We start from the raw sequence: 72,089 nt of genomic DNA on the forward strand, positions 1-72,089 counted from the left end.
AATATTTAAATTATGAAAGTCCGTACTAACATATAGGGATTACGTACATGGCCACAAACTAACGTGATAAGATCGATCAAGCGGAATCTGCGCTTTAGGTTTAAAAGGCGTGAACATGTTAACTTTGGAACATAATCAGCAGGAGAAGGTACATGTATTTGAACGAAAGTTTCACAAGTCGAAAGGACATATATCTTACAAAACAATTGAACGGTGGAGGAATTTCATAAGAGTATTACTATGCTTGCATGTCATCCATAGTTTGCTCTGGTCATGGCGATAAACAAATGATAGATGTAGGAGCGAGCTTGCTTGACCTTAAAACAGACAAGTAGCCAGGGATGCTTGCATCACGGTGGTAAATCTAACCAAAGGTGCTGGAGATGTTTCAGAACAAAGCAAGGGATAGAGAAGTAATTAGAAAAGAAAGGATAAAATAAAAGGGCAAAGTAATAGGGCTCACGTAGGTGGTTTCTGGATGAATCGCCCATATAATTACCTTGTTTATTTAGGTACATGAGCATAGCGCTGGTGGATAGGCTCCTACGTGCATGCAACGCCTGGCTTGACTGATCGACTGGAGATGAGACTTCCCATAGATGACGCACATAACTGCTTGGAGGTAAACGGCAGCATCAAGAGAGATGGTGACTTGCCCAAAACTCAGGTGGACTGCAGCGGCTTGGTTGGAGCTCGATAAACGATGACCAGAACATGGATCCAGCGATGGGTAGACGACAACGATCGGTGGTATGCAGAGAGGCATGCGGAGGCTTCGTGGAATTTCTCGAGCGATAATAGATGGTGGATGCATGATTATCTATGGTGATTCGGATGTGCTTCTTGCCAAGGGTTGGTATATATATAGGGAGAAAAACTTTACATCTCCACGTCAACTAACAATATGGTACTAATTGATGATACATCTTCCACCTTTACTAATAGGTCTAAATAAAATTAAAGCCCATTAGTAAATAAAGATAAAGGCCTTTGATAGTTGGTGAAAAATAAGAGATTTATTATTTTCGAAATTAATTAATTTTGTGGATAAAATAATTCTAGAAAAGTTTGAAATTAGTAGTTAAGCCACGAAAAATACTCTGAAAGCTTCGAAAATTCGAGAAAAATTTTCAGAGATATTATAGAACATGGGGAACCCGAATAAAGTTTTTGGAGCTCATGATAAGATTGTTTGGAGCATCTAAAAATTAGATCATGCTCAGAGAAAAGTGAGAACAGAAGATGGAAAAATTTCAGAAAAGTTTGTAGAGATTGCTTGATGGACGAGGAACTAAAAGAAGTGACTTGGGTGACAAGGAAAAGATTTTAGGAAGCTCCTAATAAAAAGTTGAGCGGAGGAACAAAGAATTTGGTTATAGATAAAGATAAAGACGTACTGGTCAAGGAAGATCGATCTACTAAACGCATTTTTTTTAAAAACTTTGCTTAGTCTCAACATACAAAGGAGCAATAAATAAACATCACATAAAACATATGTACCAGCATGTATGCACAACAACGTTGCTAAACCCTATGATGAATTTTTAATTTAAGGAAAAATTCATTTTACTATATTTTCATGAGCATAGAAATATAAAATAAATTATTTTAGCTCTATTTTCAAAGAAGCAAAATTTAGGGTGTTACACCCAGTCATGGTGAGATAGAGATCAATCAGATTGATCTAATTGAACCCTAAGTCAAGTGTCGGGCGCATGTGATGCGCGGCGGTAGTAGATGGGATCTACTGTCGGGCGGCGGATTGCCGGCAAAGTGTTGTTCGGTAAAACAGCCGTAACTTTTGATCCGTAACTCGGATTGAGACGATCTCTAAACAAAAATCGTAGAGAAAAAAATTTTACATCTGATTCTCCACGGTTCTACCGTGTTCGGCGAAATTAGAATTGCGAAAAAAGGCTGGGAAAATAGAGTTTTTGGCCCTGCAAGTTTAGATGTCCGAATCGTTAACTCTGTTTTGCAGGGATTCATGACTGGTATAGCCCTTATGTGTATGTGATGCATGTATGTAATAAATTCATGGCTTGCACGTCATGATAATGACAATATGGCTGGAGCCACATAGATATTGTCCACCTGATGTAATGGCCTACGTGCCAATCTGTGATGATCCTACCCGCGACTATGTAATGCATTGTCTTGCGTTAGTGATAGCTAGTCTTGGTGAAATCATTACTGGAGGATGGCGTACATGGATCATGGAGATGGAGATCGCCATGACGAACAGATAGATGGAGATGGAGATCCCCAAAGTGATAATGGGCTATACCAAGTCATGTCTGTGTTAATGTCGTTCTTACTATGTTCTACTTTCATATGCGATGATGTTTTGTCTACATGCACGCGGTAGTCAAGTAGAACGATCCCTCAGCAATGTTTAAGTTACATGCTCCCCCAAACCTTGCACTGTCATGCGTCTTGTACAATCGGTGGTAGGTCTATGAAATTAGGGTGCCACTGGTTTTCCTTGACTAGGCAGGTTCGTATCGAATACTTACTGCAGAAGGGTTGGTTTCTTGAACAATGTTATCCTAACAGTTAGGGTCCTTGGAGCATAAATAGTTGGGTAACACAAGCATAGAGATGCCATCCCAACAACAAGAGTCATATGTGATATGATTAGTAAGGAGTTGCTTACCGATCTACCATGTTTACTAGCGGTGATGCTAAAGCTCACTAGTATACTTGTTAGTTGTGGGTCTTGAATCACTAAGTATCAATTAAGGGATATTGATTTTAGTAGGAGTAGATTTTATTTAATATTATTTACTCTGTCTTGGATACATTGTCTTAGTATTTTTCATTACTTTTGTTGTAGATTAATGGCGCCCACCAATCAAACATTTACTTTGCGCTCAATTCTTGAGAAAGATAAGTTGAATGGAACAAACTATGTGGATTGGATCCGCGGGTTAAAAATTGTTCTCAGGGCTGAGAAAAAGGAAGAGATTCTGGACACCCCATTACCAGAAGCACCTGAGGATAATGCATCTACTGCAGAGAAGAACGCTTACAAGAGAGCATGTGATGCTGATCTTGAAGTGAGTTGCCTCATGCTTGCTTGTATGGAACCTGAGTTGTAGATGCAGTTCGAGAATAATCATGCAGCGTATGATATTAGCATAGAGCTTAATGATGTGTTCCAGGTTGAGGCTAGAACTGAAAGGTTCCAAGTCTCAAAAGCTTTTGTTGATTGCAAGCTAGCAGAGGGCGCAGCAGTTGGCCCACATGTAATCAAAATGGTTGGTTACACTCAGAGGTTGGAGAAGCTAGGCTTCCCAATTGGCCAAGAGTTGGCTACTGATTTCATTCTCTCGTCTCTTCCGCTCAGTTATGGAAACTTCATCTTGAACTACCATATGCATGGGGCGGAGAAGGGCTTGAATGAGTTGTGTGGCATGCTGAAAACAGCAGAGGCTGACATCAAGAAGAGTGCAGGCAGTGGCCAAGTGTTGGCTGTCCAAAACAAGCCTAACTTTAAGAGAAAGAAGGGCAACACTTGGAAGAAGAAAAAGGGCAAGGCTAAGGATGAGATCCATAAGCCAAACCCACCTGCACCTAAGGCTGGCCCAGATGCTGATGCTCAGTGCTTTCACTGTAAGGGGAAAGGTCACTGGAAGAGAAACTGCAAGTTGTACTTGGCGTCCTTGAAGAAGGATGGTGGTGGTAAAGGTACTTTTGCTGCTCATACACTTGTTGTTTATGTTACAGATATTTTCCTCGCTAACTCTTATATTAATTCTTGGGTATTTGATACCGGATCGGTTGCTCATATTTGCAATATGATGCAGGGAATGATAAGATGTAGAAGCGTCGAAAAGGGAGAAGTTGATTTTCGCGTGGGCAATAATGCAAGAGTTGCTGCGTTGAACGTCGAGACGATGTAACTTCATCTACCATCGGGATTTATTTTGGAATTGAATAATTGTTATTTGTTCCCAGGTTAAGTCGAAACATTGTATCTCCTTCATGTTTGATGAAGGATGGTTATTCATTTGCGAGCAAAGACAATGGTTGTGTGATCTCTAAGAATGACATATTTGTGGCTTATGCATCCATTGTGAATGGGTTATTTATTTTAAATCTTGATGATGCACCTATCTGTAATGTTAGTGCTAAAAGGCCTCGGCTTAATGAGTTAAGTCCTACTTATTTGTGGCATTGTCGTTTGGGTCATATAAGTGAGAATCGCGTGAAGAGGCTCCACGATGATGGGCTTTTAACTTCGTTTGATTTTGAATCATACGAGACATGTGAGTCTTGCTTACTGGGAAAGATGACCAAGGCACCTTTCACAGGTTTTCTTGAGAGAGCGTCTGACTTATTGGAACTTGTACATACTGATGTATGTGGACCAATGAGCACGATAGCTAGAGGCGGATTCCAATACTTCATAACCTTCACTGATGATTTTAGTAGATATGGATATGTCTACTTAATGAAACATAAGTCTGAAACATTTGAAAAGTTCAAAGAATTTCAGAATGAAGTAGAGAATCAACATGGTAAGAAAATTAAGGCTTTGTGATCTGATCGTGGAGGTGAATATCTGAGTCACGAATTTAGCAATCATCTAAAGAATTGTGGAATCGTTCCACAACTTACGCCACCTGGAACGCCTCAGAAGAACGGCATGTCCGAGCGACGTAATCAAACTCTGTTGGACATGGTTCGATCTATGATGAGCCAGTCAGACCTACCTTTATTATTTTGGGGATACGCTCTAGAAACAGCCGCTTTCACTTTAAACAGGGTACCATCTAAGTCTGTAGTTAAGACACCATATGAGATGTGGACTGGTAAGTGTCCTAGTTTGTCTTTTCTAAAAATTTGGGATTGTGAAGTTTATGTCAAACGACTTATATCAGATAAAATAACACCCAAATCAGACAAGTGTTTTTTCGTGGGATACCCAAAGGAAACTTTAGGGTATTATGTCTATAATCGGAGAGAGGGCAAAGTGTTTGTTACTCAAAATGGTGTTTTCTTAGAGAAAGAGTTTCTCAAAAGGGAGAAAAATAGACAGAAGGTTTATCTTAAAGAAGTTCAAGATGAACCAGTTGGGAATGACTCTACGAGCGATGCTAACGTAGCAGAACAAGCTGAGACGCCCGTGGTAGTAGAAACACCACCACAACCACGAAGATCAGCAAGACTTCGGGAATTGCGGGGGGAATTGTTATTGTTAGACGATGACGTACCTACAAAGTATGCAGAAGCAATAATGGACCTAGATTCTGAGAAATGGCAAAGTGCCATGAGATCTGAGATAGATTCCATAGGAGACAATCAAGTTTGGAACTTGGTTAATCCGCCTGATGGGGTTAGACCCATAGAGTGTAAATGGATCTATAAAAAGAAAAAGGATATCGATGGAAATGTTCACATCTATAAAGCTCGACTTGTCGCAAAGGGTTTTAGGCAAGTTCAAGGAATTGACTACGATGAGACTTTCTCGCTAGTAGCGGTGCTTAAATCTATCCAGATCATTCTAGCAATTGCTGCATATTTTGATTATGAGATATGGTAGATGGATGTTAAAACAGCCTTTCTAAATGGAAATTTGGAAGAGGACGTGTATATGATACAGCCCGAAGGTTTTGTTGATCCTAATAATGCTAGAAAAATATGCAAGCTTAAGAAATCCATTTATGGATTAAAGCAAGCATCTCGGAGTTGGAATATTCATTTTGATGAAGTGGTCAAAGGTTTTGGCTTTTGTCAAATTGAAGAAGAACCATGTGTTTACAAGAAGGAAAATGGGAGCGTTGTTGTATTTCTAATCTTATATGTGGATGACATATTATTGATTGGGAATGACATTCCAATGTTGCAATCAGTAAAGACTTCACTGAATAATAGTTTTTCTATGAAGGATTTAGGAGAAGCAACATACATTTTGGGCATTAAGATCTATAGAGATAGGTCCAAAAGGCTAATAGGATTAAGCCAAGATACATATATAGACAAGGTGTTGAAACGGTTCAACATGGAACAATCTAAGAGAGGGTTCTTGCTATGTCACATGGTATGCGTTTTAGCGATAAGCAGTGTCCTTCATCAGATGAAGAGCGCAAACACATGAGTAAAGTTCCATACACTTCGGCAATTGGTTCCATCATGTATGCCATGATATGTACTCGCCCAGATGTCTCATATGCTCTAAGTGTTGCGAGCAGGTACCAGAATAATCTAGGTGAAAGTCACTGGACACTTGTTAAAACCATTCTTAAGTACTTGAGAAGGACTAAAGATGTGTTCCTAATCTATGGAGGTGAGGAGGCTCGTTGTAAATGGTTACACCAATGCTAGCTTCCAAACTGACACAGATTTCACAATCTCAATCAGGTTTTGTGTTCATGATAAATGGTGGCGCAGTAAGCTGGAAAAGTTCCAAGCAGGCGACAGTAACCGATTCTATAATAGAGGCCGAGTACATCGCAACTTCTGAAACTACGAAGGAAGGTGTTTGGATGAGGAGGTTCCTCATTGAGCTTGGTGTGTTTCCGAATGCATCGAGCCCATTGAATCTATATTGTGACAACAATGGGGCGATTGCATAAGCTAAGGAGCCTAGGAATCACCAGAAGAACAATCATGTGCTGCGGAAGTTTCACCTCATTCGAGAGTTCATTAGGCGAGGTGAAATTAAGATGTGCAAGATACATACAGATTTGAATATTGAAGATCCTTTGACAAAGGCTCTTCCACAGCCTAAGCATGAGGCACACTTGAGGTCTATGGGTATTAGATATCTTAGAGACTAACTCTAGTGCAAATGGGAGACTATTGGGAATATGCCCTAGAGGTAATCATAGAGATGATGATATTACGATTGTATCCATGACATATATTATGAGTTCAGTGAATATCCATTATAGACAAACTTGTATTGATTAACAATTATGTGAATTGTTTGTGAAACTCTTTTACTTGTATGGTTATTCTAAAGTTGTCCCTGATCAGAGTTCATGTGAGGATACACATGAACATTGGATTAGCACATGTATTAGTTGATGACTTTGTTTCACAAGTCATAGACATAGAGATGTCAAACTAATAATGTGGGCACATGTATGACATGGGGCTGGACTGACCCAACATGAGATGTTCTTATTATCTCTTTATACATCATGTACATTATGTCCTTAGACCTGAGATTGTTGTATGTTCTCAAGATGTGAAATAACCTACTTAGGGACTATTAAACGCTACTCTGTTACAGGGTAGTTATAAAGGTGGTCTTCGGGTTTGTCGGGGAACATGCTATGAGACATAGATGATCAAGATGGAACTTGCCCCTCTCTAAGTGAGAGAGATATCGCTGGATCACTCAAGTGATTGGATCAACAAATGCATGGTCGTGCTTGGGTTAAGTGTTAACCCACGAGTTGGACCAGATATCGTGTGGCAAGGGAATAACATGTATATGTATGTAGTGGTTCGTCTGATATGATCTTTGCGTACGTATAGGAGTTGTCACGCCTTGCTAGAGGCCGCTGTCAACTATTGGGCGAGTAGGAGTACTCGGGCCATGTCTATATGTACGTGAACCCATAGGGTCGCATGCTTAAGGGGCTGGAAACCTAATTCGGGTTGGACCCGAATTAGATAAGGCTTAGGGTTTCTAATTTAGCCCCCGATTTGGGGTTGATTGGAGGACGCCTATATAAGAGAGGGAGGGGGCGCGGCCTGGGGGAACCCCACGCCATTAGGTAGCCGCCGCCGTTCACCCACGCTTGTGCCTTTTGCTCCTCGCGGACCTAGCAGTCCGGAGGCGCAACGCTTCTTCGTCGCACGTGTGGGATACCTCGGAGGTGCTGCATCTGGAGCACAAGGACGAACCACGGGAGAGGGATTGGCGTGGTGGACGACCACACAACTGCACGGCACTGCTACTACGCGCACAACTACACCGAGTCGCTTCCGCTACACCTGCGTGTCTAGTGGTAATCCCGTGATCTATAACTTACAGTTGATCCTTATTTATGAGGTTAAAATTTTTTTTTCCTAGCTAGCGTAGCGTCCTCATAATCCTTCACCATCATTCATGACCTTTCTTCTATTGTTGTCCTCTTAGATATACACATAATCTATAATCTCATGGCTCGACTTGTTCTCAATCTTAGCAATGGCAATTGCAAGTAGATCGGCACCTGTCCGATTAAAAGTACGAATACGATCCAATGCAACATGTGCATGCATGCATGCATGTATGTGTAGAAATCCAGCCACACGACGTGTCCTCGTGGCTCGTTGATCGCCGCTCCGTGTCTCAGTGTTGGTGTGTTGGGCCAGCCTTTTGCGCAGGCTTCATTCGGCGGACAACATCACATGAGGTAGAGACCTTGTCTAAATCTCTGTATACGGCGGCAACAATGGCCGACGCATACGACAAGAGCAACTTATTAAGCAAGCACATGTACAAATCGGAAGCCTTAGGTGTTGCCGGCCCTTATTCCCTCCGTCCCCTTCAATCACCTTTAGATATGTAGGAAGTAATCACATACCATCTAGAAGTACATTCTAACTTCTATTATTTATGAATTTGTTCAAGTTGTTATATATATATATATATATATATATATATATATATATATATATATATATATATATATATATATATATATATATATATATGGAAGTTTCAAACTTAATTTTAGTTTAAGATGTATCAGATTATTCAATGTACAAACGAGAGTGCAAAAACATCCTTAAGTAAAATCCTACTTCCTCTGTCCCTGAATGTTGGTCGTCACGTTTTACGTGCCAACAACTTAGACTCGATTTATAGAAAATACGTATAATATTTTTATCTCTAAATAAATTTACTAAAAACTAGATTTAAATATCTATCCAATGATACTAATTTTATATTATAAATATTAATATTTTTTAATATAATTTAGTTAAAGTTGTTTCTCGGAAAACGAAAACGACAGATATTTAGGGATGGTGGGAGTAGATCCACCACTAACAATGAAACATAATACATACAACACGTACAACGACAAACTCAAAGCATGTAACAAAGCTACAATCATAGCTGCTTGTGTCTATGTGGCCTCTCGATCGATAGCTTCATCAATCATCAAATTAATAAAGCGTGATTTGTAAACTAAAAAAAGCACAACTTGGTGAAGGTTAGGTATTTTATTTCTGTTCTTATCCAATCTTTGTAATATTGCTAATAGGCTAGGGTTCTTTGCTCATGTATATATACATGTATTTTAATGCTAATTAAGCTCTAGCATAATATTTATTGTGTAAAAATATTTTGATAAAATAGTGTTCAGAACTAAACAAGGCCGTTTGGCATTTTAGAAGAATTAGAATCTACTCAATGGATTAGGCTATTTGGTTTAGAATTTGCAATCCAAACTTTCCAAAGTTAACATATAAGTCTATTTCAAATTTATAGGGTGAGAGATGAAAATGACTTCTATAAATAACCATGCTATGTTTCTAACCTACTACTTATAGCACGTTCTTCAACTTATTTTCCTATACTAAAAATGCAACATATAAACATCTTTCTTTGCACAGCTAACAATAGTATACAATATATTTCATATATAATTATATTAGCTTACTTAATATGTGCCTAAATTTATTATAATGAATTTAATTCCAAGGATCTAAATGGGGCATAAGAGAAGGAAGCAATGTTTATACTGCAAAACCACACTGCTCGCCAAGGCGCACCAGACCACCAGTAATAAAAAAAAGTACATGGCCTAATAATGCAGAAAAAGGCAGTTGACCGCAATGTGTACGGGTGTTCCACGCTGCACAAGCAACCGCTACGTTCTACTAGTTGGTATCCTCCACAACCAAATGCTCAATCACAGCATACTTTTCCCATGTCCTAGCAATGCACTGATATGCCCATTTGCACGCACTTGTTACTGGCAAGCTACACTGTCTGTATTGTATTCAACGGCAGGAAACAGGAAAAACACTGCCCAATAGATGTGAAAAATAAAACAACGATGGATCCTAATGGCTTTAGAAGCATACTGATTCTATTCATCGTCACTACTCTCGACACAGACAACGTCCTTATCTTTCTTGGGCCTCCGCTTAGCAACAGATCCATTGCCAGCTCCTGGATCGGCGATATGGGACCGCATCAGCTCAATGATCCTGTTGCCATACTTCTCGGTCTTCACCTTCCCAATGACCTTCTCTAGCTGGTTAGGATAGATGGAATGCACATCATGTTATGTTACGTCCAAATTGCTCGCTTGCAATACATACAAGGAGATGACAAACACCTCACCTCGGCCTCAGTGGTTGGTTTCTGGCAGCTCAGGAGCGAAATCTGCTGAGTGGAGAGAACTGCATGGGGAAATATGCTTATGGCCCCGGTACTAGAGGACGACAACTCCCTGCGCAGTTCATCAAGTTTAGCTTCCAGATCACTCATTCGGCTACGTTTTGTGCCTTTGGATATATCACCACCTCCGGCTCTAGCTTGAGAACCCAAAACAGCAATCTCAAGCTTCACTGGTCTGTTCCCTGCATTGCGAAGACCAAGAAGTCCATCAGCAGTTGGCAGTAATATTTATTACAAGTATGATCCAGTATTTTACCTTCCAGTGCTGGCTTCCACAATGGTCCTAATGTAACATAAGCATTGGTTGAATATGCTGTATGCTGAAATTCTTCTTTCTGAAAGTGCAAGAAACAATCTTACCTTAGCAATATTGTATAAGGTGATCAAACAACAAGATACACTAAAAAAATCACTTGGTACTACTTGCAGCGCGCACATACCAAAACACGGTCAACTATAAGCTGTACTATCAACTGCTCAATTTCTTCTCTTTTAAGATCAACAGCTTGATTCGAGCGACCTGCTTCAACATATGCAGTTTACAATTGGGACATTGAACAGACCTCTGGATGATGACTGATGACATAGCACCTAATAAGCACAACATACTCCTGAAAGATTTTCTAGAGGATATATACCTAAACCTTTCCACTTCACCTTGAACTTATCCACCAGCTGCAACAGTGTAGCTCTTTGGTCATTAAGTTGCAAGTCGTGTAGAAGTGAAACTAGAATTTTGGTATGACCTGCCCAAGAGTCACATAAACTAATATGGGAATATGAACAAAAAGCATAGATGACAAAAATTCAAATTATAGTCCATTATATGTAATTTCTAACTTAAGGAAAAATTATCATACACGTGGCATCTATATCCTTGAGCTCAATACTAGAAGCACAATTGTCACACATTCCTGCAAAAGAAATTTTGTAAATATTGATAGCTAAATGTTTAGCTCCTGAGAAATATAGTATCATGAAAATACCATTGCAGTCCTGCAGAGCCTCTCCAAAATGCCGAAAGAAAGCACCACGTCGGCAGCTCTTAGACTGGGAAAACAAAAACCTTGCCATCACATTATACAGAAACAATTCAATCCATTGTTTCTTAAATAGAAAGTGTGCTAGAAGCATTTCCGCTAGTTGACATTATTTAGGCCATTTTCTGAGATACACAGCCAAATTAGTAGCATCCCACCTTTGACAAGCTTTAAAAAAACTCGGCCAAGTCAGGAAAGACCGCCCCACAGTATTTTTACTAAGGAGCTCAACCGAAGCCTAGCCGAGAAAGGTCACACAAAAGCTGGGCCCCTCATACATGAGGATGCTGCCTCCTGGGGTTTGGACCTTAACCTGTGCTTTGAGGCCCTACTCACTACTAGACCCTTACACGAGGGCCCACCCACCACAGGTCCCTCCACCCATGCTGACTAGGGGAACCAGAAAGTGGCCTTGCTTTTACCCAGCTAAAATTCGCTCCCATGAGGATTAAAACCATGACCAGGGGTGCTACTCAGGTCACTACAACCACTAGGCTACACGCCCCTTCATCTCTGACAAGATTTACAGTATGTCTATGCTACTGAAGGCCTGTGACAACAGTTATTCCCTCCATTACTTTTTACTTGATGCTTTTTATTTATATATATAAACAGTATGGATATGGGACAGGTAATTTCTGTTGTCAAAATCCTACATCACCAAGAGAAAGTATACTGTAGAACTTCACAATTTTGTTCTGCGTGGCCAACTATTGTCCTATTTTATGTTGATAGATTGTATTCCTGAGAACCACTGAGCCTTCTATTGTTTACCATGGTTTCTATGCTATATTGCTATCTAGCAAACTCACAGAATTTGAAATGGTTACGTCAACACTTCATGCTGTTCAACCTAGCATGATTTCTGAACGGTAGGTTGATCCACTACATGTTTGTGCCACACTACCACTTCAGTGACAGCAGCCTGTAGTAGTGCTGTACAATCACTATCCAGATAGGTAGCCCCACTGGTACTATTGTGGCATGTGATTGAAAGGCTTGTTTATACAGTTGTTTGTAGCATATACAATTCTTTGTAGCAAAGAGACTGAATTTGCATGTTCGAAGGACTTGAAAAAAGAAATCAAATAGAAGATGACCTTATACTAATTCAGTAGACACTCTAAAGATTTGCCATAGTATTTCTGAGGAACATGGGAGCTTACCTGACAGTATCGCACAATGTCATATAGATTTTGAAGGCCACAGTTTTCATAGAAGACCATTGAACTCTGTTCATCGAAAACATAGCACATATAGTGATGAAAACTAGACTTACATTGAGAGAAAAGCAAAACAAATTTAGTCTTGCCTGCCGTGGAACATCACCAGGTCGATAATACAATACACACTCTGAAGGTAATCCATCCCGCCCTGCCCGACCACTTTCCTGAAGTCAGATAGGTTTATTAGAAGGGATTTTTGGCTGTGCAACTAGCATATGTGATATTAACAAACCTGGTAGTATGTCTCCATAGACTTGCTAAGGCTATGATGAATCACAAATCTAACTACAAGGAAAAAACATTTCTTAGACACTTTATTGAGAGCAAAGCAATGATAAATACTGAAACCATTACTCATGTGATAGAAGAAATTAAATGTTACTGCCTCATCAATCTCTACCAGCTCAAGGGAAAAAAATGCTTATTGACATAAAAATTCATGTTTTCACATGATGAGCTGACATTCTAATATCCTAGAACGAGCACATTTTATATGGAATGGCTAAAACATTCTCAACTAAACTATAACAGAGACTATGAAACAGTATTACCATGAGTAAGGGCAGGAAATAACAAGTACACATGGATACAATGGTAAATTATTGGCATGGTATTTCCCGTGTATGGAAACTATTTCAAGAACAGCGCCATTCAGTTTGCTGACCAGAAACAAAGTAATTTCTGGCAAATAATACAGGGCAATTCATTTTTGTCCTCACTCACATTTCTGTTTTCTAATTTCTTTGGGAGTCCTGCACACAAGTAGTGTGACCAATAAAATGCAAAATTAGGGCCTGTTTGGATACATAGCTAATTACTAGCTAGCTAAAAATTGGCTCTAGTGCATCCAAACAAGAGAGCTAACAGGTGGGCTAATTTTTTAGCCAAGTCTCCAACTAGTTGTTAGCCAACTAGCTAGCGAACCATAGCTAATTTGGGCTAATTTTTAGCCCCAACTAGTAACTAGCTATGTGTATCCAAACAGGCCCTAATATCTGGTTTAAGAATCCTGGTACTGTTTCCACTATACTGTATAACTAAGTTTTCAAACAAAAAAACTATACTGTATAACTTAATTATACACATATTCAAGTGAATTCTGACAACAAGCAAATGATCGAACTCTGAGATTGAACATACCATCCGGTTTGTTGATTCCCATTCCAAACGCCACCTATATAGTCCACCACACACAAACACAAAAATCTTATTAGAGACAGAGAGTAACACAGAACCACCACCCACCCACCCACCCAGACAGAGAAATATAAGGAGCACATACTGTTCCAACGATGACCTGTGATTGTCCTTTGCTCCAACTGTTTAAAAGATAAAGGGGATTACCTCAGTACCAAATCATGGCATTGAATTACAAAAACAAAAAAAAAACTTGTGCAATAAAGCAGCTCTTATAGAAATAATCCCTAAAGTATTCTTTTTTATGACATTGACATTTTTTAAAGACTCCCTGAAGTGCTTGTACAACATGTTAGATTCCATGCAATCATACTTTCTAATATTTGACCATGAATATATTCTAAATTCTAAAGGCCTAAACCAAAGAGCAATATGACAGAAAATCTTCAGAATACTATTACTATTAATCTGTGTAGATACATGAGAGCAGCCATATCATCACGCAATCTTTCTTTTAGTTAGATTGGAATCTGATGAGTAGTAAATACTATTTACAATAAAAAAAAGACGCTTGTTATGTAGATCGCACTAAGGAAGTCATAAAATGTAAAAGGAGTTTCAAGTAACAGGGAAGCTAAAAATGCAATCCAGCAGTTTGGGGTGCAATGAAGGTGGTTGGCTACAGGTGACTACCATGACACTAGTACGTAAATTAGGCCTTCTAGCACTACCCTAAGCATTTTATTTTCTTCTTGGAGATATTGTAAATAACTGGAGCTACATCCTTTGGTCAAGTCCCATGCATCCCAGCCAACTGCCAGCCAACTGTCACAAAGATTATCTTGTCGGATTCGTCACTTGGAGTTCCTGTTTGAATCCATGTCTTCCCTGGAGATTAACTGGCATGACATAATTACCACAAGCAAGCACTCAGTCCTTTCCATATTAAGGATACCCAGCATTAGCGGAGCCAGAAGCTTTCATGAGCCTGGGCAATTTTTATTAAGCAAAATATTTAGCTAGAAAATTACAGAGTTTTATTTTGATATAAATTTTTTTCCTTTTGAACGTCTCCGACGAGCCTGGCCAGCCGCCCGGGGTGGCCGGGCGGTGGCTCCGCCAGTGATACCCAGTCATATTAAGGGAAGAGAGATGAAGGAGGGGAAGAGGCTAGAAAAAGGCATGCTAGCACTGAAATAACAAGCATGTGGCAGTGTCTGAATAAATAAACTAATGGAAGAAGGATGAAGACTTGAAGAGGGAAGGTTTACCAAAAAAAAAGGCTTATGATTCCTTCACTAAGTAAGGCGTAACCATTTGGCTCACCCAGCCCAAGTATACACCATTTAAAAGGTGACAATAGGCTCTTCCATTTGACTACTGCCAACCACACAACACTGCCTGCGCAGCTAGACCATCTATGCCAAGAATACGGCCAAAATACAGCAGCCGCTGTCACCAAGTTTATAGCACTATATTACACTAAGGGCATTCACCATAGCAACGGGACAATTGCTGTATTGGAGAAATTAACAAAAGCATACAAGGGAAATTCTGTACATACCGCATGTGGATTTTCTCACGAGCAACAATATCCATATCAGCGTGATAATGCTCTGCCAAAACACCCCTATCACGCAATTCTTTTGCGACCTATTTCTCAAAAAACACATAATTTATGAAGGGTAGGTGAATAGTGGTTTGAGGGGGGCAAAACTAGCCAGATAGAGTAACATAAACTCAACATCATTTTTTAACTTATACACTGGTATGACAATCATATGCATATGCTATTGAATATTGCAAAAATTATTACAATATTCAAAAACAAAAAACAATTTACATTATTACTCTATCAATAAACAGATGGAATATACTTTTCAGAAACTCATAGACATAATACAAGAATAGTTTGCACCCATTATTTTTTGTTTTAACTATATAATCAGAAAAATCCAAAACAATATAATAGTGAAATTTATGAACATTTGTTTTGCTCATAAATCAAAGTTCCAAAATATAGATCCTTGAAGCAATGATTTATCTATGTTAAGTTTGATCACTGTGTGGAGGCAGCAGTTCTAGATACCAAAACTTTTAAGATTATTTTATCAGCAAATAAAAGAAACAGAGTGATTCATGGTTTGTTCTGCCAACCTGTTCACATTCCTTCCTTGAAAAGCAATACACAATTCCAGATTCATTATTTGGGTATGATTCAGTTATAAAATTTGTGATCTCATCAATGACAACCTTTCCAACTGGCGATTTTTGATACACCTAGAGGGAAAGAAATTATATAAATATAAGAAAGATAATTAAATCCTCGTTATCCCCATTGCACTCTTTCTCGTAATTAATAAAGAATAAACAAGAAAATATCAAAGCTAGCAGATGTGGAGAAGACATATAATACCTTATAAAAGAGGTTGGGCCTGTTAACTGTGCTGACAAATTTGACGCATCTTGGTATATGAAGCATCTCTATCAAATCTGTTTGGACTTTACTTGTTGCAGTTGCCTGAAATGTATTGCAGGCTAGTTCACACAATTTTTTTTTTCCAAACATGAATATTATTAGGATTTCTTCATTACTCAGTTACTCACAGTTAGAGCTATCATAGGAACAGTGGGAAATTGGATCTTTAAGATACTAAGATTCTTGTAGTCTGGACGGAAATCATGACCCCATTGACTACAGCAGTGTGCCTCCTGCATGATAACTGTCAATTGCAAATGACAATGATGATTCCAGAATACAGATAGATTAAATAGCACATGAAAAGGCCACAAGATATGCTCATGCATTGACAGGTTCTTTGCATCTTCTCGCAATGGGAAATAGGCTGTATAATAAATAATATAAACAGCTTGAAAATGTTGACAGTGAAAAGAATAGCTGTTGATGATTATTCCTTCTATGTGGGTTAATAAAGCTGGGATCAGATTAGGAATTTATGATAGCATAGCTACCATCGATTCTAGTATCAGTAGGAAACTTTAGTGTTTCAATGGAAATTCTTAAAGATACCAAGAGTAAGCACCTACAATTACAAACACGTAGTCCAAACTCCTAAAAAGCATAAAGGTACTTTGTCATGAAGCAAACAATCTATTATTCTGATATAATTTCAATTTTATATTTCTAAAAAATTAACTGCAAGGAACCACTCGATCTTGCATAGCTCAATGACATTAAGAATTTTGCAACTTACATAAGAAACAGAAAAGGCCATTTTTAGGAGTGGAAAAATTTCAGGCAATATGGACAGACATAAGTTTCATCATCACTCACATCTACTGCAACAAGAGAAAGACGTCCCGCATGATGGCATTTCTCAACCTTAGACATGAACCTTTTACTTTTTGATATCTTTTCTGGTGTCACATATAATATCTTCAGCTCTCCTTCACCTTTATCAAGTGCCCTATAGATGAACTTTTCAACTTCCTTGTTGGTAGTTGAAGTCAGCATGTATGCTGGTATACCTAAAGCTGTCAGTCCCATGACCTACAATGGCATAACTTTCCGAGAATGAACACGAGCATGATAAGCAAGAAAAAAAAAAGATGTTTACAGCTTAACAACCTGGTCCTGTATAAGAGAAAGCAGAGGGCTGACAACCAATGCAATTCCATCACGAAGTACAGCTGGGAGTTGGTAACACAGGCTCTTCCCTCCACCAGCAGCCATTATTACCAGAACATCTCTTCCACTCATGACTGCGTTAATTATCTGTAAGCACAGTATGACTTAAGAGAATGCAAATATAAGGAAACTATCCGATGTTATATGGCCTATGGATGTAAAATAGGATCAACACTAAATACAAACGATATAAGAAAATAGGGATATTGGAGAGAAGTCATAAAACTATTATAAAGATTAAAGAACCAAAACAATAGGTATATTTGAAGAAAGAAAATCATAGATAACCCAAACACCCAGACATTTGTTCCTCGGTGATGAAGTAATTTTAGGAATTACACTTCATTTCAAAATTAAAACAAAACTTGCATATCTCTTTTATGTTATACCTAAGATTGCCCAAAACGAAGAATTTATAAAACAGGCCATTTCTCCGATAAACTTACTTCTCGTTGATTTGACCGGTATGATGTGATGCCAAATATATTCAATCGGGTATCATCAGCCTGAGAATCCCATGGGAAGCTCCCAGACCAGTCTTCCAGAGTAACTGAAGGTTTGCAATTTGATTTATTTCTGGACACTTTTGATACTTCCAGCAAAGCTTTTAATTGTGACTGGCGCTCATATAGCTCCTCTTGGCGATCAAGTAATCTTTTAATTTGTCCTGGAAAGCATGTATTTCCACCATGCAAATTAACACAGTAGCACTCCTTGTCCACAAAATTCTCAGTAGCATTCAAAAAGTGTAATTAGGCCAGTGTCAGTGGAGGTTTCAACAGGATGTCATGCACATTTATTAGAGCGCCATGTCAGCAAAACTGCACTTTTTGCATGAAACGAAGAGGAGAGAGAAGGAAGTAGTTTCACCATGGTGAAACTCCGCTGGCGTTGTTTCCCACGCGGTGAAACAGGATGAAATCCCCATTGAGGACTAAATCGTTTCACCATCTTGCATGTGATCCAATCATTTTGCAGTAATTAAATGCTTTGCCCAGCCTAGGAAATATCAAGGTGAAACTCATGCATTGTGGAGGTTGTTTCATTGTTCGTTTCATTGATGCTTTGTCAGCAGATTTGTTTTGGAAACAGTGCATTGAAACGGGCCATTGAGACTGGCCTTAAGAAAGTAAGACCAGAAAACCTGGCTGCTGTTCATTCGATGTTATGGATGTTATCTGATCTGGATGGCCCTAACCCAAGCAGCCCGACATCAGCCAGTCGATAGGCGACAGCTAGACCATAAGGACAGGGATAGGAGAAGGGACTGGGATAATAGATCTATTTCTTATGCTCGATTCAATGGACATTTGATGTTAAATAGAACCTTAATTTGATGTTAAATAGAACCTTAATTTACTCCATGACCAAAGAAAAAGGAAGTAAAAAAACAAAGGAACTGTCATGTCCACTATCATCTATATAAACAATATTTCAGTAAGTAGCTGATGCAGATGAATAGTCGCAGAAAAACATGAATGCACCAGTAATTAATGGCTATGAACTGTTAAGCGTTTATGGATCAAGAGACGATAATGTAGTGAATGATTCATGATTTGTTACTACTATTATTGTGATCATACCTTGAATGTCATCAAGTTCTGACTCCACAAGCAACAGTTCCTCCTCAAAGTTTTCTTCATCCTCCATGCCTCACTTCTGCACAAACGCCACCGGAAACAAAATAGATGATGTGATTATTTTTTTGGTTTCCCTGCCCTAAAAAGAGTTTTCCTCAGAAACTAATTAAAAGTCTGTTTGGATTTCCCAAAAGCAAAGAAACAACCAAAATTAAAACAGCAATTAAGATTATAGTTGAACAATCAAGTAGCGGAGTCAGTAAGTGCTTCGTAGCTGATACCATATGTCCATGTATACAAATACCTGCATACAAATATATGAATTTTTTTTCAAGATGACTACCTTGAAGTTTGCACACCAAATTAGCACAAAGACTAACAACTCTACAATAGAGGTGTATTAACTGGATGGCTGTAACCCAAAAATACTACACAGTTTGAGCTTTCCTCTTTGCCCAGATTTCCTAACACCACCCAAGTTTACCCCACTGCTATTGCCTACCTGTTTTGAACATGTGCCAGAACTATGACAAACTACTCCAATAGACTTATGTGCAATCCTCTAGCAATAAGCAACAAGTTCATACCATAATCAACCCCATTTTTATTTTTATTCTCATAAGGACCTGAACTTTAGAAGTTATATTACCATCTGCTAGCGATGGAGCATAGTCTCAGACTCTCAGCACCATCAAAGGTCAAATATGATTTGGGTGCCAACTGCCAAGGCACAATGTTCACGAGATTACATGAACAAAGTGGTACACATATGTGAATAATATCCAACTGATCCAACATTCCAACGTGTATCTAACTAGGGCAGGGTTATGGATCAAAACTGATTTAGGTGAAAGAATCACATGAATCAGAGTTTAACCCATGGAGAAAGAGCTTCACAAAGATATCTGAAAAACAAGGTTACAGGACATTCCAATGAAAAGATTATTTCTGGAGTTATTTACTTAAGCAGAGGATAATTGAAACATCGTTGCATCGTAACAACATCACTGAAAGGTCAGAATAAAATATACAATTTGAATTTCTTAAAGTGAAACTTCAATGAAATTATGGAATTGAAATATTAGAATGTGACTCCACAAATTAAGAGATTAATAATAAATTTGATAATTTAACTTCATGGTGCAATGACATAGTTATAATTTAATAATTAAAGTAACTGTGACAGACTGACAGCATAAATTCAACTTCTTACTTAATGCTAATTTGTAGATGTCCAGTTGTTAATTTCCGTGACAACTAGAGAGATGATATGATATGATATATGGGCTTGGGACGAAGTTTATTTAATTAGATGAATTTCATTGGAATGGAACTGGAAGGAACAGAGTTCAGTGGAACTTGAATGAATACTGATTTAACGATGGTCAGAAACAAAACTAACTCGGCTTTCAGAGCCTAGATTGAATGAATAGGAACAGTAGAACAAAATATGGAAAAGACAGGGGTTGAATTAACCCTTGCGTCTAGTAGAAGCTGAAAATAGATAATCTAGGGTTCAGGTGCTCAGTTTTGCATAGAAGGAACGGAAGAGAGGAGGGCGAGCATACCTGGTGTGTGGACTGTGGTGGGGGTGCTCGTCGCCGGACACCGGCAAAGAGTCCGACGAACCTGGGCAGCTGGGGCTCTGGGATTAGGGCGGCGCCGTGGCGGCGGTCGATTGGGCGTGTTCGGATGCCCTGATACAGAAAACCGCCGAATCGAACGTACAGCTCTCGACGGGAGAAGAAAACAGCAAAGGAGTGTAAGCGCGCGGGCGTGAGGCAGAGCAATTCTCCAATGTTCGGCCGATTTTTTTTATCGTGCAGGTGCACGCGAATGGCTTGTTTATTTGCTTTAAAACAAAATCTGGTATTGGCTTGGTTTGGGGCCTATTTGGCTATGTTACACGGATACTCCAAGGGGGGTGACGTATCCGTATCCGATACTCGTCGGATACGCGGATACGAATACTCAGATACACCATTTTAGTGGATTTTCTTTTGAGAAAGTGTGTATCCGCGTATCCGATACGTATTGTATCCGATACTCGTACCCGTACTCGTGTAACGTAGCTATTTGGTACGGCTTATAAAAGATTTTATTGATACGAATAGATTCGGTGAAAAATGTTCTCTAACAACTTTTTTTTATTAGATTACTAGCAAATATGTTCATACGTTGCAACGGAAGAAAAACATTAAATGACCCCGGAAAGTGATGACATATGTTATATATCTTTTTATATTTATCCTTTTTATAAAATTTAAAGTCTATAATTTATTTTATTGATAACCATAACATCTATGGTATTAGCTAGTTAATATTTACAACAATATATAGCTTGAAGACATATTTATTTAATAATAATAATAATAAAAATTAGTCAAACATTATCTTACTCTAATATTACCTCTTAATATACCTCAGTATTATATTAAAATATGAAAAGTTTGTTGCCAGCATTATTTTTTTATTTAGATTAGGATTGCTATGAAATATGAATCAAGCATCACATTAAATAGGCTACCATATATTTTTCATAATAATTGGAGCAAGATAACTACAATTTTAATTTTACAGTAAAAAGCATAGGCAAACATCTCCAGCAAAAAAATTTACTAAAATTTGTGATATTTTTTGTTTGCTGCATGGATCTACATATGTGGAGCCGAACAAAATTTGTTTTGTAATTTTTAGATTTTTCTATGAATTACTACACCTTTATCAATTTTCAGCCGATTTAAAGAATAAAAGAAAAGTAAATTGGAGAGTTTGCATTGGGAACTCTTGAAAAACTTCTATTCTTTTTTTCTCTTCCATCGTGCTGATTCCAGACGGGCGGATTGGGCCAACAACGGCATTAGGAACCCTAGAAAAAATTTTTATTTTCTTTTTGCTCTTCTACAAGCGTTGAATGGGGGAGGCGACCGATTCCGGACAACCGAAGGCGGATAGGAGCGGACAAAAACCTATTGGCAAACCGAAATTTTAGCTCTTTATAGATAGGTATAGATTAGATGTCAATCATTTCTTTTCTAATTTCTCACTGAAAATACAGAGCAGATTGAATCTTTAGAGTGCACGCAAGCTATTTAAGGATTGGAACATATAGAGCGATTTTTATTCAAATGACTTTTAAATAATAATTTAGAGAGTGAGAAGAAAGACTTTTGGAGAGATGTTCTGGACAGCTTATGGACAAAATAGGCTCAAATTAAGGTTTTATTTGGCACAGCAGCTAGCTCCTCAAGTTGTTTAGATTTTAAAGCTATTTTGTTCAAAACGGGGTACTTCAAAGTGTTTCACATTCAAGTTTTTTAAACATACGTTCGCAACGGATTGTTGCAAGAATGGAGCTAAAAATAGTTGGTTCTTCTAGCTTCAACTCGTTCTAGTGGGTTGTCGTATGGAATTTGTAAGAGCATGTTTTAAAGAATTTTACATATAGAATTGTTCTCCAAATGGTTTATTGAAACTGCTTCTTTACTACTAGAGTTATTCATAGAGCTAAAGAAAAAAGATATGTTGTTAGTAAAGCTAAGTTGTGCTAAGTAGGACCTAAAAGTTATACGATACTCTTTTTTAAAAAAACTTTTACTGCTCAGACTTCTCCCCACAACATCCATTTCTACTAAAACGCAAAAGCTAGATCAAACCATATTATTTTTTGTGCAGATTCTCAGAGCTATGTTGTCTAACGCATCTACCAAATAAGGGTCTTTAAGAGTCTGATGGCTAAGATTTGTTGCCAGGCAACATCCAAACAAGTTAGGCCATGCTTGGTTGCTCTAGTTTTTTTAACACCTATTACATCCACTTCTTAGACACATGCATAAAGTACTAAACATGGATTATTTACAAAACTAAAAATACAGCTAGAGAATAATTCTCGAGACGAATCTTTTGAGCCTAATTAGTCCATAATTGGACACTAATAATCTAATAAAACAAAAATATTACATTACCTATTAAACTTTAACACCTTCAACCAAACATCCCTTTTAGTTTCACCGCTAATGGGAAGCATGATTTTTGGGGCTCTAGTTTAAGTAGAGATTTCATTTCTGTCTTTTGAGCTCACACCTTAATTAATTCTCTAATAATGGATTGATTCTAGCTAGTGAGGACAAGGTGGTGAGTAGTTGAGAAATGATTTTTGAGTATTCTAATATTATTACAGACTACAAGCCGTATATATGTATAGAATTCAAATTCAGCGAAACGAGATAACGATGCCACTGCTAGCTACTCAGGTCTGTGTGACGCGGCATGTACAATTGCGTCGGCTATGATCTTGTAGGCTCTCTGTGACGGATGCACCGCATCAAAGAAGACGTATTTATCCGCATCCCGGCATGTGAGTGCATTGTCCAAGCTGCACAGCACTCCTGTCTCGAAGTACCCCGTGCCGCAGCATCCTCGCACTGCATCCTCAAAACCATACGCCCATGGCGTGGCGATCACGTCCGCCAAGAGACGGTAGACGTCGACGTACACCACCTGCGCCCCCGGCAACTCCCGGCTGAGCCTGCTCGCCATGGCTCGGAGGCCGCGGTTGAACCTGCGTGCCACCATGTTGTGCCACCTGTTGCAGTCCCCGGGCGCGGCGAGGTTCACGGTCCGCTGCAGCGGCAGGCACCCCAGCGGCGGCAGCCCCGGGAGGCGGACCCGCCGTGCGCCGAGCGCGTACACGGCGCGCACCGCCGCCTCCGCCGCGCCGACGAGGTACGCCTCGTACTCCAGCAGGGTGAAGCGGTAGCGCCTGACGGGGAAGAGGAGGTAGTTGCCCAGGTAGTCGCTGCCGCCGACGCTGAAGAGGTAGAGCGAACTAGCGACGGTGTGGTTTGCGGCGGCGCCGCCCAGCTCGCGCCGGAGCTTCTCTTTGTACTCCTTGAAGTGCTCTATCTGCTGAGTCAGTGTCACTGCTGACTGCATATATATGCAGGAAACTAAAGTTACGTGATTTTTTTTATAATTACTATATAATAATGTAAAAAAACACAAGTAATATGAATATTGTGTTCTTGAAAATTGGATTGGAAACTCACAAAGATTTGCGCAGTTATATCGTCGAACCCACTGCCAGCCGAGGCGAAGCTGACACCCGACGCGAGCTGGTGGATGCTGTGGCCGGGGTCGAGGTACGCCGGCACAGCGGGAGGCAGGCCGAGCCCCTGGGAGACGAAGTCGGCGGCGAGGCGGCCGTTGGAGAAGCGGCCGGTGGCAACCCCGCCGGCGAAGTCCCGGCCGTAAGGCGTGTAGTTGCCCCGGAGGAGCGTCTGGATGAAGTTGTTGTTGCCGGTGTCCGCGGTCGAGTCGCCGAACACGATCACCGCCGGGACCCTGCTGTCGTCTGCAGCGGCGCCGCGGAGGAGGAGGAGGAGTAATAACAGCTGCAGCACGAGGAACATGTCCAGGAACACCTTCGTCGTCGTCATGCTCGTGCGTGCTACCTATGCTCCAACATGAAATAGGTGGTGATTAGTACTTGATTTTTGCAGAGGGTTGTTGCTCATTTGTGGTGGATTTATAGCTTTGTCCTCGCAGTGCAAGGAACCGATCGAGGACAATTATAGGTGCACAAGTTCGTCGGCCGGTGCTTCGATTTTGGTTGGAACAGCTTAGGCCGGCACGGCAAATGATGGGACGGTGGCCGTGCTTCTTGTTCATCCATCTCACGCTCACAGGCTGTGGCGCGCGCGGCTGCTGCATGCACCCTCTCTGCAGCAGACTAGATCTCTCTGTATTTATTTGATCCGAATTCTTGGTGCAACCCATCGCTTCCAAAGAGTCTTCAAGATATCGTTTACACAAGTCTAATAGGGCCGGGCCTTAATGGAGACACGAGCTACGGCCTGTTAAGGCTGGGCCCGAGAACGACATGGCCCGAAGAGGCTTACGCCGGCCCAGCCTACAAACCTAGTTCCGCACTTGGGCTGCACCTTGATACACTGGACTGGCACGAGCAAAGCCCGATAAGGGCCGAGGTTGGCCTACTAAGGCCTACCCAACAGTCACAAGGTCAAGACACCTAGCAAGCCTCCCCTGCTCCCCAAACATTGAGGTCTGGTCGAGTGGCTTGTTGGCCAGCCATGTCGTCCGTCCTGTATATAAAAGTGGAGGCACCATAGGAGGCTAAAACCCTAGCCCCGTCCCCTCAGACTTCCTGTCATCTTGCTCGCATTGTCGTCGCCTTCGCCTATCGCTCCCTTCCTTGTCCTCTCGGATCTCGACCTCCCTCTCCTCATCTCTTGCTTCTTCTGCAGCTGCCGAATGTTAGCATGAGTGCATGACGCCAACCGCCCTTCCCTTGACCCTCCACTCATTCGCATAATTGTTGCTCGTTGCTCTCCTCCTCGCCCTCTTGGATCTCGATCTCCCTCCTCATGTCCGGATACTCCCTAAGAATGTTGTAATCTAAATGGACTAAAGAACGGTAATGGATCCACTAGCACATAAATAACGATCCAAAAACAAAATTGTTCACCTACCAATCCCTCTTCTCACCACTAACTCATAAAAGCTCTTCAGATTTCAGACAAACATGGGTAAGTTAATAGCCCAACGAAAGCAATATAGTTCCAAACTCCTACAGCCAACAACGCCTAAGAGTTCACGGAACACAAAAACATACCAAATCATGTATCATCCTTTTAATTTGATACATACAAGGCCATGAATATAGCGAGATTGGTAGTTGATGTTTCCATCACCTTCCCTCAGACTCGTCATCTTTCAGATTACCTTTGACCAGCCGTACGTGGTCTCTTCTCTCATTTTGAGCATGAAGCACCAGACGACATCTTCCTTTTGATAGAGTGACTTGGTGCTTCTTCATCACTTTCTTCATCGGGTGTCACAAACTCTGCCTTGATAAATAACTTATTTGCCAGCTTCGCTAGACCTACTCCATCTCTGCTTCGTGCTCGTGCCATCACCAAATCCCTAATATACTGTCGTTGGGCATCATTGCGAAGCATGCCCACCAGCCATTCAAATGGTTCATCGTCACGGGGAAGGTACGCAAGTACAGGATCTCTATCTCTCATTTGAGCTTAATTTCCCTTATATCCTTCTGTTAACAGTCACAAACATTGAATCCTCAAATTGCTTATTTTTAATCCATGATGGCTTTCTTTATGGATCTGAAAAGGAATAGAGAATAGTGTAATAGAATTTCTTATTAGCCTTTTAAAAAGTGTCCGAGTTACACAAATGAAGGGTCGAGATGGCGGACTAGAGGGGGGGTGAATAGTCCTTTCTAAAATTTATCGCGCCGGCTAACCGAAACAAAAGTGGAATTAAAACTATCGGTCTAGTCAAGACTACACCCCTCTATCTAAGTTCTCTAGCACCTTGAAAAGATCCTAAACAAGCAAGCAAGGTGCTACCTTAGCAAGAGCTCACCTAACCAATTCTAGGAGCAAGGTCACACAAACCTATGCAACTAGTACTTTGCAAACCGGGGGAGCTCCTACTCAAACTAGTGAGGCAAAGCGCATAAAGCCTAAGCTCACTAGCAAGCTCAATAACAAGGCAACTAATGCCAAACTAGAGAGCGCAACTTAGAGCATCCCCAACCGTTTTGCAAATAAGCTTTGCATTCATGTATTTGCAAAAAAGTCTTAAAAACACTTATCCAACGGTTTGGCATTTAGACTTTGCAATTTTGTTAACTTGGCAAAAAGAGAGGAAGGATTGACATATATGCCAAACCTGTTCACACTTGGCATTGAGAAATTGGCACGAAGTGATTAATGCCAAACCATTGGAGATTGCCTCTTTTCACCTTTGTCATATTTTTTTGAGACTTGGCAAACTCCCTCATTTGCCAAACCAATTATACAAAACGGTTGGGGATGCTCTTACTTAGCTACACAAGCTAAGCAATGTGACTAACAAGGTTACACAAACCAAATTAGTCACGCAAGGGAACTACTTCTAGCTACACAGGCAAGAAGGTAACTAGCAAGCTACACAAGCTAACTAATTACAAGAGCAACTACACAAACACAAGTATATGAATGTAAGAATAAGCTTGTGTTAGGGACTTGCAAACCAACGGAAAGAACAATGTTGGCATGATAATTTTCTCCCGAGGTTCACTTGGTTGCCACCAAGCTACGTCCCCATTGAGACAAGCTCCAAGGTTGCCGCCGGTCCTCTTGCTAGTGGTGACCCGCAAGTCACACTCTCCCACGTGGAGTGCTTACCACAAGCTCTAGCACTTGACCCGGCCGGACCACTTGTCGCTCTTCACGTCACGCTCAACTAGAGTTGCTCTTCGCGATCCCCACGGGGTGAGCACCGTACCCCTCACAATCTCTTCTCCGGAGCACCGCACAATCTCTTTGCGTGCTTCAACGGAGTCACAAGCCATCAAGCCGTCTAGGAGGTGGCAACCCCCAAGAGTAACAAGCACCACCGGCTTGCAACACGAACACCTAGTGCCACTCGATGCAATCTCTCAATGCAACGCACTAGAATCACTCACTCGCTATTGATTCGCACTCTTGCAAGCACAAGTGAGTTAGAGGCTTTCCTAGCACTCCCTAAGCAAGGACACTAAGTCCCAAGGGTGCTCAGCACCAGCCAAGGCCGGCCACCACTTCTATTTATAGCCCCAAGGGCTAAACTAGCCGTTGCCCCTTCATGGGCAAAACACGTGGGCACCGGACGCTCACGGGAAGCCACCGGACGCTCAACCCCCAGCGTCCGGTGCTAAGGCGTCAGCCACGTGTCACTAGCCGTTTGAACTCGACCGTTGCCGCCAACAGCTACTGCACACGCGCGCCTGCACAGCACCACCAGACGCTCTACTGTGTCACACCGGACGCGTTCGGTGCTCACCGGACTCGTGCGCAGAGAGCTCCGCAAACTCGCAGGGTCACCGGACGCAAGCCACCGGACGCACCCTGAGCGTCCGGTGCTCACCGGTCAAAAACACCGCGCGCGCACTCGCTGACGTCACGCACCACCGGATGCTCGAACAGTAACCGCCCAGCGTCCGGTGCCAGCGACCGGTTCGCTCTGCACACCTGAGCCACAGACACCACACCGGACGCTCTGGACCAGCGTCCGGTGCTGCCAACACCATCGTCCGGTGAGAAACACTCCCATGACTTCTCCAAAATTCCCACCGGCGCAATAGAAAATATACACTCATTTTTCTCAAAAACGCTAGGAACGCCACCTCCTTTGTAAAGTGTGCCAACACCAACAAGTGTACACCACCATGTGCATGTGTGTTAGCATTTTCACAAACATTTTCCCAAAGGAGTTAGCCTCTCAACTTGCCACGCCACTCGATCCTAACATGTATGCAAAGTTAGATCGCTCAAGTGGCACTAGATGACCGATATGCAAACAAGTTTGCCCCTCTTGATAGTACGGCCATCTATCCTAAATCCGGTCATAAACTTCTCTACACACCTATGACCGGTGAAATGGAAATGCCCTAGGTTATACCTTTGCCTTGCGCATTCCATTCCATCCCCTCCAATGTTGATGCAACACATGCACCAACCAATCACCAAATGATATGATCCACTTCATATCATCACGTGACCGTATTGGTTCATCGATCTTGACCTCACTTGCTCTTCACCGTTGCCTCGGTCCATCGGCGCCAAGTCTTGCTCAAGCTTCACCGTCACACGCGGTCCCTCGCTTCAAAGCCTCTGACTTGCCCTTCACTCTTGCAACCGGTCCATCAAGCCAAACCTCATCTTGATCTTCTCCACCTTGGTCACATGACTCCATGTCATGTCTCATATGCAATGAGCTCCTCCATCACCACATAATCACCTGTGGACTAATCTCCTGTGTATCTCACATAAACACTATTAGTCCACCTAAGTTGTCACTCAATTACCAAAACCAAACAAGGACCTTTCAATCTCCCCCTTTTTGGTAATTGATGACAACTCTACAAAGATATGGAAATTAAGCTTTTTCAAGCTAGCACTTCACACAAGTGTAAATTGCTAACTTGATTCGGATTTTATGCTACTTATCCAACATTTAAGCTCTATGTCAAAATTTGGATAAGCGCCATAAAACCCTACTAAGTGCTAAGGTGTATAGAATAAACCTTTGTAGCTCGATACCAAATTCGATATCATTTGAAGCTTTCAATGTACACCATCCTTAGCACCAAGAGTAGCTAGACAACAAAAACACTAGAAACCCCGTGAGATCAACATTAAAAGCAAGGGTCTAGTTTTTACTTGAAGAACACAAGTCTAGCTACCAACCTATGCATGCTAGTTATCATATCATCAATCAAGTTCTATAACTAGTATACACCACACAAGCATGCATATTGAATTTAAAAACTTATGCAATGCAAGCAAGCACATGAATATGCACATATCAAATGCAAACAATCAATGTTCATGAGCTTGCTCCCCCTACTTGTGTGCTTCTCTTTTGTCCAAGAATTTTGATCCATCATCTTTTCTTTTAATGTTGCTCCCTTGTCCATGTCTATCTTTGATCTCTCCCCCTTGAAACATATCTTTTGTTGCCGAACTTATCCCATGATCATATCTTTGTTCCAACTTCTTCCCCTTTGTCATCAACTTCCATAAAAGGTATGTGATACCAATCAAATCACTTGATATCAATTGAAAAAGTGTGAATCTCATTGTGACAAAGGATTGCATTGGGATAGATGGTTGAGGCTTGAATCTTGCATTTTTGATGGACATCACCATATGTGTTGGAATGACATTTCTTGAATTGCTCTTGAGATACCACATAGGATCTTTTGACCTTAATACCATTTGGTGGGGCACTCCCCCTATGTCATAGCATGGGTCATTCACTTGTCAATCTTGTTGGTGAGGGAACTTTTCTTTGCTTAATGATCACTTATAGTTGAGGATCACTTGTGGAACCACCTTCTTGTATGATAGATACCATATGTATAAATGTGATATCACTTGAAATATCTTGTCCGATACCATATGGGATTCTTCTACCAATTAAGGTCTTCTAATATGGAACCACTTGTTTGTTATCTTGAACATTTGCTATCATCATCATGAGTACGATTTGTAGGATATCAATTGAAGAAACATTTTAAGTCTAGATATCCATTTGCATTGTTGTCTTGTTCTTGTACTCTAATCATCATGAGCTTCTAATTGTTGACTTGAACTATGTTGATTTGCCTAAGCTTCCAAGTCCGGTTTGAACCAATGACAAGCTTTTTCACACCTCACATTAAGGGTTATCTTGCCAATGTTGTACTTGTCACTTGTTGTTGATGCAAAAGCGGATCTGCAAACACAAAGGGCTAATACCCGATTTAAACGTTAAGGCGTGCCAGCCGATTTGACCTTACTATCGGCAAAGGTGGTAACTCGAATACTTTGGTCCCGACAACAGCGATGCGCCCGGATGCCACGGCCAAGAGGTATTCATGCGGAACTTGAGAACACGTCGAGCTTAAGTCGACGAATTCCTAAGAACTCGTAATAAAAGGAAAAAAGGTATGACGAAGTCGTCGAAAATAGATGCTAGGATATGAGTAAAAACTGGTGTTTGATTGATTGATAGATTGATTGATTACAAAGCCCTAGGGTCTACATTTATACCCTGCTCAAAGAGCTACAACCAGACATGACTAGAACTCAAATTCCAAATTAAACAGAATCCGTATGCAAAACGATCTAAATAACTAAGGAAAACGTAAAACTATCCTCACGTGACAAACTAGAACACCCCCACAAGCCGTTCGGCAACTTCCAGGCTCTCCCTCCGTATCATCGGCAAACTTTCTTATTATAGCCATCGGCACAAACGCATCACCACCTATGGACTTGGTCACGTTCAACCATCCTTCCATCGGCAATCATCCTCATCGGCAACTCCGAAGATCAAGCACTGTCGTCTTACCTTGCCAACCTACATTTTACCAATCATGGACACGTGCCCAAAAACGGTGTCAAAACATGCCCCCCAATTTCAGAGTATGAAATCATTAATGCTCCAAAATTCTCTACAGTAATAATGCCTTTCCGCAATTAACGCTCCCAATCTGGTAACCGACAACCTTAATCTGAACAACTCTGATCCTATTACTTTGCAGATTCTTCGAAATCCTCAACCTCCCAAATGGACATTTCCACTTTAGTCGCGCATCGGCAATATTACCGTTACAGGGACTTGCCGATGGACTGACCAGGCCGTCCATATCTTATCCTCCCAAACGGCTATCCCCACTTTATTCGCCCATCGGCAATACGACCGTTACAAGGCGCTACCGCTGGACCGACCAGGAGATCTCGCACAGTAAAATATCTCTGGATAATGACCGCTTCCTATCAAATCGCCTGCACAATCCCTTGGTTACCGTGCGAACAGTTACCACATCTACCTGAGTACTCTCGGATTTCACGGATATGGCGAAGAGATAAGTCAGATTTGCCCTTGCCCGTTTTGTCCTATAAATAGTTCCTTCTCGGGTACTCCTTCTCCATCACGTCATTCCACAGCTCCAACTTCACTTTCCCGGCAGCGACGCTGTTCGAGAGCTCCAAGATCTCCAACGAAGCCCCTCCTTCACCAACTCGAAGCTTTCGACCACCCTTTTCGTGACAAGATGGCCATCAACTTCACCGTTCCTGAGGTCAGTTCTTCACTCCACCTTTTGTGCTTTTTCTCGCATCCCTGTTCATCCGGAATCCATTTTACTGAACATTTTCTTTTTCTTTCTTTGTTTTTCCTTTACCTTCAAAACCATTAGGATCTGTCCAACAAAATTGTCATCCCCACCGATCAACCACACCTCCAATGTCTTGGTCCGTTAGGGAATCCAGATCCAACCGACCTCACGCAGAAACCAACAGGATCCCTTTTAGAGCCGAGAACTTCTCTATGGATCTATGGAAGGATACTTTCCGTTCTTGGCCCAGTCCTACCATGGGATGGAAAGACTGGTTCTTGAGGGTTAGCCACTCGAATGAAGTCAAATGGGGTGAGAGAAAACTGGACCAATGCATCAGATTGTCCATCGCCGATATGCATAGGAATGAGTCATTGTTGATAGCTGCATTGTACTTCTGGTCAGACACACTCAATGCTTTTGTCTTCAGCCACGGCCCTGCTTCCCCTACTCTTGCCGATGTGGTTATGCTTACTGGCCTAGACGTATCTTCTGCCGATAGCACCCACTTCTTTGACACTACGCCTAGTGCCAAGGTAGGAACCCGCTCCATCGGCGACTGGTCCGGGTACATTCAGAAGTACCGCAAAACGGGGTCCGTCGATATAAAGGAACAAACCACCTTTCTGAACATGTGGCTGGACAAGTTCGTATTCTGCGGCCGATCGGCAGGCCCTACCTCCGTCTATCTATCGACAATAGAGAGACTAGCTAACGGTGGCCGATTCCCTCTCGGTCGATACTTGCTTGGTGCTGCCTACCATCTTCTCCACCAGGTAGCTAAGAAACTCCTGCTCGGCCAGTCTATCGGCAACTTGGGGGATCCCTGGTGGTTTGTCAACATGTGGCTCAGCCTCCACATGCACAGGCGCCTTGAGTTTGATCTCTTTGCGCAGCGTTTCCCTAGAGATATAATAGAGGACCATGAATTGGATGAAGAAGAATCGGCAACACGCCCTCCCCTAAACTTTGGCGAGGCTGTCATAGTTCTGCCCGGCACAGGAGGCAATGTAGACCAAATCAGCCGATTCTTCCAAACCTTGTATGAGGGCTTGACCAGAGAGCAACGAGCATGGTTGCCTTATGATGATCCAGACACCATGTTTCCTCTGGTTTTCAACCCGTTCAATGATGCTCTCAACAAGGATCATGAAGTAATGATGACACTGATCACTCCTAGAGCTATACCAGTGAATTTCTTTGGCAGTGGGAAAACCTCCATCCAGACCTATGAGTTCTACAATCCATCGACACTAGCTCGTCAATTAGCTTTCGGCCAGCTGCCGATTGCACTCTGTTATGCCGATGTAATAAAACCCTGGGAAACCATCACTAGCCTCCTTGAATGGATTCGAGTAGCCCAACTGCCATCAAGTGCCGATACAGATGCAAACTTGTCGGAGTGGGTTCTAGCCGCCTTCATCACTTAGGCGTACAAACAATGGTGGGTAGAATGGAAGGAGCATCTGTTCTATAGATCGGCTCTTACGTACCGTGGCATGATCGATCCCGAGTACGAAGTCCCCGATAATACTGTAAGTATCTTCAAACCGATGTTTCAATTTTCTCAATTTTAATTCTATCGGTGATTCACCTTTGTGTCATCTTGCAGGTTGACAACACCCCTCCATCGGTCAGCAGGAGTGGCAAGCCGATTGACCTATTCCCACCAGGTCCAATCTCTTCAATCGGCAACAACGCTCACACTCTAGCTGCCATCATGCATCGAGGCGTACGCCTTAAGAAAGTGACCACCAAGAGGACCAAGACATCTCCATCGGTAGCCGCCTCCACCTTAGCACAGGCCTTCAAGGTAATTGTTAAACCTTTTCATTTATACCAATTCCATTTTTACATCTGCCACACTTGTGCTTACGTATTCTTATTCCAGACGCAGCATACCGACGCATCGGCAAGGACCAAAAGCAAAGGTACCGATGCCCCCCAGTCTAGCCAGCAAAAGAGAAAAGGTGCCAAGAGTACTAGAGCACAAACAAAGCGCCAGTGAGTGGCAACTCCCCCTCCTCCTCTGGTATCTCCAATTCCGGTGGAATCCTCTCCTTCTTCTCTAGAAACACAGACTCAGCAAGTACCATCTCCCCCTCAACCGCAAGAAACACCACAAACGGAAGAACCCCAACCAGAAGAGCCCCAACCAGAGGTGCCTCAGCCAGAAGACACATCGGCTGATTTAGGTGAGCAGACTATCGATCCAGCAGGATCGATCATAGCATCGGTAGCTTCCTCAATCCAGACAAGTACTGCACCTCCCCAAGGTAATATCTTTACGAAGTTGTTGCCGATAATCCCATCTTTTGGTTCTCATGATTCCTTCTGCCAATTTTCAGCTGACATAGTCCCATCGGCAACTCCGGCCGATCAGCCTGTAGTACCACCGGCATCTTCCAGTCAAAGGCGAGAGATTGCCTTGAAGCAAGTAAGCCATCCAATCTCCATCAGTATCATTGCCGATGCTTTGACCATAGAATGACTCACCTTGTTTTCTTTTTCAGGAACAGGACTCTCCCGACAGCTTATTCTCCTTTGCCATTGATATCTCTGAAGACGAAGGTGAGGAAGCAAGCTCTTCTCGAGCAGTTGGGGTTACATCGGCAGAGATCAGGGCAAGGCTGGAATAACTGTCGACTCTCCTTCATCAAGACACAGCTCAACTAGTTGATGACTCCGATCCGGCCAAAGCTTTATTCAAGACCTTGAGAGACCAAATCCCCGCCGATGCTGAAGAAATCCTTTTCCAAGCAGCACATCTAGAGAGTCGTCAACTGCAATACCAGAGGGCGGCCCAGCGCCTTGCCGATAGAGCCGCTCAGGCTCGGCTCTCTGAGGAGATGACGAAAGAAAAGCTCCTTACCAATGAGAAGCACAAGAATATCGGCACCTTGAAGTCTTCGGGAGACGCTCTGAAGCAAAAGATTTCTGTCCTATCGGCAAGAAGAGAAACTCTGTTGGCAGAACTTAAACAAGTTGAGGACGCCCTGTCCCAATCCTGTCAGGAAGAAAGCCAACTGCCGGAGACAATCAAGCTTCTTGAGCAGGAGCGAAACATCCATGGTCGCAAGGCACTTCTGCTGAAGAAGAAGTTAAAGCCGATAGAAGGTTCTGCCGATGACGATTTGAAGGAGATAGAGGACGCCAACCAGATCCGTCTGCATGCCATATCGGCGATCCAGACACTGCTGAACCTGTGAGCTCCTCATCGGCAATACATCCTCGCTTCTCTGCTTTCCAGCTTTCCTGACATTTAGTCTAGCCGATAGGACTGTTGTTGACACTTGCTAACACCACTTGAATACTAGGTTGACATCCCCAGCATGGCACTAGAGTGTACTATGGTATTTATACGCACACAGATAATCCGCAAGCGCACGGATACCGTTGAAGCTTTTACCCGGTTAAAGGTTTTATCGTATCCACAGGGAAACGGGAGAACCAACTACGCTCTAACTTAACCAAGATAAGTAAATTGGTGTAAATAGGAAAGATGGTAGAATCGAATAAGAACAATATTAAGGTAAGATAACAGTGAGTGATAATATGGGAATAGAGAATAGAGCAATTCTAGTATATGGGCGATGGTAGCAGAATAGAGAGGATAACTATGGTTTCTCTACTTCTAAGGGGTATGTCTATGTTTGGGACGAACCATGTGATAAGAGTACACCACAAAGGGTGCTTATCCTTAGGCCGATAAACCCTACCCGTCCTGCTAACGAGAGGTGGACTACAGAGGACCAACGTAACTGTCACCTACGTGGCCTACCATACGATCCAGCTAGACAGGGGATATCCACAAGTAATCTAGATCTAAGCACCTCGCTTACACCTATACTACAACTCTCACCTATAGCGTCCTATAGATTAAAGTACTCAAAAGAGTTGTGAACCAGAACATACATGATTAGTAATTGCATAATGAATTAGAAGTATATTACTAGAGTCATCCCATGAGCAAGCTTGATTAGAGCTTGATCATGACGAAGTACAACCGGAGGAAGAACCAACAGGCCGGCCTCTCCTCTAATCCTCCTTCGCTCTCCATCTTGCTACTATCTAGATCTACTCTAGTTTAGAGAAGAGAGGAGAGCTCTCATCTCTAAACCCTAGCTTTTGCTCTATCTATGAATAATGAATAATGATCAAGGGGTGCCTCCTCCAGGGGCCAGGGGGTCTGGTTATATAGTCTTTTCAGATGAATCTGGGCCGTTGGATCAAACCGACATTGATCGTGTGGTTTTCCTTGAAGTATTAGGTCGGTGGAGCATGATCCGCGAAGTTGAAGCTGATTGGTTACTGTAGCTGGGCGGGCACCCAAGGGACTTGGGCGGGCGCCCTGCCCCCGGGCCCGATCGGCCTCCCGTTCGTTCCCGTGGCTTCTGGAGTCTTCTAGATGGTAGAAAATTGCGCGGCATGTTAATATCTCTATGTAAACCCGACGTGTGGGCCTTTCTTTCATATTTCCTGATAACCCCCTGCAGAAATAGACAAACACCAAAACTCGTGGAATTCTGTCAGATAAAACCCTAAGTCTAGATGTTGATTTTATTTGGATCCTTTTCTTTGTTTATTTGATAATTAAATTTGATACTTAAGGACCGTCAACAACTGTTATCGGCATCTTTTGAAACATTAAGTCCAGCCCCAGGCATACTTTGATCCAGCCGATAGGAGTGTTATTGGCATTTAAATTTCTTATGCATCGACCCATATACAGGGGTAGTACTTCTTCAGATATTTACCATTTAGCGCTCTGGGAAATTCGACTCCTTCGAGAGTTTCTAGAATGTAGGCATTACCAGGAGCTGATCGACTTATCCGATAGGGACCCTCCTAATTGGGAGACCACTTCCCAAATTTTGAACTTTTAGTCCCGATCGGTAAGATTAATTTCCATACCAAGTCTCCATCGGCAAACTCCTTAGCCTTTACATTCTTATCATACCATCTGGCGACTCTCCTCTTATTCTCTTCTATGCTCATCAAGGCCTTCAGCCGATATCCTGCCAAATCATCCAACTCGTCTGTCATTAAAGTAGCATAATCATCGGCAGCCAATTGATCTTGAAAATATATTCGCCTAGACCCAGCCTTAATTTCCCAAGGTAGCACTGCATCATGCCCATACACCAATTGATAAGGTGAAACCTTGGTCGATCCATGACAAGCCATCCGGTATGACCACAAAGCTTCATTTAATAATGTATGCCACCTCCTAGGGTTTTCTTCATTTTTTCGCTTAATAAGCTTGATGATCCCTTTGTTAGATGCCTCGGCCTGCCCATTAGCTTGAGCATAGTAAGGAGAAGAATTCAATACTTTAATTCCCATATCGATTGCGAATTCATCAAACTCTCCCGATGTAAATATGGTACCCTGATCGGTAGTAATTGTTTGAGGAATCCCAAATCGGTAGATAATATGCTCTTTCACGAAGTCAATCATATTGGCCGATGTAACTTTCTTCAAAGGAATAGCTTCAACCCACTTAGTGAAATAATCGGTGGCAACCAAAATAAATTTATGCCCTTTGCTAGACGGTGGATAAATCTGGCCGATTAAATCAATAGCCCATCCTCGGAACGGCCAAGGCTTTATAATAGGATTCATAACCGATGCAGGCGCCCTTTGAATATTACCAAACTTTTGACATTCTTGACACCCTTTGAAATACTTAAAGCAATCCTCAAGTATAGTCGGCCAATAATATCCATTCCTTCTAATCATCCACTTCATCTTAAAAGCCGACTGATGTGCTCCACATACCCCTTCATGGATTTCTCCCATCAAACTCTTGGCTTCATCATCACCTAAGCATTGGAGAAGAATCCCGTCAATAGTTTGATAATACAATTCATCTTCAAGGAGCACATACTTGGTGGCCTGAAACCGAACCCTTCCTTCAACTTTCTTAGATGGATCCTTCAAATAATCAATGATTTCTTTTCTCCAATCATCGGCACCGATTGCCGATATTGCATTAATCATAGGCTGATACCCTGAGGCATGCTGAGCCAACCGATTGGCCTCTTCATTATGCAGTCGAGGAACATGCTCTAATCGGAAATCTTTGAATTCCTTCAACAGTTGCATACTCCTTTCGTAATAAATTATAAGAACTTCACTTCGGCATTCATAGCTTTCAGCCAATTGATTTATAACTAGCATAGAATCCCCGAAGATTTCAATAGCATCAGCATGTACTTCTCTTAATAATTCCAATCCTTTTAATAAAGCTTGATACTCAGCCTGATTATTCGTTGACGTAGTGACAATCGGCAAAGAAAACTCATACTTCCTTCCCCGAGGGGAAATTAATACTATGCCGATTCCTGCCCCCGGTCACATGTGGATCCATCAAAGAAGAGCGTTCAAGGTACAATTTCCAAAGCCTCCACTGCACTGCAATGTTGAGTTACAAAATCGGCCATAATCTGTCCCTTAACCGCCTTGGCCGATTCGTATCACAGATCGAATTCCGACAGTGCCAAAATCCATTTACTGATCCTGCCACTCATGATTGGCATAGACAGCATGTACCAGACCACATTATCCTTGCTAATAACAGTGCATTCGGCCGATAGCAAGTAGTGCCTTAACTTGGTACAAGAGAAATACAAGCACAAGCATAACTTCTCAATAGCCGAATACCTGGCCTCAGCATCAATCAACCTCCTGCTCAAATAATAAATTACACGTTCTTTCCCTTCAAACTCTTGGATTAAAGCCGAACCGATGACCATCCCATCGGTGGACAAATACAATCTATAAGGCTTCCCTTGCTGAGGTGGAATTAGAACTGGAGGATTCACTAAATAATTCTTGATTTCATCCAGAGCCAATTGTTGTTCTTTCCCCCAAACAAATTCTTGATCGGCCTTCAACTTAAGAAGAGGACTGAAAGCACGAATCTTACCAGACAAATTAGATATAAACCTTCTGATAAAATTTACCTTGCCGATCAAGTACTGGAGCTCGGTCTTATTGGTAGGGGTAACTATTTTGTTGATAGCATCAATAGATCTTTGACTAATTTCAATCCCCCTTTGATGCACCATGAAACCGAGAAACTGCCCTGCCGATACACCAAATGCACACTTATTGGGATTCATTTTCAAACCATGCTTCCTTGTGCACTCTAACACCTTTCGTAGATCGGCAAGATGTTTTGCGAAGTCTCCAGACTTAACCACCACATCATCAATATAAATCTCCACCAGCTTACCGATGAACTCGTGGAATATAAAATTCATGGCCCTCTGATAAGTAGCACCAGCATTTTTCAAGCCAAAGGTCATGACTATCCATTCAAACAACCCGACATGACCAGGACATCTGAATGCAGTCTTTGGAATATCCTCTTCAGCCATGAATATTTGATTGTATCCTGCATTGCCATCCATAAAGCTAATAATCCGATGCCCAGCCGCAGCGTCAACCAGCAGATTGGCAACTGGCATTGGGTATCCATCCATCGGCATAGCTTTGTTAAGATTCCTAAAATCGATGCAGACCCGAAGCTTCCCGTTCTTCTTGTAAACCGGAACAACATTGAAAATCCACTCGACATATCGACATTGCCGAATAAATTTGGCTTCAATAAGTTTAGTTATTTCGGCCTTGATATTGGGAAGAATATTAGGATTACATCGGCGAGCTGGCTGCTGATGTGGCCGAAATCCAGACTTGATAGGTAACCGATGTTCAACAATCGATCGGTCCAAACCAGGCATCTCAGTATAATCCCAAGCAAAGCAATCTTTATATTCCTTCAACAAATCAGTTAACTGTTGCTTACATTTAGGACTTAACTTAGCACTAACAAAAGTAGGTCTAGGCTTATCACCACTACCTATATCTACTTTTACCAAATCATCGGCCGATGTGAACCCCTGGCCTAACTTTCCATCATCGGCGAACCTATCCATTAAAAACCTTCGTCAGAACCGACTGCTTGGATCGGTGGAATTTCATAATCAGCAACCTTGAGGAAATCCTTTTCCCAAGCTTCCCCCGAAATACACCTAGTCTTTTCATAGGTATCTGCCTCTGCCGATGCGATGACATAAGAAGAATCTCCTGGAACAATCTCAATTTTATCACCTACCCACTGAACCAAGCACTGGTGCATTGTAGACGGGATGCAACAATTGGCATGAATCCAATCTCTTCCCAATAGTAAGTTGTAGGCACCCTTTCCACTGATCACGAAGAAGGTTGTCGGCAAGGTTTTACTGCCGATGGTCAACTCTACGCAGATAGCTCCCTTAACTGGAGACACATTGCCTTCAAAATCTTTGAGCATCATATCGGTCTTGGTCAAATCCTGATCTTCTTTTCCAAGCTTCCGATACACTGTATAAGGCATGACGTTGATAGCAGCCCCACCATCAATCAGAATCTTAGTCATCGGCTGACCATCCACTCTCCCTTTGACAAATAAAGCCTTAAGATGTTGCCTTTCATCATCGGCAGGTTTCTCGAAGATGGCTGTCATTGGATCCAGAGCCAATTGAGCTATTTGGTCAGAGAACTCCAACTCATCATCACTGGACGGCGCAAGGAACTCCATCGGCAACATAAAGACCATGTTGACATCTGCCGATGGACCCTTCCCCTTAGGATCTGGTTGTTGCTGATCCCCAGACTGTCCAGAGTTTTCACCCTTGCTTAATTCTTCTCGCCTTTCACGCTGCAGCCTTCTCTTTTGTGTCCTAGTCAACCCTTCTGGACACCATGGAGGAAGTTGCTGCCGTCTCAACAATGAATGAAGAACGGGCAATTCCAGTGATCCCTATGCCGATTCCACTCCCGCCGGCGTCTTTCTTCTTCCCGGTGATAGTCCTCTTGCTGGCGGCGATACCGATCTTCACGTTGCTGCCAAGTCTCCCGAGGCCTTCTGTGAGTTATCACAATACCAGATCGGGGAGGCCTCCCTGAGTTAGCTCTCTCCTGGACTAGGCCTTTTCCTTTCGCATCGGCGGTAGTGATTTGATGCTGAGGATCCACCGATGCACTTCTTTTAGCTGCTTCCGATGTTAAGACCTTGGCCTTTCCCTTAGCATCCAACATGTTTGTTGAGAAAGGATGTTGATCAATCTTCATCGGCTTCTGAGCTTTGGAGCTATCAAATTTGATCCTCCCTGACTCTATAGCCGATTGCAGCTGTTGCCTAAACACTTTGCACTCATTGTTGCTGTGAGAAGTTGCATTGTGCCATTTACAATACTTCATCTTCTTCAACTCCTCAGCCGATGGGATCATATGATTAGGTGACAATTTGATCTGACCTTCCTGAAGTAGGAAGTCAAATATCCGATTGGCCTTAGTGATATCAAACGCGAACTGATCTGGCTCTTTATGCCCAAAAGGGCAAGACATCGGCTTCTTGTTTTTCACCCACTCTGCCAAGCCGATGACCGGTTCTTCATCAGAATCTGAGCTTGCTGCTTCATCAATAGAGGACACCTTCTTGTTCCATGGTCTCTTGGGCTCGAAAGGTTTGATATCCTGATTAGAAATCCTCTGCACCAAATGACTTAAGCTTTCAAACTCCTGAGATGCATACTTGTCCTTTATGTGCGGCAACAGACCCTGGAAAGCCAAATCGGCTAGCTGCCGATCATCCAGAACCAGGCTATAGCATTTGTTCTTGACTTCCCGTATCCTCTGCACAAAACCTTCAACCGATTCATCATTGTGTTGCCTCAATTTGACCAAATCGGTTATCTTCTTCTCATGGACCCCACAAAAGAAGTATTTGTGGAATTGTTTCTCCAAATCGGCCCAAGTAATCACTGAATTGGGAGGTAATGATATAAACCAGGTGAAAGCCAATCCGGACAATGATGACGAGAATAATCGAACCCTTAACTCGTCCCTGTTACCAGCTTCCCCGCATTGGATGATGAACCTGTTGACGTGTTCCATGGTTGACGTATCATCCTGCCCAGAAAACTTAGTAAAATCCGGTACCTTGTACCGATTTGGAAGCGGGATTAAATCATATGCGGGAGGATACGATGTCCGATAAGAGTAAGTGTTAACTTTGGGTTTTATCCCAAATTGATCTCTCATTACTTCAGCAATCTTATCGGCCCAATAAGCATCGGCATCTTGCCGATGAGGTGGTTGCAGATCTGGCGCCTGCTGGTAAGCTTCCACGTGTCGGTGCGGTGCGTGATCTGCATAGAACATTGGATTAATAATTTGTCCCCCAATCTGCGGACCACCGACTCGTTGTGCGCCGATCTGCGGTCTGCCGATCTGCTGGCCTCCCAGATGTTGACCTCCAAATTGCTGACCAGCGATCTGTTGTCTGTGATTCATCGGCTGATTGACTGCCCCTTGGTTCTGGAACCTAGGGTAGATCTGGCTTTGCTAGAACCCTGTAGCCTAATGATTCGGTTGGGGCGTTTGCGGAAAGACTTGCTGCCCAAGCCATCCACAATTAGCATTCATCGGCATGGATCCTACCGATGACTGGAAATTGGGCATCATCATTGAATTGATGTACCCTGGTTGAGTCACAAACCTCTATTGCATCAGCATTGAGTCTGCCGATGTATTAGGCATCTGGATCGTCGGAGCTTGAGAATTCCCAGTGTAAGGTCTTGCAGTAGTAGTTGTAGTATACTGGGGACTCTGATTCATCGGCATGCTTGGGGGTGCCGATGTCATAGTAGCCTTGCCTCTCACATCGGTCGTCTGTGATGTACCCGGTGTTAATTCTGGAGGCATACCATAACCCCACCAGTTAGGAGGAGGAATCGATCCCGACATTGCCGATGCCAACAGATCTGTAGCGAGTTTAATCTACCCATCTGAAGTCAGTGGATTTGTCGTCGGCGTAGATCGTGCATTAGTGACTCCTAACGTGCTTGGAGGAAGAGGAATTTCCGTGCCCGCAGCGGCTGTAGCAGCCGATGGAGCTGTGACTACTGGTGACCCTGGTTGATGGTGAGAGGGGCCCACATAATATGGTGGCAATTGTCCTTCCTTGAAAGTTCTGGCCACGGCATTGAAAACCGTATTGGACAGCACACCAGCTTGGTTGATCAAGGCACGGTTGATAGCACTATCGACCATCTCTTGAAGTTTACCAGGATTGGCTTCAAAAGTAACTTGCCGAGGCATCGGCAGCGCATCCTTCTGGATCACCTCGCCGCTCCTGTTTATGCTGAAGGATCTCAGGCATTGTTGCTTGTAATCCTCCATGGCTTTAGCAATAGCTTGCTTCTGCTCGTCTTTGAGGCTATCCTCTGTCACGGGGATAACGTTCTCCAAGTCGAACTCAGTATTCGACATGTTGATCTTGACTTTGAATCTTGAATTGGTCCCACCGAGCGTGCCAAAAGATGTGTTGATGCAAAAGCGGATCTGCAAACACAAAGGGCTAATACCCGATTTAAACGTTAAGGCGTGCCAGCCGATTTAACCTTACTATCAGCAAAGGTGGTAACTCGAATACTTTGGTCCCGACAACAGCGATGCGCCCGGATGCCACGGCCAAGAGGTATTCATGCGGAACTTGAGAACACGTCGAGCTTAAGTCGACGAATTCCTAAGAACTCGTAATAATAGGAAAAAAAGGTATGACGAAGTCGTCGAAAATAGATGCTAGGATATGAGTAAAAACTGGTGTTTGATTGATTGATAGATTGATTGATCACAAAGCCCTAGGGTCTACATTTATACCCTACTCAAAGAGCTACAACCAGACATGACTAGAACTCAAATTCCAAATTAAACAGAATCCGTATGCAAAACGATCTAAATAACTAAGGAAAACGTAAAACTATCCTCACGTGACAAACTAGAACACCCCCACAAGCCGATCGGCAACTTCCAGGCTCTCCCTCCGTATCATCGGCAGACTTTCTTGTTATAGCCATCGGCACAAACACATCACCACCTATGGACTTGGTCACGTTCAACCATCCTTCCATCGGCAATCATCCTCATCGGCAACTCCGAAGATCAAGCACTGCCGTCTTACCTTGCCAACCTACATTTTACCAATCATGGACACGTGCCCAAAAACGGTGTCAACACTTGTCAACAATCCAAAATAGATCAAGTACTTGGGTTCACTAGCTCATGAATAAACTCATATACATACCACTAGATCAACTAATAATTCAAGCAATAGTGGTAGGTTATGAATTTAAAACTTTTCATTTGTCATGCATGATCCTATTGAGCATGTACTATATGCACTAACCGCATACTAGTAAGGAATGAAATGATCATGCACATTACAATGATACCTTTGCTATGTTGGAGAAGAGGATAGTCACATAGATTCCAATTCATTTCTCTAATAGCAATGTGAAGTCCAATTAGTAGGCTTGGTGAAGACCAATTATAAATGCCAATTGATAGATCAAATCTTCACCCATATGAAATGAAAACCACTTTATGATCAAGTGCACTATGTTGTTGTGGTTGGCTTGCTTCTTCTTTTGACTATTTCTTGCATGAGAGAACTACTAAGAATATCACTTAAAATAGCATGACTAGCTCTCTTTTGGGTTGTTGCTTGCTTCCTTGATCAATCCTTTTGATTGCTTCAACTAAGCATCTCAAATGTTCTTTAGATCACCACTTCCATGTTAGCCTTCCAAGCACCACACTTGGTTTACCCACTCCTCGGGCGGCACGCCCCTCACATAGGGAGAAGTGACCTCTCTCCAAAGAACCATTCTTGACACTCACTTGAATTGCCTTCGATTGATTGATTCAAGTGATGGACTTAATATGATGGGTAACCATGAATTCTTCTTTAAGTACTTTTCTTTCTACCAAATGATCTCCAATAGTCACTAGAACTTAAACTTCATCTTCATCTTGAGTTTGATCTTGATCTTCAATTTGAGTACTAAATGTGTACACCAAGTACATTCCACAATCAAATGACCTTGTACTCATTACTTGTCATGCTTGTAGATCAATTCAAAAACCAAACTTAGGTGCCTCAAATACTTATGATCATGTTTCCAACTTGAGGACCTTTCAATTGAAGTGACTCTAGCTCAATCTAATAATTGTCACTTTTCTGGCAGATTCTGTACCCTTTAAAGAAATATCTATAGCTCACAATGTACAGATCCAAATACCACGAAATTTGGTGGAGATGTGATTCGCTAAGTCATCTAGCAGCTGTAAAAAGTTGAGCTTCATTTGACTTTTAGATTACTACCAGATTTCAATTCTTCCACCACTGCTACATGCTGAAAACTGCTGCACTATAGCTGATAAGATCCACTCCAAAACTGAAGTATGACTTATCCACTTCTCATGAAATTTCTACAGCATCTTTTATGATAATTGTACAGCATTCATACCAAATTTCAAGCCATTCCAAATTAGATTTTATCACTTAAACTCAGACCTGATCACTGCTAGCTCAGTTTTTCAAAAATGGACAGATTTCAAGCAATTGAGCTATGCTTCTTCAAATTGAATCAAACTTGAAATAGACTCGTTTGAATACTTTCACAAGACATGAATCCATTCAATCCACTTACTAAATATTATCTTATGAACTTATCCAACCCAAATCAATCCAAACTTGATTACTAATCATTTAATCCATTCAATCATCTTATAGCAAGCAACATTGCATATTTATATCCTATTCAATCAACTCATATGCACCCAAATGAATGTGATCAATAAAGATATATCTTGGTTAGCTCATGATCATCCAATTTGCAAGCTTCAACTTAAGTATTTACAAGCCATCAAATAATCCAATAAGTTACCACAACTTGAATATTTGCACTTGTATGTTGTAGCACATTTGGACTTCACTATCTTGTCATGGCATTGGGTTTGGATGTGCACTAAGCTTCAATACTTGACTCAATCATATGATGAACAATATAGAATCAATTGAATCAAGCCTCCAATGCCGATGGTACCTACACACATTCATCCACTTTTTGATGGTACCCAAACTAGTTTGGGTCCTCTCAAGTTAGGAGAACATACTTAGGCATAGACTTAGTATGAATAGCGGGATGTTTTGCAACAGCAACCGTAGAGGTACCATCACCATCCTTTCTAAGCATATTATGGTTATCAATTGAAATAGGCTTAGAACTATTACCTAGGGGACATGAGTGAGCCATGTGTCCCCTTTCCCGGCATAAGTAGCAACTTCGCTTTGATTGAGGCTTTTCTTCCTTGCTCATGTGTTGCTTCTCATTGCCTTGCCTCTTGAGAGTTGCTTGAGCCTTCTTCTCAAGCTTGGTAGGACACCTCGAGGCAAAGTGTCCATCATTCTTGCTCATCATCTTGGCATCTTGGATTTGCATTGGATGCCTTGATCTTCCACCCCTTCTTGTTTTCTTCTTCTTCATCATCAAGTCACCGTGATGGTTGAACTTGACTTGAGCTTGGGGCTTCTTTTCTTGCTCAACTTGTGGCTTAGGTTGAGGCTTTACTTGTTGCTTCACCAATTGCTTGGTTGGGCACATTGAGGTGAGATGACCCCAAGTGCGACACTTGAAGCACTTGACATGCTTTAGCCTCTCTTCTTCTTTTATCTTCTTGAGCTTCTCTTTGTTTGGGCAACCATTAGCAAGATGTCCCATTTCATGGCACCGATAGCACATGAAATGAGAGAGCTTCTCTCTTTCTTGTTTCTTCATCTTCTTATCTTGCTTTCTTTTGCCCTTTGTCATTTTCTTCTCGAAGCCAAGGCCACACTTGTCACCATAGTTTCTTTGAGTCTTTAATATGTGCTCAAAGGTGACTTTTGAGTAGTAGCACCTCTCCAACTTGTTGCTCAAATTCTTTACTTCACTTTTGAGCTTATTGTTCTCCTTCAAAAGGTTAGTCTCACAAGACATAGAAGTAGAACAAGCATCTAATAGTGAAGAACATGGCATAGATAATAAATCATCATAAGAGGTGGATACATGCTTATTTCCTACATCACAAGGGTTAGTAACAATACATGATTGATCATTTGACCCAAGTGATGAGCTCTCACTAGTTTTAATTTCTTCATTGGAAAGCTTCTTAGTGAGAAAAGCATGATCTTTAACCAAGTTGTCATGAGCAACACAAAGTTCCTCATGAGCCAATTTTAGCTTCTCATGTGAACAAGTAGTAACATAAAGTAGATGCTTTTGTTGTTCACATGTGGTCTTTAGAAATGAGTTTTTATTTTTCAATTTACTTATTTTAGCCATCTCATTTCTTAAAGCTTTGGTGAGTCTACATACAAGCTCAAAATTTGGATCATCACAATCAACAATCACACCTCCAATAGATACCTTGTCGTCACCGTGAGACATGGAGGAATGTGATGAAGTGGATGAGCTTGTAGAAGCATCACTCTCATAGCCATCATCTTCATCTTCACTTGACCATGAGGTGGAGCAATCCTCCACAACCACCTTGTTGTGGTCATGCTCAACAACCTCATGTATCTCCACCTTTGGTTCCTCCTTTTTGAACTTGCCATCATCCCATGTGGAGGAATCACCGAAGGTGTGTTTGATAGACTCCCACATTTCATATGCGGTTCCTTTGGAGTTTATCCTATCAAACAACTCAAAGCTCAAAGATTTCATTAGATAACAATAAGCTTCACAATCAAGTTCAAAGAGAACCTTTTGAGCTTTGGTGAGATTCTTATGGTCCAAGTTGTGTGTGAGACCATTAGTGACAATCCACCAAAATTTAGATCCCTTTGCACGAAAATGATCAAGCATGTGATTTTTCCAAAGTGCAAAGTTTGTGCCATCAAAAATGTGTGTCTCACAATCATCATTCCCACTAGACGCCATCCTCTCAGGTCGGTGAAGACCACAAATGAGAGACCTAGCTCTGATACCACTTGAAGGGTCGAGATGGCGGACTAGAGGGGGGGGTGAATAGTCCTTTCTAAAATTTATCGCGCCGGCTAACAGAAACAAAAGCGGAATTAAAACTATCGGTCTAGCCAAGACTACACCCCTCTATCTAAGTTCTCTAGCACCTTGAAAACATCCTAAACAAGCAAAGGTGCTACCTTAGCAAGAGCTCACCTAACCAATTCTAGGAGCAAGGTCACACAAACCTATACAACTAGTACTTTGCAAACCGGGGGAGCTCCTACTCAAACTAGTGACGCAAAGCGCACAAAGCCTAAGCTCACTAGCAAGCTCAATAATAAGGCAACTAATGCCAAACTAGAGAGCGCAACTTACTTAGCTACACAAGCTAAGCAATGTGACTAACAAGGTTACACAAACCAAATTAGTCACGCAAGGGAACTACTTCTAGCTACACAGGCAAGAAGGTAACTAGCAAGCTACACAAGCTAACTAATTACAAGAGCAACTACACAAACACAAGTATATGAATGTAAGAATAAGCTTGTGTTAGGGACTTGCAAACCAACAAGAAGAACAATGTTGACACGATAATTTTCTCCCGAGGTTCACTTGGTTGCCACCAAGCTACGTCCCCGTTGAGACAAGCTCCAAGGTTGCCGCCGGTCCTCTTGCTAGTGGTGACCCGCAAGTCACACTCTCCCACGTGGAGTGCTTACCACAAGCTCTAGCACTTGACCCGGCCGGACCACTTGTCGCTCTTCACGTCTCGCTCAACTAGAGTTGCTCTTCGCGATCCCCGCGGGGTGAGCACCGTACCCCTCACAATCTCTTCTCCAGAGCACCGCACAATCTCTTTGCGTGCTTCAACGGAGTCACAAGCCACCAAGCCGTCTAGGAGGTGGCAACCCCCAAGAGTAACAAGCACCACCGGCTTGCAACACGAACACCTAGTGCCACTCGATGCAATCTCTCAATGCAACGCACTAGAATCACTCACTCGCTATTGATTCGCACTCTTGCAAGCACAAGTGAGTTAGAGGCTTTCCTAGCACTCCCTAAGCAAGGACACTAAGTCCCAAGGGTGCTCAGCACCAGCCAAGGCCGGCCACCACTTCTATTTATAGCCCCAAGGGCTAAACTAGTCGTTGCCCCTTCACTGGGCAAAACACGTGGGCACCGGACGCTCACGGGGAGCCACCGGACGCTCAACCCCCAGCGTCCGGTTCTAAGGCGTCAGCCACGTGTCACTAGCCGTTTGAACTCGACCGTTGCCGCCAACGGCTACTGCACACGCGCGCCTGGACAGCACCACCGGACGCTCTACTGTGTCACACCGGACGCGTCCGGTGCTCACCGGACTCGTGCGCAGAGAGCTACGCAAACTCGCAGGGTCACCGGACGCAAGCCACCGGACGCACCCTGAGCGTCCGGTGCTCACCGTTCAAAAACACCTCGCGCGCACTCGGTGACGTCACGCACCACCGGACGCTCGAACAGTAACCGCCCAGCGTGTGGTGCCAGCGACCGGTGCGCTCTACACACCTGAGCCACAGACACCACACCGGACGCTCTGGACCAGCGTCCGGTGCTGCCAACACCATCGTCCGGTGAGAAACACTCCCGTGACTTCTCCAAAATTCCCACCGGCGCAATAGAAAATATACACTCAATTTTCTCAAAAGCGCCGAATCCCGCCTCGCAATCTCGGCGAGAGGGAGAGAGGAACCCACACTCCTATCAACCCTAGGAACACCACCTCCTTTGTAAAGTGTGCCAACACCAACAAGTGTACACCACCATGTGCATGTGTGTTAGCATTTTCACAAACATTTTCCCAAAGGAGTTAGCCTCTCAACTCGCCACGCCACTTGATCCTAACACGTATGCAAAGTTAGATCACTCAAGTGGCACTAGATGACCGATATGCAAACAAGTTTGCCCCTCTTGATAGTACGGCCATCTATCCTAAATCCGGTCATAAACTTCTCTACACACCTATGACCGGTGAAATGGAAATGCCCTAGGTTATACCTTTGCCTTGCGCATTCCATTCCATCTCCTCCAATGTTGATGCAACACATGCACCAACCAATCACCAAATGATATGATCCACTTCATATCATCACGTGACCGTATTGGTTCATCGATCTTGACCTCACTTGCTCTTCACCGTTGCCTCAGTCCATCGGCGCCAAGTCTTGCTCAAGCTTCACCGTCACACGTGGTCCCTCGCTTCAAAGCCTGCGACTTGCCCTTCACTCTGGCAACCGGTCCATCGAGCCAAGCCTCATCTTGATCTTCTCCACCTTGGTCACATGACTCCATGTCATGTCTCATATGCAATGAGCTCCTCCATCACCACATAATCACCTATGGACTAATCTCCTGTGTATCTCACATAAACACTATTAGTCCACCTAAGTTGTCACTCAATTACCAAAACCAAACAAGGACCTTTCAACAAATGAAATGATGATCAGTTGAAGAACTGATGGATGAATGTTTGAAACTAACTTATCACTATGTTACCATTTCAATCTAACTTGGCTCATAGGCCAATGCGCAATAGGTTAACCTTAGTATCCTCAGTGCCATAACACTCAACTCCTTTGATGTACCATCATGTAATGCCACCAGGAAACTATTGTGAACCTTGACAAACAAATTAAAAAAAATGCCTAGATGTTCTGTCCTGCAAGAAAGTTACCTGGGTCCACATCGATGCATCCTTGTACTAATGGCATGAACCATTCCAAAACTCTGTGAATCTTGGTAAAGCTTTAATTGATGCACAATTTTCTCTTGTGTAGACTCATCTTGGTACATCTTACACGCACACTCAAAAAGTGCATCTCTGAATATTTTCAGTATTTTCGATATCATGTCTGTTTTGATAGTAGAATGAAGGATTCAAATAATAAGCAGCTAAGTGCAATGGTTTCATCATGTACAGCTTTATTCTAAAATCTATATGGTGCCACATTGGCAAATAATGCTCTTCCTTGTTTTCAAAGCGGAAGGCAAATTCCTTTTTAGTGTTCACAAGTTCACCATATATGTATCCCATAGGGGGTCTACCACTCCCCATCCTCCTCAGAACCTCCACTAGTGGTTCAAAACTATTTATAGCATATAGCACATTATGCCAAAACTCATTGGTCACTACTAAATTATAGAATTTCTTGCCCACTGCTTCCTTTGACCACTTGTTGTCTTCCCATTCTTTAGAAATAAGCGTAGTATTCAACTCAATCCTTTTATCATAAAGGCTCCACAAGTTCAAGCAGCAACTACCGTCAAAAAAAAGTTCAAGTAGCAAATGGTGTACTAGGTTATCCCAACATGAACCAAATCCTGCTTGTTGGTGAACTTGCGGGTCATGTCCAGCAAATTTGTTTGTGTAAATAAAAGTTGTGAGTGATCTTGCTTTAGCGACTGTTTTCTTGATTAAATGAATATGCCCTACATCTTCAAGCATCATATCTTCCTTTCTTCATAGAAATAATTGTTACTATGTGCTGGTCTATTTGGTCTGTTCGTAATGAAGCTATCTTCAATGATGTGCCTCCTTCTCTTCACCGTTGCAAGACAATTTTCAAGAAAAAAGTTTGCCTTAGTTATACTAAGAGCAAAGGCGAAGTATCATCCCGTCATAGATCAAATGATACTTTCTACTTTGTACTTTAGTTTTTTAGAAGTCTTTGTGTAATCTTTCTTATCTTCTTCTTTTCCTTTTTTGTTTCTAGATCTGTTTTTTATGTGCTCTGTAACTTTGGATTTCCTTTTAATAAAACTAGGAGAATACCCCACGCGTTGCTGCGAGAATTTCAGATAATTTAAAAAGAAATTAGACTATTTATATTTATAGTTATATGAATGGAATTATCTTAAATTAATTTTGTTGAATGATTTGACACATCAATATGAACAACTAGATGCATGTTAGTAGATAAGAGATGACTATCATAATTACATGTGCTAGTTGGCTATAATTGAAAGTTTTAGTGGATTATTGATGTGGATAGCTTGCATGTTTAGAAAAATCTCTAGTGGGGTTTAGCTTTATAAGAGTACTAGTAGAATGCCCCGCGCGTTGCTGCGGGAATCACCGGTAAAACTCTATGTTAGTGGATGATTTTTAGTATTCTAGCATGGACAACTAAATATATGTTAGAAAATGATGTGGTTTGCTAATATGAATAACATAGATATAGGATAAATGATATGTGTTAGTTCGATTTATTAGTGGATAATGATGTCAACACTTTGCATGGCGGGGTAATGTATTAGTGGGATGATTTAGTGGATGTTGATGTAGACGCTTTATATGGCAATAGAGTTAGTTAGTGGGATGCTCTAGTGGATGATGATGTGGATGCTTTGCATGTCAAAAAAATTAGCTAGTGGGGTTTATCTATATAAGAGATAATATTTTAGTAGGGGCTTTCACCCCTCGAGTTCCTTAAAAAAAAAGCAGTTGCAGCATATTGAGCCCAGAATATGTTCGGTCTCTTTCTAGGCAGTTTTCTCCGATCTTCTCTATACCAAGGTCTCCAATGACCTGCACCACATTTTTCTCTCCAACTTCTTCAATACAAGAATCAACTAGTCGTCAAACAATAAACAAATGCTTGGTCGTAGCAGCCTGAAGGTAGTTCGATGGAATGAAGGAATGACACACCATGAGAACAATCAACTGCCAAGTTCAACATCTGTCTTTCATCATCATCAATATCTATATAAGCCAGAATAGAGCATCCTTCAGACATCCAGTATTTTTTCAGTGCTTTAATTGAACCTTTGATTGCTAAAAGTTTCCTTGTGGACCATCAAGCTCATCCAGAGAGCGTACCTGTAAACCAGGGCTGCATTGTGCAATTGCTTCTAAAATTAAGTGAAAACTCTCTATACGAGCAGTATTAAAAGGAATCCCAGCTTCACTGAACCATGCAACTATACGCTTGCATTTTCTCCTTTCTCTATTGCCTGTTCTGTATTTGGCATGGAAAGTGTATCAATTGGTCCTTCACTATCTGGATCATTGGATCTCAAATGATTCTCTTGTGATGTATTTCCATGGCCGTTGTCACCCAGTCTGCATCATACATGTCAAGCACAGGTTATTTCACTATAGTACATCAGTAATGGCTAGCACGATGAGATTTTCAGTCAACATATTTAGTTCCAATTACTTCAAAAAAAAAACAAATTTAGCTCCACAAAAGATGCCCGTAAGTCTCTATACAACTGGCTCTGCCATGTTTGGTTATAATAAAGAGGACGAAACTTGTTGGCTTCTCTACACAAATTTTGTTGTTTTCATTACGCAAGCAACACTGCAGCTTACTCTACTTCTGATTTTCTATGTTTGGTGTTGGTAAAAATAAATTGAGCAAAATAGCAAACATTGTTAGTCCAAACGATTATGTTGTCAATTAACCACCAAAATCACTAATTGTTTGATAGGATCCATATACCTTACATGTTTTAATAAAGTCAGTGGTGAGAATGCTGTTGCAAAAACCATTTTTACAACAGTATTATTCATTCTAGTGTAACTTTGACAAGTTATAGAAAAATCTATTAATATGTATATGTAACATCCCAATAATTCACATTCAAAAATCACTCGCATTCAAAAAATTATTTTTAAAATATATTTCAAAAATTATAAATCATTTGAGCTTTATAGTATCTTCATCCAATTCTTTTCCACCCATCCCAATTATCCATCTTTAAATATAACCTGCACCACATGGCATGAGCATCACATGTCCGCTACTCATCCCTCTTGCTCGCTCGCTCTGTCCGATACCCGGCAACAGCGCGTGCGCCGACCCCACCACCATCAGCGCCGCAGCGCACTCGCGCCCGGCCCCCTCGCCGAGCGCACTCGCTCGCACGCGCACCGCGACATGCGGGCCCCACCTCTTGCCTTTTTCCCGCTCCTCTCTTGCTGTACAAAAAGATAGCAAGTCGCAACACACAACTGGACACCTTCCATATTTTTCGCACACAAATAACAGCGAGTACCAGCAAGCTTACATGCAAGAAAACATAGCAGTGCACCTACACGAATATATATCTCATGCATGCATGCAGGATATGCCACCGTCCATTTGCATGCACTTGCATGCAAGGACACGGTGATTAGGCACCGTCCTTTTGCATGCACCGTGCATGCAAATGTGACATCGTCCTTCGCATACAATTAGGCACCGACCATGCGCTACAGTATCGTCTTTAATGGCAAATAGTTGAGCACTCTAGCCTATAAAAGGTTCTCCCGGGTGCTCACTCTCACCACCCGGAGAAACACGTTCACTCACTCGCTTACTCGCTCTCACTTCGCGTATACCGTATACGGCCATACGCACAAGCCGAGCTCGATTGTCGTCGCAAGACGAGGTGAGCAGCTCATGAGCATCTCATTGCTCTTCTCTGTCTTTCTATAGTATTTTCTTGGTATCTCTCCTTGTATTTGTCTATACCGATTCACTGCCAAGAACTCCACGAACTAAACCATGACATACAGAGAGCTCTAATGATTCGTGCTAATTTCTCTTTTCCCATGCGTGTGTGGGCTATAAGCATTAATTTCAGTACATGCATGCAACATGTACTACCAGCCAAAATTCAACTCGTGAAGCATGCATTTTTTAATCATCGTTAGCCTTTTTCGCATGATTAAATTTCGGTCATTTCACAAATACCACATGCTAACTCTGATTTCAATAATTCTTTTTCCTAAATTCATCTAAAATCATGATCTACCTCCCATATTAATTTCATGATTTTTTGGAGCTCATTTGAATTTATGTGATTATTTATCTGTGCTTGTTGCTCGTGTCGGTCGTCGCGTATTTTAGCTGACGGAGTGAACGAGCCAGAGAACGCGGACGTTGGAGACGAGTACCGCGAGTTTGACGCCGAGGATCCGGACTGTCAGCAAAAGTTTGCCGAGGACGCCGACGGAGGCAAGTCTAACCGATTCCCTTTCCTATTTTTAAACACAACCCGTAGAAGCCGTTTTAAATATTGCATGTACGATATATGTACGAAGTATTTTCGCTGCTTAGTTAAAACCTGGTGAATAGTCATCCTCGAATTGATATTACCCGGTAATTGTCTTGTTCGAACCTAGGAACAAATAATATGCTATGACAGAAATATTATTATTTAGTATGCTTAGGACTTGTTACTCATCCTGGATACTCATCGCTATATTTTTTTAAATATAATGATTTTAAAAGTAAAAGGTGTGAGTGGTGAAAATAAATTATGGGTATTGTGAAAGGGTTAATGAACAAGTTATAGATATGATTACTATGGAGATGGGGCGGATGAGATCTCTTTTGGGATGCCCTGGTGTTGTGGCTTATACCTTGTCGGGTTAAGCGTGAAGATATCCGCCTTGTCTCGATTAAGGACTGAGTTGATGATTCATCTTGCCTAACTCATTTATCGTACAACCACTCGCCTTGCATAGGAAAGGCTTAGTCTAAATCCCTTTAGTTAGTATGGCAATCACCTAGAGGCAGGTGTGCAACGGGACACTAAGAGATGTATGTGAAATGGTGAAAATATATAAAATATAAAGAGCTCTGTGAATTATTGTGGTATCATGAGATATGGCCTTAGTGTTCCCGTGGTGAGCGCCATTACTTAGCTATGGAGGGTAATGACTTTGATGGATCTGTGCTTGCACGTCGGTGTAAGTTATGGTATCCTACTTGAGGGAAAAGTGTACAACCTCTGCATAGTGTAAATCTATCTGGATAGCCGTGTCCACGGTCTCGGACGGGTTATGGTTTGGTTTCAACAACTAGATGGGCTGGGATGAGTGAAAACATGAGAGTGAGTGTGATTTTGGAAATAAATGGTTGACTGCCATTGTGTTGTGGGAAAAAGGGTTCAACAACACTTAAAATTGTGATCAAACCCCCATTTTCACGAATACTATCATATATGGAAAAAGAGGTCTTTTACAACAGTATTTGTGAAATGAAACCTTGCATGTATAAAAAGATAGCTTTATGCAAATAAAACTAAGCCTCATCCTTGATTTATCCATACGCATATATATTGTTATCCCCTTCCATAGGGTAAGGTTGGATTTGCTGAGTACTTTGTACTCACTCTTGCTTTATTAAACAGAGGAAGATCCGGACTTCGATCCCAAAGTGGCGTTCGAGTAAGGTCGTGTCTGCACCCAACTAAGCCTGTGGCATTGGGACATGTCAGATGTTCAGTTGTGATATCGTTTGTTTCTGGGTCCTTTGGACCTATGTTGTATTTTTGTGTCTTATTATTATAGCGTGCCTTCATTGTCCACGCTTATCGAGACTACTACGCTGAAACTTATCTGATGTAATAAATGTGTTACTAGCCTCCTAGGACTAGTATTGTATCACATTTGAGTTTCTGGTTTACCAGGGCGCTTCAGGTGGTATCAAAGCCGTAGTTGGCTGTAGGACGCGACCTTAGGCTTTTCTGGACCAGTATTTTACTAAATAAACGTATTTTACAAAAGTTCTTACCCTCTTCCCTCTATTTGAAAAAAAATATTTACTCTCATCTATGTCTCTCAGATGGCAGAAGGAGTTTGGACCAACAGTTACTGTCTAAGTGTAGAAGGCTTTCCCAATATAGAAACTTGGAATCAAGGATCGCCCAGAATATGAAGGCAGAGAATATAATAGCATGAGACCGAGCGGTGTGAAGTTATCGTCTATATTGGGAAAAGTGAGGACTTTCCTAACATAGCCGAAGCTTGGAGTATGACTGCGATTGGATTTCGGTTTGCAGATACATATCAAGCCGTCGCCCGCAAGGCCTTGAGGTACCTATGCCAGATCTACAAGAAGCCCATCACCCGTACACCCATGAGGTTCTTTCCACCCGACGAAAAAGACCGACCAGTTTGGAGGACCCACATGGAGCTCTTGCAAGGACGTTACTCACTTGAAGATGACCCAACTGTTGTATTCATGACCACATACCTACTTGCTCTAGATAAGCAATATGATGAGCAGGCCTCGGAGTTAAGGAAGTGCATCCATCGTGCGGAGGAAGCCAGATCATAGAAAGCTCCATGTGCAGCTTGCGGAAGCTCAGGCCCAAGCAGCTGCAGCCGAGAGCCGTGAAACTACCATTGCTGAAGTCTTGAAGGCAGCTGAAGACCGCCATGCTCAGGAGTTGAAGGATGCCTACCTTATCACCAGGATCAAAAGAAGGATGTTAGCAGTGGAAGACCAAGAGCCCATAATCCTAAAAGGAATCCCAATCATGTCCCTAAAAACCAAAAGAAAGATGGACATAGAAGGGCCATCAGCTCCCCCACCCACAGAAGCCTCTCATGAAGCTTTAGAGTTGGAGTCCACTAAGGAAGAAGGATTTCCCCTCCTCACCCAGCCACCACCAAAAGAAGATGGTGACCCACCTCTTAGTCCAAAGGAAGAACCACAGATGCCAGAAGCATGATCCACCTCAGCACCAAGGGAATGAAGCCGTTCCGTCCGAAGAAGTTGAAGATTAGTATCACCTAGTTCCTCCCTTTTGTCTTGGGGAAGTGAAGTTTACTTCACTTTTGTTCAACCCCCAAAGTAGATAAACCGTATTGTAGTACGCTTATTTCCTCCATTACTATGTTGTAAACCGCCTTCTTATTCAAAATATATATTTGTGCTTGTTGGTTGTGCTAAATAATTGAGAGCTCTATGTTGTTCCCTTACGGGATAGCAAGTCTTAAAACTTGCACCTTTTTAAAATATAACGCTGTTGGGTACCATAAAAAGGGATACCCAAATCAGAGAAATAAAAATCGAAAAGAGGAGATAAAGCAAACCACCCGTGATCACCAGGGCTCAGGTGCGGGTTCCGCCTCGACCGACCCCTTGGCCTCGGGCGCAAGTTCCACCTCGCCCGACCCCTCTTGGGCTCGGGCGCCAACACCGCCTCGCCCGAGCCCCCGTCTTGGAGCCAGGCTTCCAACGCACGATGACCGTACCCTCGACATGACGTGCGCTGTGATCCCATACTGCGGTAGGGCATGGCAGCAACTGTTCCAACCACCCCGACCACTATAGCCTTACCTCTTTCACTGTGCAGCCTTACCTCTTTCACTGTGGAGTACAGCCTCACAGTAAAAGAGGCATGGGGGAGATTAACCAGTGTCACTTTGGCTGTCTTTTCCTACTGTTACATGACATGCAGCAGTATCACCGACCCGACCCCCACAATCTCAATAGGGCTCGGTAACCCTCCACAGGAGCAACCATGCTAACAGCCATGCCCTAAGGATGGGATGGGCAAGCCTCTACAGGGTCGGGACTGTGACTTTACCATTTACCAGAAGAAGATCACCGGTCACACATGCAAAAACCTTGTGTCCCCTTGAGACTATAAAAGGGGAAGCAGAGCACACATCCAACACAAGCTCACAACATAAGAACTCAAGGCAAGACCACACATACTCTAGAGTAGCAAATAGCGCTCTGTCCACTACACAAAGTCGAGACCTGGGATCTAGCCCTCTATCGCGATCCGCTTGTATACCCCTACTACAAGAACTTTAGGGGGCAAGGCAATACAGACCCCGATCTCACACTGGACTTAGGGATCCTTAGCCCGAACCAGTATAAATCTCTGTGTTCCACTTGCATCACCATCCGGGTTTAGGTAGGCAAGCAGACTTATACTCGTTAGTGCTGAAGGGTCGAGATGGCGGACTAGAGGGGGGGGTGAATAGTCCTTTCTAAAATTTACTACGCCGGCTAACCGAAACAAATGCGGAATTAAAACTATCGGTCTAGCCAAGACTACACCCCTCTATCTAAGTTCTCTAGCACCTTGAAAAGATCCTAAACAAGCAAGCAAGGTGCTACCTTAGCAAGAGCTCACCTAATCAATTCTAGGAGCAAGGTCACACAAACCAATGCAACTACTACTTTGCAAACCGGGGGAGCTCCTACTCAAACTAGTGAGGCAAAGCGCACAAAGCCTAAGCTCACTAGCAAGCTCAATAACAAGGCAACTAATGCCAAATTAGAGAGCACAACTTACTTAGCTACACAAACTAAGCAAAGTGACTAACAAGGTTACACAAACCAAATTAGTCACGCAAGGGAACTACTTCTAGCTACGCAAGCAAGAAGGTAACTAGAAAGCTACACAAGCTAACTAATTACAAGAGCAACTACACAAGCACAAGTATATAAATGTAAGAACAAGCTTGTGTTAGGGATTTGCAAACCAACGGGAAGGACAATGTTGACACGATGATTTTCTCCCGAGGTTCATTTGGTTGCTACCAAGCTACATCCCCGTTGAGACAAGCTCCAAGGTTGCCGCCGGTCCTCTTGCTAGTGGTGACTCACAAGTCACACTCTCCCACGTGGAGTGCTTACCACAAGTTCAAGCACTTGACCCGGCCGGACCACTTGTTGCTCTTCACGTCTCGCTCAACTAGAGTTGCTCTTCGCGATCCCCGCGGGGTGAGCACCGTACCCCTCACAATCTCTTCTCCGAAGCATCGCACAATCTCCTTGCGTGCTTCGACGGACTCACAAGCCACCAAGCCATCTAGGAGGTGGCAACCTCCAAGAGTAACAAGCACCACCGGGTTGCAACACGAACATCTAGTGCCACTCGATGCAATCTCTCAATGCAACGCACTAGAATCGCTCACTCACATAATCGGATGATCACTATCAAGCATATATGAGTTAGAGGCTTCACTAGCACTCCCCAAGCATGGACACTAAGTCCCAAGGGTGCTCAGCACCGGCCAAGGCCAGCCACCACTTCTATTTATAGCCCCAAGGACTAAACTAGCTGTTACCCTTCACTGCGCAAAAGTCGACCACACAGGACGCATCCTAGTTCACACCGGATGCGTCCGGTATTGACCAGACCAGCGTCCGGTGCTCTTGATCGTTAAGAAAGTAGCCGTTGCCTCTGACACTGACAGGGCACCGGACTCTCACTTTTGAAATACCGGACGCGTCCGGTGTCACACCGGACGCGTCCGGTGTGCACCGGACCCAAACTCAGGGAGCGTCGCAAACTTGAGCCAACATCGGTCGCCACACCGGACGCAAACTCAGTGAGTTTCACCGAGAAACGAACTCACCAGACGAGGCACACCAGACTCTACGTGAAAACTGTTTCCGCATCCGGAGCCTCAACTCGGACGCGTCCGACCTCATACCAGACGCGTCCGGCCTGAACGCGCTGCACGAAAAGATCTCCAACTTCTTCCCTTGCTTCCATGTGCCAACACCAAAGTGTCTCCACACTTTTGCACGTGTGTTAGCATTTTCACAAACATTTTTCCAAGGGAGTTAGCCTCTCAACTTGCCACGCCATTCGATCCTAACACGTATGCAAAGTTAGATCACTCAAGTGGCACTAGATGACTGATATGTAAACAAGTTTGCCGCTCTTGATAGTACGGCCATCTATCCTAAATCCGGTCATAAACTTCTCTACACACCTATGACCGGTGAAATGGAAATGCCCTAGGTTATACCTTTGCCTTGCACTTTCCATTCCATCTCCTCCAATGTTGATGCAACACATGCACCAACCAATCACCAAATGATATGATCCACTTCATATCATCACGTGACCGTATTGGTTCATCGATCTTGACCTCACTTGCTCTTCACCGTTGCCTTGGTCCATCGGCGCCAAGTCTTGCTCAAGCTTCACCGTCACACGCGGTCCCTCGCTTCAAAGCCTCTGACTTGCCCTTCACTCTTGCAACCGGTCCATCAAGCCAAGCCTCATCTTGATCTTCTCCACCTTGGTCACATGACTCCATGTCATGTCTCATATGCAATGAGCTCCTCCATCACCACATAATCACCTGTGGACTAATCTCCTGTGTATCTCACATAAACACTATTAGTCCACCTAAGTTGTCACTCAATTACCAAAACTAAACAAGGACCTTTCAAGTGCCTAGACGATGAGTCTAGACGCTTATAGTTGGTGCGCCAGGTAGAGGCCTTCTGCATTGCACTTTCCTCTCCCCATTGGGGAAAGCCCGAATGGTAGACGGATTCCGCCCACTCCGCCTCGGCACCATCATGAAGTTTGGATGTTTGGAGTTCATGTCGCTTGGCTCTGGCTATGACATGGTCCTCCTTCCACCACGTGACAACGTCGAGCCCCGCCTCGAGCCGATCCCACCACAGCCAGTGCGTGGGAGGCGCTTGTCGACGAAAGCTGGTCGGCAGTCTACCTTGGGGTATACCCACGGTAGTAGTTTATCGGTAGACGGTGCGCAAGCTACGAACTTGATGGTGACGCAAGACACAGACAAGGTTTTTATCCAGGTTCGGCCGCCGTGTGGGCGTAATACCTACGTCCTGCGTCTGATTGTATTGGATTGTGTTGAGAGAATAATCGTGTCCTAGGGGGGTCCCTTGCCCCTCCTTATATAGTCCGGAGGGCAAGGTTACAGATCTGGAAACTAATCCTAGTCGGTTACAATTGTCATAGATAGTTCGATATCAATTCCTATTCTAACCGACTAGAATCCTGCTTGATCTTCACGGCTTGTTCCCTTGCGCGAAACTCCAAGCTGTCAGATCAAGCTTTGAGCTTGTCTCGTAATGGGCCAAGTCTCCTGGCCCAAGTCTAGCCGTAAGGGTATAGGGGTTTATACCCCCACAGCTAGTCCCCGAGCACCATGTATTGTGAAGTAACACGCCATCTTGAGCTTCTTCGACCAATGAAATTTTGACATCTTCAATCAGCATGAAATTCACCCAGACAGTTGCGATGGTATTTTGACCAAATCTAAACATATTTGATCAACATTGACATCGAAGAAGCAGGTTGTTTGAAGAATGCATGGTGCTCTTAATCAAAAAAAAATTTCTTTCCTCGTGAAGTGTGCCCACTTTACTTTTCTGAAAAGTATAGTCTTTCAAAAAGCAAGCATATTTACCGCAAGGTGAAGTGTGGCCACTTAGTCCCCGAGCCTGGTAGTAGGTGACGTAGGCACGTGGTGCCAGGGTCAAAAGAAAAGTCCTCAAAGAAATTCTGAAACTGAGATGGATCGCCAGATGCATCGTACCGATGTAGTCCCCGAGCTTGCTGGAAGGCGAAGTATGAGCCTTGTAGCAAGGTCTAAAAAATTGAATTTACCAGTCCCCGAGCATATCATGCTCGTCTGCAATTGAATAGACTAATCGACCAGTCCCCGAGCATATAACGCTCGGTGGTCGGTATAGTCCCCGAATTCTCAAATTGGTGGGTTGGTCGACCAGTCCCCGAGCGTATAGTGCTCGGTGGTCGGTGCAGTCCCCAAGCTCTTAAATTGGTGAGCTGGTCGACCAGTCCCTGAGCGTATAGTGCTCGGTGGTCGGCACAGTCCCCGAGCACGGCGTAGGGACCGGTGGACAAGTCGCCGAGCGTGGTTGGGAACGTAAACGTGCTCGGTGGTCGGCACAGTCTTCGAGCACAGCATAGAGAGTAGTCGACAAGTCCCTGAGCGTGGTTGGGAACGTAAACGTGCTCGGTGGTCGGAGCAGTCCCCGGGCACAGCGTAGGGAATAGTCGACGAGTCCCTGAGCGTAGCTTGTCGACTGGGCCAAACTCCTGAAAAATAAATATAGAGAAAATAGGTAGTACATGATGTATAAATAAACTCTAGATAAAAAATCAGCACTGAGATAAGTTTTAGATTTTTTATTATAAAATTAGCACGAGTAGTTAATTCATCCTAGAGCTTGTACCAGCTCTGGTCTAGCCAACAATCAGCATGAGGTGCGGAACCTAGGCACGCGTAGGATTGTCAGCCACGTCAGAGAGCTACTGCCGACCACCCGGAACGCAGAGGGCGGATCTCGTGCACGTGTAGGGAGGAGTCGGAGACAGTACCGGCTTCTGGAAAGCTCGTGTAGGAGAAAAAACTAGTCGGCTAAAAAAGTTGTTTTGAAGAATAATAATATTAAAAATATTATGCCAAAAATAAATAAGATATTAGAAGTGTACTTATCTTTGGATGAAAGTCTGGTCGGTGACGATAAAATTGTCCGGCCTTCGAGCTTTTCGACTTGTCATGACGGTGGTCGCTGTTGTCATAGCGTTGTTCTTCGCGGCGATTATTATTGCGACTGGTGGTCAGAGCAAGTAGGCTAAACAATTTGGTCGATGGCCCGAGCAGGTCGGTGTTGTCGATCTGCCTCCCTTTGTAGCAGGGAAGCGGGTGACGCGTTGTCGGCGTGGTCGGAGACGTTGCTGGAGTAGTCGGAGTCGTAGCCAGCGTGGTTGAAGCCGCCGCCGACGTCGATGAAGAAGTGGTTGGCGCAGATCGGATCTACACCTCCTCCGTGGTCATGGCGGTGAAGTTGTTGAAGCTGACGGTAAACATGAAGTCGCCCGCCATGGCCGCGAAGTCGGGGATGATGGCCATCTTGTTCGTCGGGAGAACTGTACGCACACCCCCTACCTGGCGCGCCACTGTCGACGAAAGCTGGTCGGCAGTCTACCTTGGGGTATACCCACGGTAGTAGTTTATCGGTAGACGGTGCGCAAGCTACGAACTTGATGGTGACGCAAGACACAGACAAGGTTTTTATCCAGGTTCGGCCGCCGTGTGGGCGTAATACCTACGTCCTGCGTCTGATTGTATTGGATTGTGTTGAGAGAATAATCGTGTCCTAGGGGGGTCCCTTGCCCCTCCTTATATAGTCCGGAGGGCAAGGTTACAGATCTGGAAACTAATCCTAGTCGGTTACAATTGTCATAGATAGTTCGATATCAATTCCTATTCTAACCGACTAGAATCCTGCTTGATCTTCACGGCTTGTTCCCTTGCGCGAAACTCCAAGCTGTCAGATCAAGCTTTGAGCTTGTCTCGTAATGGGCCAAGTCTCCTGGCCCAAGTCTAGCCGTAAGGGTATAGGGGTTTATACCCCCACAGCGCTCGGGCCATCATGCAGGGGGAGCCCGGCGCGGGCGTCAGAGGTCTAGAATCTCTGACCCAACCGCTGAGGCAAGGGAACGTCCGGCCCTCCCCTCGCATATCCCTCACCGGATTGTCCATTCCTCTGGCCCACCAGGCGCTAGAGGAAGGGCTCACGGAGCATCAAGCTCCGCTCCACGAACCAACAGGGGGACTTCGCGACCTCCTGTTCCGCACCGATCAAAGGGCAAAGCACGACTCCCACCTCCTCTTCAAAAGAAGGATCCAGGGACCTCGACTTCTCATCTCCCTCCACCCACGGATGGAGGAAAGACGGCCACGTCTTCTGAGTTCCCTTTTGGGTTCAGGAGCACAGCCGCCACCTATGCCTCTTCCGTGAGTACCTCACTAAGTACGTACGCGAAACTTCTAGGGCATCACCTAAGGTCTACTCTGGACCTCATCGCTACACCACCGGTATTGTCATACCCTGAGGATCCCACCTCAGGAGAAGATGAATGGGCTGGCGCTGATCTTTCCGGTTGCGGCGACCCGGAAACTTTCATGCGCTTTCTTGAGGTTAGCAATTACTGCCTCTGCTACTCCGACTCCGACGATGGCAGCTACGATCCGTCGCGAGAGTGCTTCAACCTCGAGGTTGGAGGGGCGCCCCCTAATGCCCAAGGGGGTGCAGGGCCCTTTGAGCGGAGGGACGCAACTCCACCTCCCAACACGACTCCCGGGAACCACCCTGGAGCATGCGGGGCCGCATCAGCCCCCGCAAAAGGTCGACGCCCTGACCTCGAGCAGCTCAACGAGCTTGAGGCCAGGCTCGAAGAAGAGCGCGTGCGCCTCCGTCAACTGCGCGAGACCCTAGTGCAAGACCAGTCTGCCCGCAGGGACGGAGGTGAGGATAGACGCCGTGCCCGGGACGTCAACCACCGCATCATCGAGGACGAAGGAGGGGACAATCCCCTAGTCTTCAGCACGGCCAACCAGAACGTGATGGCTGCCGCACTCCTCCTTAGAGCGATGCCCGAGCCATCGACTCTCGAGGGGCAGAGGGTGCGCCAGGGGCTACGTGTCCTCCTGGAGCAGGCCGTGGTACAAAACGCAGAAAGTTCTACATCACAGTCCCACGGTACGAGACGCCCAGGGGATCAACCCCCTAACAAAGCGCCAACGGTACAGGGCCCGCCGCCCCCTAACCCGCAAGGGGGCGGCAAAGCCCCATCTGTCCACGAGCGCGTCGGGACCAACGTGGACGCCCGGGCCACTCTCGAGGCCACACGACGTGACAGGGACGAGGCCTAGTCTCGGTGCTACCGACCGCGCCGAGGCGGGAGGTACGACCCCGACCATGATCGTAGCACGTCGCCGGAGCCTCCGGCCCCCGCGTCTTCAGGGAGGCCATCCACAGGGCCAAGTTCCTGGCCCGGTTCTGACAGCCCGCTAACCTCACCAAGTACTCAGTGGAAACCAACCCTAAGCTCTGGCTAGCGGACTACCGCCTAGCGTGCCAACTAGGTGGAGCGGATGATGACCTGCTCATCATCCGCAACTTGCCACTGCACTTGGCCGATTCGGCCAGAGCGTGGCTCGAGCATCTTCTTGAGCGTATGATCCACGGCTGGGCCGACCTAGTCAGGATCTTCGTCAGGAACTTCCAGGGCACATACGTGCGTCCTAGAAATTCCTGGGACCTCAGGAGCTATCGGCAGAAGCCCGATGAGTCTCTCCGAGACTTCATCAGATGATTCTCCAAGCAGTGCACCGAGCTCTCCAACATCACAGACTCTGATGTCATCGGGGCCATCGTCGCCGGCACCACCTGCAAGGAGCTGGTACACGAGCTCGGTCGCAAGACCCCCACGAGCACCAGTCAGTTGGTCAACATCGCCACCAACTTTGCCTCAGGCGAAGAGGTAGTTGGAGCAATTTTCTCCGATGCCGCAGCCAATGGGAAACAGAAGGCCGAGACCACTGAGGCCTCGGGCTCCCACGACCCCAAGAAGAAGAAAAAGGGTCGCAAGGGGAAGCAGGGTTGGTCGGACGATAACCTGGTCGCTGCGGCGGATCGCAAGAACCCCATGCGGGCCCCTGCCGGCCTCTTCCTCTTCGACGAGATGTTGAAGAAGCCATGCCCCTATCACAAGGGACCAACCAAGCACACTCTCGAGGAGCGCACCGTCCTGCGTCGGTACTATACCGATATCATAGCCAAGGAGGGCACTGAAGAGCCCCCCAAGGACGACGACGCCCAGGGAGAAGGCTTCCCCAAGGTCAAGAACTGCCTCTTGATCTTTAGGGGACGCGTGGCTCACCTCACCGCGAGTCAAAGGAAGCGCGAGCTTCGAGAGGTTTGCGCAGTCAGCATAGCCGCGCCCTCATACCTCAAATGGTCAGAGAGCGCAATCACGTTCGATCGGTAGGATCACCCTAATCGGATCCCCAACCCCGGGTGCTACCGACTGATCGTCGATCCCATCATCGCCGAGACTCATCTCTCCAAGGTGTTGATGGATGGAGGCAGCAGCCCCAACATTCTTTATGCCGAGACTTTGGCCCTCATGGGGATCAGCAAGTCTCAGCTAAGGAATGATGCATCGCCATTCCACGGAGTGGTGCCAGGACATCGTACCCATCCCCTTGGGTAGATCGACCTGCCCGTCTGCTTCGGGACTCACGACAACTTCAGACGGGAGGTCCTCACCTTCAACGTGGTCGGGTTCCTAGGAACCTACCACGCCATCCTGGGACGACCATGCTACGCCAAGTTCATGGCCATCCCCAACTACACCTACCTCAAGCTCAAACAACCAGGTCCGAACGGCATCATCACCATCAGCACAACGAGCCAACACGCCTACCAGTGCGATGTCGAGTGCATTGAGCAGGCCGAGGCTCTGACTGAGTCCCTGTCCATCATCACTAGCCTCGGTGATGGCGACCAGGACATCCCCGACCCCAAGCGTCACGCCGGGAGCTTCGAGCCGGCGGAGGAGACCAAGCTCGTCTTCCTCGACCCCGAGGCCTCTGAGGGCAAGGCGTTAAGGATTAGCTCAAGCCTCGACCCCAAATAGGAAGCAGTGCTTGTCGACTTTCTCCGCGCAAACACCGATGTGTTTGCGTGGAGTCCCTCGGACATGCCAGGTATACCGAGGGAAGTCGCTGAGCACTCCTTGGACATCCGAGCCGGCTCCAAGCCCGTGAAGCAACGCCTGCGCCGATTCGACGAGGAGAAGCGTCGGGTCATCGGGGAGGAGATCCACAAGTTGCTAGCGGCCGGATTCATCAAGGAGGTATTCCATCCCGAGTGGTTAGCTAACCTTGTACTAGTCAAAAAGAAAAATGGGAAGTGGAGGATGTGTGTAGACTATACTAGTTTAAATAAAGCATGTCCTAAGAATCCTTTTCCATTACCTCGTATCGACGAGATAGTTGACTCTACTGCGGGGTGTGAGACTTTGTCTTTCCTTGATGCTTATTTCGGATACCACCAAATCATGATGAAGGAGTCCGACCAGCTCGCGACTTCTTTCATCACCCCTTTCGGAATGTTTTGTTACGCAACCATGCCTTTCGGCCTTAAGAACGCAGGGGCTACATACCAGCGATGTATGCTCCAGGTCTTCGGAGACCTCATAGGCAGAACGGTAGAGGCTTACGTGGACGACATTGTAGTCAAGTCCAGGAAGGCGAGCGGCCTCGTGGCCGACCTAGATGAGACATTCCGATGCCTCAGAGCTAAGGGGATCAGACTGAACCCCGAAAAATGTGTTTTCGGGGTCCCCCGAGGCATGCTCCTCGGGTTCATAGTGTCTGAGCGAGGGATCGAGGCCAACCCCGAGAAGGTCTCGGCCATTGCAAATATGGGCCCAATTCGTAACCTAAAGGGAGTATAGAGGATCATGGGATGTCTAGCATCTCTCAGTCGCTTCATCTCCCGCCTCGGGGAGAAGGGACTACCTTTGTATAGGTTACTTAGAAAGTCTGAGTATTTTTCCTGGACCCTTGAGGCCCAGGAAGCCCTTGACAAGCTCAAGGCCTTGCTCACCAACCCTCCCATTTTGGTGCCCCCCGCCGAGGGCGAACCATTGCTCCACTACGTCGCAGCTACCGACCAGGTGGCCAGCGTAGCTATCGTGGTCGAAAGAAAGGAAGAAGGGCACGCCCTACCGGTCCAAAGACCGGTGTACTTCGTTAGCGAGGTACTATCCGATACGAAGACCCGATACCCCCAAATTCAGAAACTACTCTACGCGGTAGTCTTAGCCCGACGCAAACTCCGCCATTACTTTGAGTCTCATCCGATCTCGGTAGTATCATCTTTCGCCCTGGGAGAGGTGGTTCAAAACCGAGAGGCTAATGGCAGAATTGCTAAGTGGGCTATAGAGCTCATGGGTGAGTGGACAGGAACCCAACTCCCTCCACCACAAATCGAGTCTGAATGCTGGACCTTATACTTTGACGGGTCCCTGATGAAAACTGGGGCTGGCGCAGGCCTCGTCTTCATCTCACCCCTCGGGGTGAGGATGCGATACGCAATCTGACTCCACTTTCCCGCCTCGAACAATGCGGCGGAGTTTGAGGCCCTTGTCAACGGTCTCCACATCACGATCGAGCTTGGGATCAAACGGCTCGACGTTCGAGGCGACTCCAGGCTCATCATCGACCAAGTCATGAAAGAGTTCAGTTGCCATGATCTCAAGATGGACGCGTATTGCAAGACAGTCCGACGCCTGGAGGAAAAATTCGACGGCCTCGAGCTTAACCACGTGTTGAGGAAATACAATGAGGCCGCCGACGCGCTCGCCAAAATGGCATCCGAGCGGGCCACGGTCCCCCCGGATGTCTTTGTCAGCGACCTCTACAAGCCTTCCGTCGACTATAAAGATGACGGGGGCTCGGATCCACCCCCGGTTAAATCGGGTCTTGACCCCGAGTCCACCGCGGATCCTGAGCTAGAGGCCATGGACATTGAGTCCGAGCCTCCCGCACCTGACGACTTGCCGGACTGGCGCTACGCACTGCTGCAGTGCCTTGTCGACGGCAGCTTGCCCCCAGACCAAACTGAGGCACGGCGTGTAGCTCGGCGTGCCAAGACTTTCTTCCTCCTCGACGGAGAGATGTACAAGCGCAGCCCCTCGGGCATTCTTATGCGCTGTGTTGGGCATTCTTAATGTTACTACCAAAAGTAGACTTAGTTTTCTAATTCTGATAACGGCGCCAAAAATGCTTGTTGGGCATTCTTAACGTTACTACCAAAAGTAGACTAGATTTCTCAAATCAATCTTCAAAGTCACTCCATTATGTTTTTATGCAATTCATGTAGCATTTCATGAAGAATAGTCAGATACTCCATTAAATATCTCCTAGGTAGAAATGTTGTTTGCAAAGTCTAATTGTTCGTTGAGCAACTTTTACAACTCTACTAGCGACTACTTTGGTAAAATCTTAAAGCTCACAATGAAAACACATATCAAGATGCACAATTCAATTTGCTTCACATCACTACTTTTTGGTAGTAAGACTATGGTTCCAAAATCGATGCTTCAAAGGTTACCCTTATGGAATTCTACAATCTTTGACATCAAGTGATCTTTTATTACATTCAAAAAACTTGATAAAACAATGGGAGGCCATATGGACTAGGGTTTGTGTAATGATTCATCTAGAAAATTGCCTCTCTTACCTCGTCCTCAAAAAACAGTGCTACTAACATCTCATTTTCTAAAGTTGAAACTTGAGGAATATCATCACGATACGACTCGCCTGTCGACACCGAGTTGTTCTTCGATGCACCAAACAACTTATCATAGTATTTTGTAATATACTTTTTGAGGTTTATGTCATGTAATATTATACCATCCTCTTGCTCGAACGGAAAATACAAGATTTTCTATGTTTGGCATTAGCCACTAAATATGAAAATAGTATTGTGGTCACCTTCTAAAAGATTTTTAACTTTAGCTCAATGGTACCAGTTTAATTATTCTTCTCATAAACGATCCACAAGTCAACATGTTGAGGTTTAATTCATTAAAGTCCAATGGCATGGATTCTGCCTTTTGTGAAATTCATCTAATTTATTTAACAACATTTTTATTTTCTTTCTTGTAGGCGACACTAATGTTTTTGGTCCATCCCTTTAGTATTGGCGAAGGCGCCTCATTTTTGTCTGCCACCTCTCTAAGGCGGTAGACCTTCATTTACACTTTGCCGGGTGTCACTGACTACCTCAAAGATACCATCACTTAGCAACCATCCTAATTCAAATTTGAAAATAGGGTTGGTATTTACTTTGGATAGTTCACCTGTGTTCAAGAACAAAGGAGTGTGGTCTGATACATCCCTAGATCCCTAGATAGTTGTACAAGTCCTCAGTAAGAAATACCTCTTTAAACTTCTGTAGCATGGAATAAAAAGGAAATCGAAATGTTTGATCTATCGTTCTGTCTCAGTGACCGTGATATGGACTAATGGACACCGGCCACATTTATTGGCTAGCATATGCAAACAATAGACTGTGAGCCAGTCGCAAGTACGGTCGAGATATCTGCGTCGAATTTCAGAGATGCTGGGCGCCTGGCGGGCCCAGGCTTTGTTGGCCAAAAGTGCTGAAGATAGCGAGATGACGACTTCCAAGTGTCGACCATCCTTGCTTGCAACTGGAACTTTGCTCAACTTCCATCTGTCATGATGGATGTGAATCCCCTTAAACTTTGTTTTGAGATTAATAAAATCCGCAGGAATATCTTGTAGGTCCTCCTTCAACTTTCCGAGTACCGTACGTCTTCTGAAAGAGAACAGTAATAGTAAGCTCCTCGTCAGATTCCACTGCTTCTTCCACTTCACAAATATCCTCCTCAAATAACTTTTTCCTTTTTTTCTCTGTTATTTTTCGACATATGTTAATACTTTCTTCAGCTTGCACGCAAAGTATTGTGCATGGAAATTTTGCTGAAGCCTGCTTTCCCTGCAGCTCACTGACAGAGTAACTGATAGAGGAGCAGCTCCGCCGGAGCCAGGAGCTTTCTATATGGAAGCGGCCGACGAGGAGAACGCTTTGCTGCTTCATCTCCAACCTACTCCGCAGGTACTCTTTGTCTTCTCTTACCCAGCTGTTGTGCTTTCTGATGCTTACTCAGTAGTTTTTGTTTTGGTTCTTTGTGCCCTTGTAATCTTCTTGTTCAGCCGTACCCTCTTGTTTGCTATATATATTTTCGTCGATAATAGAATATTGTATAAATTTTTTCAAGAAAAATACATCCAGATAATACAAATTCTTCGAACAAGCTTCTAATAACCTCTTCTCAAACATAATAGTAATAAAGATGACACATAATAAAGTGAGTGTTAATCCTAAGATTAGGCCTGTGATTCCACACAATTTAGGGTTTGTTTGGTTATCAGGGAATGATAACATGGAAAGAATCCAGCTGGAACAGTTAGATTAATTTGTATAAGCAAGTAAACTTGGTCGAACATAGTGAGTATCCATCCTAAGATTAATTAAACCTCTTGTTTGCTATATAGAGTCTATAATATAAAAAATTAGGGAGGGGCCTCTCCTGCTTCCAAAACAAAAATCTGATGTGCTATGGTGATGCAGGCTGTAGCCTCGGAGTACGCAAGTGATGGATCAGTTGACATCAACAAACAACCTGCTCTCAAGCACAGTACGGGGAACTGGAGGGCATGCTATACCATCTTAGGTACCAAAAAGTCCTCCTGTTTTTTTTTTGTTTTTTTTTGTTTTTTCTATTCTCTAGTATAAATAACCAGTTCACTTGTTCAACCCATACATACCAGGTGTTGGATTCAGTGAGTGCATGGTGTTCTCTGCAATCGCGACGAATTTGGTGACCTTACTCACCACTGTGCTCCACGAGAGCAAGGTGGATGCAGCCAGAAATATCTCCTCCTGGGCCGGAGTGTGCTACCTCACACCACTTCTTGGGGCTTTCGTCGCTGACAGTTACTTGGGAAGATACTGGACCATGGTCGTATTCCTCCCAGTCTACATCGTGGTAAGTTCTTCAGATCAGAGCAGCGACTGATGGAATCAATTCGATCGATCTGCGATGAATATATATGAATGCAATTCACCTGCAGCTTAGCTCTGAATATGTTGCTCTGTGTCAGGCAATGCTCGTCCTGATAGCTTCAGCATCACTACCAACGTTGTTCCACAGCGATGTTCACCCTGCAGTGGTTTACCTTGGTCTCTACCTTGCCGCCATTGCCAGCGGCGGTGTGAAGCCCTGCATCTCTGCCTTCGGGGCTGACCAATTTGACGTCAATGACCCGGTGGAGCTGGTGAAGAAGGGCTCCTTCTTCAACTGGTACTTCTTCCTGACCACCACCAGCTCCCTGCTGTCTGGGACCGTCATTGTTTGGCTGCAGGACAACGTTGGGTGGGCAGTCAGCTACGTGATACCGACAGTGCTCATGCTCATCTGTTTCCCTGCATTTTTAGCTGGCTCCAGGGTATACAGGTTTAGGAAAATGGGAGTAAGCCCTCTTACCAGCATACTTCAAGTGGTTGTTGCTGCTGTCAGGAAGTGGCATGTCAAACTGCCGGATGATAGCTCGCTTCTATATGAGCAGGCCAGTTCACCTTCTACAACTGAACATAAGAACAAGCATACCAA

At 43.9% G+C, this 72,089-nt stretch overlaps 3 protein-coding genes across 4 annotated transcripts in view; 1 reads left to right on the forward strand and 2 right to left on the reverse strand.

The window, feature by feature from the left end:
• Nucleotides 9,687-20,826, reverse strand: LOC8083623 (mediator of RNA polymerase II transcription subunit 34). Its single transcript, XM_021449865.1, has 21 exons — nucleotides 20,558-20,826; nucleotides 18,993-19,068; nucleotides 17,856-18,076; nucleotides 17,350-17,496; nucleotides 17,056-17,271; nucleotides 16,368-16,472; nucleotides 16,177-16,281; nucleotides 15,918-16,040; nucleotides 15,325-15,413; nucleotides 13,906-13,942; nucleotides 13,764-13,797; nucleotides 12,856-12,908; nucleotides 12,710-12,787; nucleotides 12,564-12,629; nucleotides 11,344-11,407; nucleotides 11,218-11,271; nucleotides 10,996-11,103; nucleotides 10,798-10,877; nucleotides 10,614-10,692; nucleotides 10,301-10,539; nucleotides 9,687-10,211 (listed from the first exon to the last, which is right to left on the reverse strand). The coding sequence occupies exons 2-21, from the start codon at nucleotides 19,057-19,059 to the stop codon at nucleotides 10,044-10,046; spliced, it is 2,133 nt and encodes a 710-aa protein (XP_021305540.1). The 5' UTR covers nucleotides 19,060-19,068; nucleotides 20,558-20,826; the 3' UTR covers nucleotides 9,687-10,043.
• LOC8086257 (GDSL esterase/lipase At2g42990) lies at nucleotides 23,132-24,526 on the reverse strand. Its single transcript, XM_002467351.2, has 2 exons — nucleotides 24,038-24,526; nucleotides 23,132-23,918 (listed from the first exon to the last, which is right to left on the reverse strand). The coding sequence occupies exons 1-2, from the start codon at nucleotides 24,425-24,427 to the stop codon at nucleotides 23,235-23,237; spliced, it is 1,074 nt and encodes a 357-aa protein (XP_002467396.1). The 5' UTR covers nucleotides 24,428-24,526; the 3' UTR covers nucleotides 23,132-23,234.
• Nucleotides 70,118-72,089, forward strand: part of LOC8086258 (protein NRT1/ PTR FAMILY 8.3) — a 3,319-nt gene continuing 1,347 nt past the window's right edge. The window contains exons 1-5 of one of the 2 annotated variants that reach the window (XM_021452062.1): nucleotides 70,118-70,250; nucleotides 70,418-70,531; nucleotides 71,048-71,150; nucleotides 71,248-71,465; nucleotides 71,581-72,089. The exon at nucleotides 71,581-72,089 is cut by the window's right edge and continues 9 nt beyond it. In XM_021452062.1, coding sequence (XP_021307737.1) covers nucleotides 70,475-70,531; nucleotides 71,048-71,150; nucleotides 71,248-71,465; nucleotides 71,581-72,089 — 887 coding nt within the window. In that variant the 5' untranslated portion in view covers nucleotides 70,118-70,250; nucleotides 70,418-70,474. The other variant, XM_002464762.2, reaches the window with a different exon arrangement.

Source organism: Sorghum bicolor, chromosome 1, assembly GCF_000003195.3.
Source record: "Sorghum bicolor cultivar BTx623 chromosome 1, Sorghum_bicolor_NCBIv3, whole genome shotgun sequence".
Lineage (NCBI taxonomy): Eukaryota > Viridiplantae > Streptophyta > Magnoliopsida > Poales > Poaceae > Sorghum > Sorghum bicolor.

Excerpts from the sequence above, each read along its gene's own strand:
- LOC8083623 (XM_021449865.1), bottom strand. The coding sequence starts at position 19,059 with ATGGAGGATGAAGAAAACTTTGAGGAGGAACTGTTGCTTGTGGAGTCA. Across the intron at positions 16,041-16,176 it reads GGCCCAACCTCTTTTATAAG|GTGTATCAAAAATCGCCAGT; the intron begins GTATTATATGTC and ends CTTTCCCTCTAG. Across the intron at positions 13,798-13,905 it reads CACAGGTCATCGTTGGAACA|GTGGCGTTTGGAATGGGAAT; the intron begins GTATGTGCTCCT and ends TGGACTATATAG.
- LOC8086257 (XM_002467351.2), bottom strand. The coding sequence starts at position 24,427 with ATGACGACGACGAAGGTGTTCCTGGACATGTTCCTCGTGCTGCAGCTG. Across the intron at positions 23,919-24,037 it reads ATATAACTGCGCAAATCTTT|TCAGCAGTGACACTGACTCA; the intron begins GTGAGTTTCCAA and ends ATATATATGCAG.